Raw genomic sequence first — 72,089 nt, 5'->3', positions numbered from 1 at the left:
GATTTGAGAGCACTTGATCTTGCATATGAATACTCGTGGTGACAATGGGGTATCATATTAGTTCACTTGATATGTGCTTTGGCATTCAACTCACGGATTCCCGTGGTGATATTGGGGTAATCTATGCATAGGGGTTGATGCACGTTCTCGTGTTTTGTTTCTCCGGTAGAAATCTTGGGGCACTCTTTGAGGTTCTTTGTGTTGGATTGAGTATTACGAATCTAAAATAATTTGGTGTATTTTAGTATGAACTCTTGGATAGATCGATCGGAAAGAATAGCTTCGAGGTGGTTTCGTACCCTACAAATAATTTCTTCTTATGTTCTTCACTAGATAGAAACTTTGGAGTGATTCTTCATCGCACTTTGAGGGACGGTTATATGATCCAATTATATTAGCATTGTTAAGAGATTGCACTAGCGAAAGTACGGATCCTAGGCCTCATTTTCAAGCATTGCAATACCGTTTTGGTGCCCGTTTACTATTTGCTACCTTGCTGTTTTTATTTATCAGATTATAAAAATATATTTCTACCATCCATATTACACTTTTATCACCATCTCTTCGCCGAACTAGTGCACCTATACAATTTGCCATTGTGTTGGGTGTGTTGGGGACACAAGAGATTTCTTGTATTTGGTTGCAGGGTCGATTGAGAGAGACCATCTTCATCCTACGTAACTTTATTCTTGTAGACTCGTGTTGGGCCTCCAAGCGCAGATTTTTGTAGGACAGTAGCAATTTTCCCTCAAGTGGATGACCTAAGGTTTATAAATCCGTGGGAGGCGTAGGACGAAGATGTACGTAACTTTATTCTTGTAGACTCGTGTTGGGCCTCCAAGCGCAGATTTTTGTAGGACAGTAGCAATTTTCCCTCAAGTGGATGACCTAAGGTTTATAAATCCGTGGGAGGCGTAGGATGAAGATGGTCTCTCTCAATCGACCCTGCAACCAAATAATAAAAAGTCTATTGTGTCCCCAACACACCAAATACAATGGCAAATTGTATAGGTGCACTAGTTCGGCGAAGAGATGGTGATACAAGTGTAATAATGATAGTAGATATTGATTTTTGTAATAGGAACAATAAAAAACGGCAAGGTAGCAAGTAACAAAAGTGAGCACAAATGGTATTGCAATGCTTGAAAATGAGGCCCAGGGTCACTTTCGCTAGTGCAATCTCTCAACAATGCTAATCTAATTGGATCATATAACCATGCCTCAACGTGTGACGAAGAATCACTCCAAAGTTCTTATCTAGCGGAGAACATAAGAAGAAATTGTTTCTATCGTGCGAAACCACCTTAAAGTTATTCTTTTCGCTCGATCTATTCAAGAGTTCGTACTAAAATAACACAAAGCTATTCTTTCCGTTCGATCTATCCAAGAGTTCGTACTAAAATAACACCATATGATACGCATCAACCAACTCTAATGTCACCTAGATACTCCAATGTCACCACAAGTATCCATGAGTTAATTATACGATACGCATCAAACAATTTTAGATTCATAATACTCGATCCAACACAAAGAACCTCAAAGAGTGCCCCAAAATTTATACCGGAGAAACAAAGACGAGAAAGTGCATCAACCCCTATGCATAGATTACCCCAATGTCACCTCGGGAATCCGCGAGTTGAGTGCCAAAACACACATCAAGTGAATCAATATGATACCCCATTATCACCACGGGTATCCATAGCAAGACATACATCAAGTGTTCTCAAATCCATATAAGTACTCAATCCGATAAAACGAAATCTCAAAGGGAAAACTCAATTCATCACAACAAGATAGAGAGGGAGAACACCATATGATCCAACTATATTAACAAAGCCCGCGATACATCAAGATCATGACATCTCAAGAACACGAGAGAGAGAGAGATTAAACACATAGCTACTGGTACAAACCCTTAGCCCCAAGGGTGTACTACTCCCTCTTCATCATGGTGGCCACCGGGATGATGAAGATGGCCACCGGTGATGATTTCCCCCTCCGGCAGGGTGCCGGAAAGGGCTCCCGATTGGTTTTTGTAGCTACAAAGGCTTGCAGCGGCGGAACTGCTGACCTAGGGTTATCTTTGTGGTTTTTAAAATATTTGGGAATTTATAGGGTGAAGAGGCGGTGCGGGAGGCCACCGAGGTGGGCGTAACCCACCAGGGTGCGCCCAGGTGGGTTGTGCCCCCCTCGGGGCACCCCTCTGGTACTTCTTTGGCCCACTAGATGTCTTCTGGTCCATAAAAAATCTTCAAAAAGTTTCGCTGCGTTTGGACTCTGTTTGGTATTGATTTTCTGCGATGTAAAAAACAAGCAAAAAACAGCAACTGGCACTGGGCACTATGTCAATAGGTTAGTCCCAAAAAATGATATAAATTTGCTACAAAATGATTGTACAACATCCAAGAATGATAATATAACAGCATGAATACTTCATAAATTATAGATACGTTGGAGATGTATCAGCATCCCCAAGCTTAATTCCTACTCGTCCTCGAGTAGGTAAATGATAAAAGAAATAATTTATGAAGCGTGAATGCTAGCAAAGTGAATAAGTTTGATCAATGAAAATTTCAATCACTTTTCCTAGCATCATATCAGCAATGCTTACTTATAAAACTTCTCATGTTAAAGTAGCAACCAATTCACATGTTAAGGTTCAAACAATGAATTCTCTTGAAACTCAACAACCTATATTCTTAGTCACCAAACAATTCCAATTCAACTTATTCAACAGAGTCTAAGTAAGAGCTCCACATACTCAATCATCATATAGTCTTCCATGATTGCTAGTACTCAAAGCATATTCTTAGAATAAATGGCGTCCATCGAACACAAAGAAAGATAGGGGCTTAATATTTTGCCTCCCAACTCATTTATCATAGAGATAATTGTCAACAATAATAAATCATGATCAAATATATTTGACTGGTCATATGTGCCTAGATCTTTCCCCACCACATGATGCTTGCCAACTAGAGAATAATTGAGTTTGAAATGAGAATGCATACTATTGACTCTTTGCGTAAAAATAAATACTGAAAAGTAAAAGATAGGCCCTTCGCAGAGGGAAGCAGAGGTTGTCATGCGCTTTTTATTTGGATGCCCAAACTCTTAATGCAAAGGAACATCACGTTATATTGCCCCTTATGATAGCAACCTTTATTATGCAGTCTGTTGCTTTTATTACTTTGCCATCACAAGTTCGTACAACGCTCAATTTTCCCTTACATTAAAAGATCAAACATATTTAGGAGCAATTTTTATTGCTTTATGCACCGATGTCAACTTACTTGAAGGATCTTATTCAATCCATAGGTAGGTACGGTGGACACTCATGGCAAGAAACTGGGTTTAAGGGTTTTTGGATGCACAAGTAGTATCTCTACTTAGTACGAATTTTTGGCTAGCAAAAGATCCTAGGCAAACACCACATGTTGGAGGATGCATAACAATATAACTTCTATGCAAATATACCCAAACATAACTCATTACGTTGTCTTCCTTGTCCAACTTCAACTAATTTGCTCAAGTTTGAAAATAATTAATGGGTATTCATAATCATATAAGATGTCCAAGATAATATATTTGCATGTGAAAGTTCTCTTCCTTATACTAATCATTCATGAATTTCTTGTATGACCAATATTGTGATTGTCAAGCTTCAAAAGATTTCACTTTATGAACCCAATGTGAAGCTACCACTAGGCATGATATGAACATATAATTTCAACTTCATGATATTTAGTTCATTCAACAATTTACTCATAGGATATAAGTGAAGCACAAGAGTAAATGACAAGCTACTCCAAAAATATATAAGTGAAGATCAAGCGAGTAGTTAAGTAAATAGGTAGCTATGTGAGGACTCTTTCTTATTTACAAACTTTCGAATCTAAGTATTTTATTAAAACAACAAGCAAAACAAAATAAAATGACATTCAAATAATAGCACAACTCATGTGAAGAAGCAAAAACTTAGGCTCAATCCGATACTAACCGATAATTGTTGATGAAGAAAGGTGGGATGCCTACCGGGGCATCCCGAAGCTTAGATGCTTGAGACTTCTTGAAATATTATCTTGGGATGCCTTGGGCATCCCCAAGCTTGAGCTTTTGTGTCTCCTTAATTCCTTTTATATCACGGTTTCCCTAAATCTTAAAAACTTCATCCACACAAAACTCAACAAGAACTCGTGAGATAAGTTAGTATAAACCAACGCAAAAAACCTTATCATTCTCTACTGTAGAAAATCACTAAAATTATTATTCAACATTGCATACTAAATTCCTATGCATATTTAATAGTCCTATCCTCAAATATAAATATTAAACAAGCAAACATATGCAAACAATGCAACCATAATAACAATCTGCCAAAATAGTACAATCTGTAAAGAATGCGAGAAAATTCATACTTCTGTAACTCCAAAAATTCTGAAAAATTACCACACTGTAGACAATTTATCATAGCATATTGTGTAAAAATTTCAAGATTTTATCAGGTTCTGACTTTCCAGAAGAATTAAGACAATGACAGCAAACTTTTTGTTTTTAAACAACAACATGTAGACTTGCAAAATAAGCATGGTAAAGGCTATCCTTGACATTTTTATTGAAATAAAAGATGCAAAGCATTATTCAAATAACAGCAAGCAAATACAAATAAAATAAAATTACACTCCAAGCAAAACACATATCATGTGACAAATGGAAATATAGCTCCGAGTGAGGTTACCGATAATGTTGGAGATGAAAGAGGGGATGCCTTCCGGGGCATCCCCAAGCTTAGTTGCTTGGATCTTCCTTGAATATTACATTGGGAGTGCCTTGGGCATCCCCAAGCTTATGTAATTGTCACTCCTTATTCTCCTCATGTCGATATCTCACCCAAAACTTGAAAACTTCAATCACACAAAACTTAACGGAACTTCGTGAGATGTGTTAGTATGAAAAAGAGCAAACCATTCACTTTTGGTACTGTCAAAGACAGGATTCATAATTTTTCTCACACAATGCCTACTATAACATATCATTTCCACAATTTATATTGAGCAATATAAGCCATGGAAACTAGAAAACAAGTAAACTATGCATCGAAAATAGAATCTGTCAAAAACAGAACAGTCTGTAATGATCTGGACAACTACCATACTTCTACTACTTCAAAAATTCTCAAAAATTAGGACAACGTATACAATTTGCATATAAATCATCTATAAAAAATTCAGAATTTTATCATGTTCCAGTGAATTTAAATAATTCTATTTCTGCAAGCAAAACTTTCTGTTTTTGCACATAATCAAGTCAACTATCATCCACATCATCCCAAAGGCTTTACTTGGTACTATATTGAAACAAAAGCTATAAAACATGATTACTACAGTAGCCTAATCATGTTAACACACAAAAACAGCAGGGGTAAATGTCGGGTTGCCTCCCAACAAGCGCTTTTCTTTAATGCCTTTTAGCTAGGCATGATGGTTTCAATGATGCTCGCATAAAAGATAAGAATTGAAACACAAAGAGAGCATCATGAAGCATATGACTAGCATATTTAAGTCTAACCCACTTGCTATGCATAGGGATTTTGTGAGCAAACAACTTACGGGAACAAGAATCAACTAGCATAGGAAGGCAAAACAAGCATAACTTCAAAACTTTCAACACATAGAGAGGAAACTTGATATTATTGTAATTCCTACAAGCATAAGTTCCCCCCTCATAATAATCTGCAGTAGCATCATGAATGAATTCAACAACATAACTATCACATAAAGCATTCCTTTCATGATCCACAAGCATAGAAATTTAACTACTCTCCACATAAGCAAATTTAGTCTCATGAATAATTGTGGGAGCAAGCTCAACAAAAATAACTCTCAAGTGATTGGAAATTAAAATCATGATGACAAGTTTCATGGCTATCATTATTCAATATAGCATACATATCAACACCATAATCATCATATATAGGAACTCTGTTGTCATAATCAATTACAATCTCCTCCAAAATAATGGATTCATCATTAAATAAAGTCATGACCTCTCCAAATCCACTTTCATCAATATAATCATCATAAAAAGGAGGCATGCAATCATTATAACAAATTTGCACATCAAATCTTGGGGGACTAAAAATATCATCTTCATCAAACATAGCATCCCCAAGCTTATGGCTTTGCATATCGTTAGCATCATGGATATTCAAAGAGTTCATACTAACAATATTGCAATCATGCTCATCATTTATGCCAAACATTTTATTGAGTTATTCTTCTATCAATTGAGCACAATTTTCCTTTCCATCATTTTCACGAAAGACATCATAAAGATGAATAATATGAGACCACCTCAATTACATTTTTTGTATTTTTCTTTTCACAAACCGAACTAGTGATAAAACAAGAAACTAAAATATTCAATTGCAAGATCTAAAGATATACCTTCAAGCACTCACCTCCCCGCCAACGGCGCCAGAAAAGAGCTTGATGTCTGTCTACTACGCAACATTATTCTTGTAGACTCGTGTTGGGCCTCCAAGCGCAGATTTTTGTAGGACAGTAGCAATTTTCCCTCAAGTGGATGACCTAAGGTTTATAAATCCGTGGGAGGTGTAGGATGAAGATGGTCTCTCTCAAACAACCCTGCAACCAAATAATAAAAAGTCTCTTGTGTCCCCAACACACCAAATACAATTGCAAATTGTATAGGTGCACTAGTTCGGCGAAGAGATGGTGATACAAGTGTAATAATGATAGTAGATATTGATTTTTGTAATAGGAACAATAAAAAATAGCAAGGTAGCAAGTAACAAAAGTGAGCACAAATGGTATTGCAATGCTTGAAAATGAGGCCCACAGTCCATACTTTCGCTGGTGCAATCTCTCAACAATGCTAATCTAATTGGATCATATAACCATCCCGCAACGTGTGATGAAGAATCATTCCAAAGTTCTTATCTAGCGGAGAACATAAGAAGAAATTGTTTGTAGGGTACGAAACCAGCTTAAAGTTATTCTTTCCGTTCGATCTATTCAAGAGTTCATACTAAAATAACACAAAGCTATTCTTTCTGTTCGATCTATCCAAGAGTTTGTAGTAAAATAACACCATATGATACCCATCAACTAACTCTAATGTCACCTAGATACTCCAATGTCACCACAAGTATCCATGAGTTAATTATACGATACGCATCAAACAATTTCAGATTCATAATACTCGATCCAACACAAAGAACCTCAAAGAGTGCCCCAAGATTTATACAGGAGAAAAAAAGACGAGAACATGCATCAACCCTTATGCATAGATTACCCCAATGTCACCTCGGGAATCCGCGAGTCGAGTGCCAAAACGCACATCAAGTGAATCAATATGATACCCCATTGTCACCACGGGTATCCATAGCAAGACATACATCAAAAGTCCTCAAATCCATATAAGTATTCAATCCGATAAAACGAAATCACAAAGGGAAAACTCAATTCATCACAACAAGATAGAGAGGGAGAAACACCATATGATCCAACTATATTAACAAAGCCCGCGATACATCAAGATCGTGACATCTAAAGAACACGAGAGAGAGAGAGAGAGAGAGAGAGAGAGAGATTAAACACATAGCTACTGGTACAAACCCTCAGCCCCGAGGGTGGACTACTCCCTCCTCATCACGGTGGTCGCCGGAATGATGAAGATGGCCACTGGTGATGATTTTGAAGGAAATATGCCCTAGAGGCAATAATAAAGTTATTGTTTATTTCCTTATATCATGATAAATGTTTATTATTCATGCTAGAATTGTATTAACCGGAAACATGATACATGTGTGAATACATAGACAAACAGAGTGTCACTAGTATGCCTCTACTTGACTAGCTTGTTGATCAAAGATGGTTATGTTTCCTAGCCATAGACAAAGAGTTGTCATTTGATTAACGGGATCACATCATTAGGAGAATGATGTGATTGACTTGCCCATTCCGTTAGCTTAGCACTTGATCATTTAGTATGTTGCTATTGCTTTCTCCATGACTTATACATGTTCCTATGACTATGAGATTGTGCAACTCCCGTTTACCAGAGGAACACTTTGTGTGCTACCAAACGTCATAACGTAACTGGGTGATTATAAAGGTGCTCTACAGGTGTCTCCGAAGGTACTTGTTGGGTTGGCGTATTTCGAGATTAGGATTTGTCACTCCGATTGTCGGAGAGGTATCTTTGGGCCCACTCGGTAATGCTCACTTAAGCCTTGCAAGCATTGCAACTAATGAGTTAGTTGCAGGATGATGTATTACGGAATGAGTAAAGAGACTTGCCGGTAACGAGATTGAACTAGGTATTGAGATACCGACGATCGAATCTCGGGCAAGTAACATACCGATGACAAAGGGAACAACATATGTTGTTATGCGGTTTGACCGATAAAGATCTTCGTAGAATATGTAGGAGCCAATATGGGCATCCAGGTTCCGCTATTGGTTATTGACCGGAGACGTGTCTCCGTCATGTCTACATAGTTCTCGAACCCTTAGGGTCCGCACGCTTAAAGTTCGATGACGGTTATATTATGAGTTTATGTGTTTTGATGAACCGAAGGTAGTTCGGAGTCCCGGATGTGATCACGGACATGACGAGGAGCCTCGAAATGGTTGAGATGTAAAGATCGATATATTGGACGACTATATTTGGATGCCCGAATGGTTCCGGGTGAGATCGGGATAATACCGGAGCACCGAGAGGTTATCGGAACCCCCCGGGAGGTATATGGGCCTTAATGGGCTTTAGTGGAAAGGAGGGGAAAGGAGCAAGGGAGGGGGCGCCCCCCAAGCCCAATCCGAGTTGGGAAGGGGGCCGGTCCCCCCTTTCCTTCCTCCCTCCTTCCTCTTCCTTCCCTCTCCCTCTCCAAATAGGAAAAGGAGGAGTCCTACTCCCGGTGGGAGTAGGACTCCCCCCTTGGGCGCGCCTCCTCCCCTTGGCCGGCCCTCTCCTCCCCCTTCATATACGGAGGAGAGGGGCACCCCATAGACACAACAATTGATCTCTTGGATCTTTTAGCCATGTGCGGTGCCCCTCTCTTATACCATAGTCCACCTCGATAATACCGTAGCGGTGCTTAGGCGAAGCCTTGCGTCGGTAGAACATCATCATCGTCACCACGCCGTCGTGCTGACGGAACTCTCCCTCAAAGCTCGGCTGGATCGGAGTTCGAGGGACGTCATCGAGTTGAACGTGTGCAGAACTCGGAGGTGCCGTGTGTTCGGTAGTTGATCGGTCGGATCGTGAAGACGTACGACTACATCAATCGTGTTGTGCTAACGCTTCCGCATTCGGTCTACGAGGGTACGTGGACACACTCTCCCCTCTCGTTGCTATGCATCACCATGACCCTGTGTGTGCGTAGGATTTTTTTTTGAAATTACTACGTTCCCCAACAGTGGTATCAGAGCCAGGTTTTATGCGTAGATGTTATATGGACAAGTAGAACACAAGTGAGTTGTGGGCGATACAAGTCATACTGCTTACCAGCATGTCATACTTTGGTTCGGCGGTATTGTTGAATGAAGCGGCCCGGACCGACATTACGCGTACGCTTACGCGAAACTGGTTCTACCGACGTGCTTTGCACACAGGTGGCTGGCGGGTGCCAGTTTCTCCAACTTTAGTTGAACCGAGTGTGGCTACGCCCGGTCCTTGAGAAGGTTAAAACAACAATAACTTGACGAACTATCGTTGTGGTTTTGATGCGTAGGTAAGAACGGTTCTTGCTCAGCCCGTAACAGCCACGTAAAACTTGCAACAACAAAGTAGAGGACATCTAACTTGTTTTTGCAGGGCATGTTGTGATGTGATGTGGTCAAGGCATGATGCTAAATTTTATTGTATGAAATGATCATGTTTTGTAACCGAGTTATCAGCAACTGGCAGGAGCCATATGGTTGTCGCTTTATTGTATGCAATGCAATCGCCCTGTAATTGCTTTACTTTATCACTAAGCGGTAGCGATAGTCGTAGAAGCAGTAGTTGGCGAGACGACAACAATGCTACGATGGAGATCAAGATGTCGCGCCGGTGACGATGGTGATCATAACGGTGCTTCGGAGATGGAGATCACAAGCACAAGATGATGATGGCCATATCATATCACTTATATTGATTGCATGTGATGTTTATCTTTTATGCATCTTATCTTGCTTTAATTGACGGTAGCATTATAAGATGATCTCTCACTAAATTTCAAGGTATAAGTGTTCTCCCTGAGTATGCATCATTGTCAAAGTTCGTCGTGCCCAGACACCACGTGATGATCGGGTGTGATAAGCTCTACGTCCATCTACAACGGGTGCAAGCCAGTTTTGCACACGTAGAATACTCAGGTTAAACTTGACGAGCCTAGCATATGCAGATATGGCCTCGAAACACTAAGACCGAAAGGTCGAGCGTGAATCATATAGTAGATATGATCAACATAGTGATGTTCACCATTGAAAACTACTCCATTTCACGTGATGATCGGTTATGGTTTAGTTGATTTGGATCACGTGATCACTTAGATGATTAGAGGGATGTCTATCTGAGTGGGAGTTCTTAAGTAATATGATTAATTGAACTTAAATTTATCATGAACTTAGTACCTGATAGTATTTTGCATGTCTATGTTTGTTGTAGATAGATGACTCATGTTGTTGTTCCGTTGAATTTTAATGCGTTCCTTGAGAAAGCAAAGTTGAAAGATGATGGTAGCAATTACACGGACTGGGTCCGTAACTTGAGGATTATCCTCATTGTTGCACAGAAGAATTACGTCCTGGAAGCACCGCTAGGTGCCAAACCTGCTGCAGGAGCAACACCAGATGTTATGAACGTCTAGCAGAGCAAAGCTGATGACTACTCGATAGTTCAGTGTGCCATGCTTTACGGCTTAGAACGGGGACTTCAACGACGTTTTGAACGTCATGAAGCATATGAGATGTTCCAGGAGTTGAAGTTAATATTTCAAGCAAATGCCCGGATTGAGAGATATGAAGTCTCCAATAAGTTCTACAACTGCAAGCTGGAGGAGAATAGTTCCGTCAGTGAGCATATACTCAGAATGTCTAGGTATAACAATCACTTGATTCAACTGGGAGTTAATCTTCCGGATGATAGCGTCATTGAGAGAATTCTTCAATCACTGCCACCAAGCTACAAGAGCTTTGTGATGAACTATAACATGCAAGGGATGGATAAGACGATTCCCGAGCTCTTCGCAATGCTAAAGGCTACGGAGGTATAAATCAAGAAGGATCATCAAGTGTTGATGGTCAATAAGACCACCAGTTTCAAGAAAAAGGGCAAAGGGAAGAAGAAGGGGAACTTCAAGAAGAACATCAAACAAGTTGCTGCTCAAGAGAAGAAACCCAAGTTTGGACCTAAGCCTGAGACTGAGTGCTTCTACTGCAAGCAGACTGGTCATTGGAAGCGGAACTGCCCCAAGTATTTGGCGGATAAGAAGGATGGCAAGGTGAACAAAGGTATATGTGATATACATGTTATTGATGTGTACCTTACCAGAGCTCGCAGTAGCACCTGGGTATTTGATACCGGTTCTGTTGCTAATATTTGCAACTCAAAACAGGGACTACGGATTAAGCGAACACTGGCTAAGGACGAGGTGACGATGCGCGTGGGAAATGGTTCCAAAGTCGATGTGATCGCCGTCGGCACGCTACCTCTACATCTACCTTCGAGATTAGTTTTAGACCTAAATAATTGTTATTTGGTGCCAGCGTTGAGCATGAACATTATATCTGGATCTTGTTTGATGCGAGACGGTTATTCATTTAAATATGAGAATAATGGTTGTTCTATTTATAAGATTAATATCTTTTATGGTCATGCACCCTTGAAGAATGGTCTATTTTTGATGAATCTCGATAGTAGTGATACACATATTCATAATGTTGAAGCCAAAAGATGCAGAGTTGATAATGATAGTGCAACTTATTTGTGGCATTGCCGTTTGGGTCATATTGGTGTAAAGCGCATGAAGAAACTCCATACTGATGGACTTTTGGAATCACTTGATTACGAATCACTTGGTACTTGCGAACCATGCCTCATGGGCAAGATGACTAAAACGCCGTTCTCTGGAACTATGGAGCGAGCAACTGATTTGTTGGAGATCATACATACTGATGTATGCGGTCCAATGAATGTTGAGGCTCGCGGCGGGTATCGTTATTTTCTCACCTTCACAGATGATTTAAGCAGATATGGGTATATCTACTTAATGAAACATAAGTCTGAAACATTTGAAAAGTTCAAAGAATTTCAGAGTGAAGTTGAAAATCATCGTAACAAGAAAATAAAGTTTCTGCGATCTGATCGTGTAGGAGAATATTTGAGTTACGAGTTTGGTCTACATTTGAAACAATGCGGAATAGTTTCGCAACTCACGCCACCCGGAACACCACAGCGTAATGGTGTGTCCGAACGTCGTAATCGTACTTTACTAGATATGGTGCGATCTATGATGTCTCTTACTGATTTACCGCTATCGTTTTGGGGTTATGCTTTAGAGACGGCTGCATTCACGTTAAATAGGGCACCATCAAAATCCGTTGAGACGACGCCTTATGAACTGTGGTTTGGCAAGAAACCAAAGTTGTCGTTTCTTAAAGTTTGGGGCTGCGATGCTTATGTGAAAAAGCTTCAACCTGATAAGCTCGAACCCAAATCAGAGAAATGTGTCTTCATAGGATACCCAAAGGAAACTGTTGGGTACACCTTCTATCACAGATCCGAAGGCAAGACATTTGTTGCTAAGAATGGATCCTTTCTAGAGAAGGAGTTTCTCTCGAAAGAAGTGAGTGAGAGGAAAGTAGAACTTGATGAGGTAACAGTACCTGCTCCCTTATTGGAAAATAGTTCATCACAGAAACCGGTTCGTGTGACGTCTACACCAATTAGTGAGGAAGTTAATGATGATGATCATGAAACTTCAGATCAAGTTATTACTGAACCTCGTAGGTCAACCAGAGTAAGATCCGCACCAGAGTGGTACGGTAATCCTGTTCTGGAGGTTATGTTACTAGACCATGACGAACCTACGAACTATGAAGAAGCGATGGTGAGCCCAGATTTCGCAAAATGGCTTGAGGTCATGAAATCTGAGATGAGATCCATGTATGAGAACAAAGTATGGACTTTGGTTGACTTGCCCGATGATCGGCAAGCCATCAAAAATAAATGGATCTTGAAGAAGAAGACTGACGCTGATGGTAATGTTACTGTCTATAAAGCTCGACTTGTTGCAAAAGGTTATCGACAAGTTTAAGGGATTGACTACGATGAGACCTTCTCACCCGTAGCGATGCTTAAGTCTGTCCGAATCATGTTAGCAATTGCCGCATTTTATGATTATGAAATTTGGCAAATGGATGTCAAAACTGCAATCCTGAATGGATTTCTTGAAGAAGAGTTGTATATGATGCAATCGGAAAGTTTTGTCGATCCAAAGGGAGCTAAAAAAGTGTGCAAGCTCTAGCGGTCCATTTTATGGACTGGTGCAAGCCTCTCGGAGTTGGAATAAACGTTTTGATAGTGTGATCAAAGCATATGGTTTTATATAGACTTTTGGAGAAGCCTGTATTTACAAGAAAGTGAGTGGGAGCTCTGTAGCATTTCTGATATTATATGTGGATGACATATTTGTTGATTGGAAATGATATAGAATTTCTGGATAGCATAAAAGGATATTTGAATAAGAGTTTTTCAATAAAGGACCTCGGTGAAGCTGCTTATATGTTGGGCATCAAGATCTACAGAGATAGATCGAGACGCTTAATTGGGCTTTCACAAAGCACATACCTTGACAAAGTTTTGAAGAAGTTCAAAATGGATCAAGCAAAGAAAGGGTTCTTGCCTGTGTTACAAGGTGTGAAGTTGAGTAAGACTCAATGCCCGACCACTCCAGAAGATAAAGAGAAAATGAAAGATGTTCCCTATGCTTCAGCCATAGGCTCTATCATGTATGCAATGCTATGTACCATACCTGATGTGTGCCTTGCTATTAGTTTAGCAGGAAGGTACCAAAGTAATTCAGGAGTGGATCACTGGACAGCGGTCAAGAACATCCTGAAATACCTGAAAAGGACTAAGGATATGTTTCTCGTTTATGCAAGCTTTGACACTGATCCGGACGATTCTAAATCGCTAACCGGATATGTGTTTTTATTAAACGGTGGAGCTCTCAGTTGGTGCAGTTCTAAACAAAGCGTCGTATCAGGATCTACATGTGAAGCGGAGTACATAGCTGCTTCGGAAGCAGCAAATGAAGGAGTCTGGATGAAGGAGTTCATATCCGATCTAGGTGTCATACCTAGTGCATCGGGTTCAATGAAATTTTTTGTGACAATACTGGTGCAATTACTTTGGCAAAGGAATTCAGATTTCACAAAAGAACCAAACACATAAAGAGACGCTTCAACTCCATCCGGGATCAAGTCCAGGTGGGATACATATAGATTTACAAGATACATACGGATCTGAATATTGCAGACCCGTTGACTAAGCCTCTTCCACGAGCAAAACATGATCAGCACCAAGGCTCCATGGGTGTTAGAATCATTACTGTGTAATCTAGATTATTGACTCTAGTGCAAGTGGGAGACTGAAGGAAATATGCCCTAAAGGCGATAATAAAATTATTATTTATTTTCTTATATTATGATAAATGTTTATTATTCATGCTAGAATTTAAAACAAAACAGAGCCCAGCCAACTCGCTCCAGGGAGCTCCCTCGGTTTCCTGCTTCGTTGGCCGTTGGATGGTGGTCAAAATAGTCTTCTGCGTGATCTGGAACGTCGGATGATTGTGGTGCTCGTTTTCACCGCGTGGTAACCTCGCATTGGCCAATGACGTGTGGGCTCATGCGATGTGCTTGTTGGCTGGGTCAACCGTTTCGTGGTACATGCGCACCCTGTCCCTGCACGCCGCGTGCACGTCGCGCCGTTTGTGGGAGATCGTGCGAGAGCCACACCCATTGGTCACCGCCCCGCACAAACCCTACCCTTTCCAGCGCTCCCAAATCGATGCAGCCGCCTCCCCTCTCCCTCTCTTCCTCCCCCAACGCGCCGGCCGCCTCCACCTGCCATACCGCGTCCCCTCCCTCTCTTCCTCCCCCAACGCGCCGGCCGCCTCCACCTGCCATACCGCGTCCCCGCTGCCGCCATGGCCTCTTCAGGAGGCACGCCCCTCCATGGTGCGAAGCAGCAGGCCAGGATCTGGATGAGGAAGAGGAGATCCGGGCGCCCCAACGGTGGATGGATCGATGCGAGGTGACGACGAGCTCCTCCGGACGTGGGGGGCAGCGAGGCCGGAGATCCAGTCGGCGCATGCCCATCAGGGTCGAAGCTGCAGCGCTCCGGTCCCCAAGCTGCCTCCAGGCTCGCTTCCTCCTCCATCCTCGGGCACGGAGGCAAGGTTCTCCGGCGGCGGCGGGAACCTCCAGGCAGAGAGCGACCCCTCGTCAAGTAGGGGATCGATTTGTCCTGCAGCTTCTTTCCCCTCTATAAAGGAGATTTTTTTTCCTTTGCTTGATGTGTTTCCCTCCTTTCAATTGTATGATTTTTAGGATGGGCCTTCCTATCCATAAGTTTGCCTTTATACTGCATATTAGTTCACTCTTTTGGGTAGATAACTAAACTCCTGCAACCTTACTAAATCATTGAAGTTGTCCTTCCCAAACCGAGCTTTGCTTTACAACAACTTGACTGCCTGTGTATTTGTGTAGTTTTCTGCATATTCATACGGCTCTGAATGTTGTTCCGTTCCTTGATAAATACATCGCTCTACAGGGTTGATTAAAGAAGTTAACTCTTCTTCATAGCAATTTTTCAAATGCCCTGATGGGACGACCCTAAACATGGATAGTTAAACTTGGTATATCAGCTCAAACACCTGATTGGTAAAATGGAGTTCTATTGGTCCTAACCGCTGTTCTAAATCCTTCAAAAAGAAAAAAAGTGCTATACTAAATAAACTATCTGCTCTATTATTTTTATTTATTAGTCTTGATTCCATCCATGTATTTATAGTACCCTGGGTAGCTGCAGCAGTGGTGCTCTTTCTTTCTCTCTCTGTAGGGAACTTCCAGATGGGATTTAGACAAGGAAAAGGAGACCCATGCGAAATCGAGCGTCCTGGTGGTGCCTCGACCAATGCGGGTCGACGGATAGCACCGGTGAGCGCGGTGCTTGGTGCAGCGAGCTGGATAGGCGGCAGGAGAGGTGACCATGGGTGTGGCTTGGGGATTTCCGCATGCATCAAGCGACGACGAGTGCATCCAACGCCACCATGCTGCTGGTCCTGGGGAACAAGGTATTGGCATTTGTAGTTGTACAACACTAGCGAACCGGCAAGCTATGCAGTTGTTTGTTCCTTTCCCGTGTAAACTATGAACTGAATGGCTACTGTGTTGATGCATATATTTATATAATCGAAGTTTAGTTTTGGAAATTGCAGCATCCTCTCCTAACTGCTTCTACTGCACTTCATGGAAATAGCTTTTCTTTGCTGATGTGATTTGGATTTTTGCTCTACGCAACCATTTCCTGTGATTAACTTCAGAAGATGGCGAGAGCCGTTGGTCAAATTAGTTTGTTAATTTGATTCATATGCTTTGGAAAAAAAACTATGTTCATAGATCATGTTGTATGCGCTTAGGATCCTCCTGTCTTTATTCATTAGATTCAAGCAGTTTGTTTGTGCAGCAATCTTGCTGCTGACATCAGATTTTACAATTTGGGGTGTGGGTTTTGCTACTGGTGACACCCCATGAATAGTAGCTAGTGCGTACATTTTCATAGTTATTTATATCATACTGAGATAACACTCTTCCAAGCGGAATGTTTGTTTTTATATACTTCTAGATGCTAATTTACCGTTCTTGATTTTGGTGGGGATATTCCTTCATTTGCTTGGTTGGCTGTCAATGCTCACCAATTTTTTAATATCTCCCATGGCTAAATTTAGTCCAACATTTCCAGTATGTATCTTCTTCTGCTATCAATGTTAATTCTGCCATAAGCATATTACTCTCCTAGCATTTTTTTCTTTCGATGAAACACACAGACACTTGTTCAGTTTTTTACTACATAGAAAAAGATAAGTTCAATTTGGTTTCTAATGTTGATGTCGGCCTTTGCCTAAGCAAAAAAAGGTAACCAGTTTATATTGTAATCTGGTTTTTAGTTTCTCTTTGATTCAACCTTTTTTTGTGTGCTGTCTAACTGTTAGATTGTCTGGAACATCTCGGAACAACCTTTCGTGTCCCCGATATTATCTCGTTTCCTGAACAATATTATTTTATTTGCTTTATCTGCCACCATGAATTCCTAGAGTTCCTTTCTCTCCTTCCAAATGACATTCTTAGATGTGATTCTATTAGAAATTTTGTGCCATGACAGAAGTAATGGTTGATTGCTCTGGTTTAGCCTTTATGTCAGTTGTTGCTGAGGGTCCAGTTTCTCATTTTTCAGAATCTGTAGTAGCAGGGATGTGTATAATATGGATAACTGAACTGGTGTTTAGGGGTTTCAGTGCAGGACTGCTACTTGCTCGATTAGTTAGATCAACTGGTGTTTAGAGATTTCAGTGCGAGTGATGTTCCTCGATTGCAGGGCTTCGAGATGCACCATGAGGATTGAAACAAGTCTTATATAGGGCTGCTAAATTATTATGCTTTTGGTCTTTTCTGAATTTAGTTAGCATAAATACTTCCAGAATACCTCTTATAATATGGAAGTCTGTTGGTAACAACACTGATTTTGCAAGTTTGTGGAACATGCTTCATTTTTGCAGGTAAAAGAAGGAATAGAACATTGGAGAAAAAGGCAGCAGGACGGATTCTCTAAGCTTTCTCAAATGTTTGAACAATTAGAAGATAGTTACAATCATTTTTCTCTTGCCTTATTACATCTTGATGTTAATAGGCTTTGGAAGGTACTATGCGCCCCGTTCAAGGTTTACAGAATTTTCACCATCCTATTACAGTTTGTTCTGATGACATAATTGACCAGTTCTTCCTTGAGTAAATTAATATTGTGGCTGCTACTCCTTTGTGCATTGTTACATAGAGTTATATAATTGTGAAGGTGTGTACACATCAACATAAAATTCCCACGATCCTATTACAGTTTGTTCTGACGACAATATTGAGCAGCTCTTACTTGAGTAAATTGTGCAGCTCTTCCTTGAGTAAATTAGTATTGCAGTTACTAAGCCTTTGTGCATTCCGATACAGCTCTACTAAAATACTACTTTCTTATGCCCATTTTAAACCGAGACCCGACTTTACATCATTTCTATTCTCATCCATTCTCCTGAATTTTAGTCCGCTTCAGCAATGCTATGACCTGACACTTCATGTATATATATGAAAAAATGACCGCAATTTTGTTGTTGTGATTTGGTCAATCCTCGGCGTTTCGATTCTTACCAATCTCTCCTTTGTTTGGCAAGTGATGCCACCCGAAGGGCTGCAAGCCCAAGACAACATCGGTAATATCCTTCGCATATTTGGAAGGCGCGGAACAATATCGTTTCAACTTAGTCAGGTGCTGGCCCAAGGATGTTATTTCTCGCTGATGTTTTATTTAATTATTTTGAAACGAGGCAAAAGACTTCCATTTTCATTGGCTTAGAAGATAGTGAGAATTGCCTGGTTAATTGAGGAAAACCAGGCTAAAACCAATATAACTCAACCCACACAACATGGGTACCACCGGCCAACCTGGCCACATGCTAATAGATGGCTACACACGCGAACAATTGACAAATCCGACTTTGAAGACGAGCTTCGCAAGGGAAATATGCAGGACTTGCGCTGATCATGCCCTCAGCAAATGACCACCGAGTGTCTATCATCATCACCACCTGGACTCCCTCAGAAATCAACGCCCCCGAAACGACCGCCTCGGCGAACCACATCGTTCACATGAATTGTAGACAACTTTGTTGCTGATGTGAATATCTCTAGATGTGATGTCCGTCATTCACATCTTATAGAATATATAACTCTGTGCTACCAAATTAGAATTTGTATATACATATCATTATAGACAACAAAATATACCATGTTTTTCCTACTAAAGAGGATTAGATTTGTTACATACATTTTGTTTCAAACAGAACTCTATGTTACCAAATTTAATTGTGTATATACACCTGATTGTTGATAACAAGCCCTGTTTTTTTCATATAAGAAAGATTAAATTTGTTGTCATATGTGCGTACCCGTAACTATATCAACTAAACCATGGATTTCTTTTCATCGCTAACATGGAATCAGCAGGTCTCTGCGCCATTTGGCGCAACGAGTGGTTTAGTTGAAGGTTCTTGGAGCATGAAACTATTTTCATCGACAACATGTCTTCAGCGAGTCTCTGCGCCATTTGGCGCAACGGGTCAACTATTGTATTAACCGGAAACATGATACATGTGTGAATACATAGACAAACAGAGTGTCACTAGTATGCCTCTACTTGACTAGCTTGTTGATCAAAGATGGTTATGTTTCTTAGCCATAGACAAAGAGTTGTCATTTGATTAACGGGATCACATCATTAGGAGAATGATGTGATTGACTTGACCTATTCCGTTAGCTTAGCACTTGATCGTTTAGTATGTTGCTATTGCTTTCTTCATGACTTATACATGTTCCTATGACTATGAGATTATGCAACTCCCGTTTACCAGAGGAACACTTTGTTTGCTACCAAACGTCACAACGTAATTGGATGATTATAAAGGTGCTCTACAGGTGTCTCCGAAGGTACTTGTTGGGTTGGCGTATTTTGAGATTAGGATTTGTCACTCCGATTGTCGGAGAGGTATCTCTGGGCCCACTCGGTAATGCACATCACTTAAGCCTTGCAAGCATTGCAACTAATGAGTTAGTTGCGGGATGATGTATTACGGAACGAATAAAGAGACTTGCCGGTAACGAGATTGAACTAGGTATTGAGATACCGACGATCGAATCTCGGGCAAGTAACATACCGATAACAAAGGGAACAACGTATGTTGTTATGCGATTTGACCGATAAAGATCTTCGTAGAATATGTAGGAGCCAATATGAGCATCCAGGTTCCGCTATTGGTTATTGACCGGAGACGTGTCTCCGTCATGTCTACATAGTTCTCGAACCCGTAGGGTCCGCACGCTTAAAGTTCGATGACGGTTATATTATGAGTTTATGTGTTTTGATGAACCGAAGGTAGTTCGGAGTCCCGGATGTGATCACGGACATGACGAGGAGCCTCGAAATGGTCGAGACGTAAAGATCGATATATTGGACGACTATATTTGGATACCGGAATGGTTCCGGGTGAGATCGGGATAATACCGGAGCACCGGGAGGTTATCGGAACCCCCCGGGAGGTATATGGGCCTTAATGGGCTTTAGTGGAAAGGAGGGGAAAGGAGCAAGGGAGGGGGCGCGCCCCCCAAGCCCAATCCGAATTGGGAAGGGGGCCGGCCCCCCTTTCCTTCCTCCCTCCTTCCTCTTCCTTCCCTCTCCCTCTCCAAATAGGAAAAGGAGGAGTCCTACTCTCGGTGGGAGTAGGACTCCCCCCTTGGGCGCGCCTCCTCCCCTTGGCCGGCCCTCTCCTCCCCCTTCATATACGGAGGAGAGGGGCACCCCATAGACACAACAATTGATCTCTTGGATCTTTTAGCCATGTGCGGTGCCCCTCTCTTATACCATAGTCCACCTCGATAATACCGTAGCGGTGCTTAGGCGAAGCCTTGCGTCGGTAGAACATCATCATCGTCACCACGCCGTCGTGCTGACGGAACTCTCCCTCAAAGCTCGGCTGGATCGGAGTTCGAGGGACGTCATCGAGTTGAACGTGTGCAGAACTCGGAGGTGCCGTGTGTTCGGTAGTTGATCGGTCGGATCGTGAAGACGTACGACTACATCAATCGTGTTGTGCTAACGCTTCCGCATTCGGTCTACGAGGGTACGTGGACACACTCTCCCCTCTCGTTGCTATGCATCACCATGATCTTGTGTGTGCGTAGGATTTTTTTTGAAATTACTACGTTCCCCAACAGATTTCCCCTTCCGGCAGGGTGCCGGAATGGGATCCCGATTGGTTTTTCATGGCTACAGAGGCTTGCGGCGGCGGAACTTCCGATCTAGGGTTATCTTCGGGGGTTTTGGAATATTTGGGAATTTATAGGGCGAAGAGGCGGTGCGGGAGGCCACCGAGGTGGGCACAACCCACCAGGGCGCGCCTGGGCCCCCAGGCATGCCCAGGTGGATTGTGCTCCCCTAGGGGCACCCCTCTGGTACTTCTTTGGCCCACTGGATGTCTTTTGGTCCATAAAAAATCTCCAAAAAGTTTCGCTGCGTTTGGACTCCGTTTGGTATTGATTTTCTGCGATGTAAAAAACAAGCAAAAAACAGCAACTGGCACTGGGCTCTATGTCAATAGGTTAGTCCCAAAAAATGATATAAAGTTGCTATAAAATTATTGTAAAACATCCAAGAATGATAATATAACAACATGAATACTTCATAAATTATAGATACGTTGGAGACGTATCAGTAAATCGGTAAGAGACATCATAGATCGCACCATATCTAATAAAGTACGATTACGACATTCGAACACACCATTACGCTGTGGTGTTCCAGGTGGCGTGAGTTGTGAAACTATTCCACATTGTTTCAAACGAGGGCCAAACTCGTAACTCAAATATTCTCCTCCGCGATCAGATCGTAGAAACTTTATTTTCTTGTTACGATGATTCTCCACTGCACTATGAAATTCTTTGAACTTTTCAAATGTTTCAGACTTGTGTTTCATTAAGTAGATATACCCATATCTGCTCAAATCATCTGTGAAGGTTAGAAAATAACGATATCAGCTGCGTGCCTCAACACTCATTAGACCGCATACATCGGTGTATTATTTCCAATAAGTTACTGGCTCGTTCCATTGTTCCGGAGAACAGAGTTTTAGTCATCTTGCCCATGGGGCATGGTTTGCAAGTATCAAATGACTCATAATCAAGTGATTCCAAAAACCCATATGCATGGAGTTTCTTCACGCGCTTTACACCAATATGACCTAAACGGCAGTGCCACAAATATGTTGCACTATCATTATCAACGTTGCATCTTGTGGCATCAATATTATGAATAGGGAAGATATTACTCATATAAATAGAACAACCATTATTCTCTGATTTAAATAAATAACCGTCTCGCACTAAATAAGATCGAGTTATAATGTTCATGCTCAACGCTGACACCAAATAACAATTATTCAGGTCCAAAATTAATCCCGAAGGTAGATGTAGAGGTAGCGTGCCGACGGCGATCACATCGACCTTGGAACCATTTCCGACGCGCATCATCATCTCGTCCTTAGCCAATCTTTGTTTAATCCTTAGCTCCTGTTTCGAGTTACAAATATGAGCAACTGAACCAGTATCAAATACCCAGACGCTACTACGAGCATTAGTAAGGTACACATCAATAACATGTGTATCAAATATATCTTTGTTCACTTTGCCATCCTTCTTATCTGCCGAACACTTGGGGCAGTTCCGCTTCCAGTGACCAGTCCCTTTGAAGTAGAAGCACTCAGTTTTAGGCTTGGGTCCAACTTTGGGCTTCTTTCCGGGAGTGGAAACTAGCTTGCCATTCTTCTTGAAGTTCCCTTTCTTTCCCTTGCCTTTCTTCTTGAAACTAGTGGTCTTGTTAACCATCAACACTTGATGCTCCTTTTTGGCTTCTACCTCCACGACCTTAAGCATTGCGAAGAGCTCGGGAATTGTCTTATCCATCGCTTGCATATTATAGTTCATCATGAAGCCTTTGTAGCTTGGTGGGAGTGATTGAAGAACTCTGTCAATGACACAATCAACTGGAAGATCAACTCCCAGCTGAGTCAAGTGATTATAATACCCAAACATTTTGAGTATGTGTTCACTGGCAGAACTGTTCTCCTCCATCTTGCAGCTATAGAACTTGTTGGAGACTTCATATCTCTCAACCCGGGCATTTACTTGAAATATTAACTTCAACTCCTGGAACATCTCATATGCTCCATGACGTTCAAAACATCTTTGAAGTCACGGTTCTAAGTCGTAAAGCATGACACACTGAACTATCGAGTAGTAATCAGATCGCGTTTGCCAGACGTTCACAACATCTAGATTAGCGGGAGGGGCTTGTCACCTAGCAGTGCATCAAGGACATAATTCTTCTGTGCAACAATGAGGAGAATCCTCAAGTTACGGGCCCAATCCGTGTAGTTGCTATCATCATCTTTCAACTTAGCTTTCTCTAGGAACGCATTAAAATTCAGGGGAACGATAGCACGGGCCATTGATCTACAACATAGATATGCAAACACTATCAGTACCAAGTTCATGATAAATTAAGTTCAATTAATCAAATTACTTAAGAACTCCCACTTAAACCTCAAGTCATCTAAGTGATACGTGATCCAAATCAACTAACCCATGTCCGATCATCACGTGAGATGGGGTAGTCATCAATGGTGAACATCTTTATGTTGATCATATCTACTATATGATTCACGTTCAACCTTTTGGTCTTGAGTGTTCCGAGGCCATGTCTGTACATGCTATACTCGTCAAGTTTAACCCAAGTATTCCGCATGTGCAAAACTGTCTTGCACCCGTTGTATGTGAACGTAGAGTCTATCACACCCGATCATCACGTGGTGTCTCAACAAGACGAACTGTAGCAACGGTGCATACTCAGGGAGAACACTTTTACCTTGAAATTTAGTGAAGGTATCATCTTATAATGCTACCGCCGTACTGAGCAAAATAAGTTGCATAGAAGAGAAACATCTCATGCAATCAAAATATGTGACATGATATGGCCATCATCATCTCATGCTTTTGATCTCCATCTCCAAAGCATCGTCATGATCTCCATCGTCACCGGCTCGACACCTTGATCTCCATCGTAGCGTCATGGTCGTCTCACCAACTATTGCTTCTACAACTATCGCTAACCCATAGTGATAAAGTAAAGCAATTACATGACGTTTGCATTTCATAGAATAAAGAGACAACCATAAGGCTCCTGCCGGTTGTCAGATATCTTACAGAACATGATCATCTCAAACAATAACTTATATCACATCATGTCTTGACCATATCACATCACAACATGCCCTGCAAAAACAAGTTAGACGTCCTCTACTTTGTTGTTGCAAGTTTTACGTGGCTGCTACGGGCTTCTAGCAAGAACCGTTCTTACCTACGCATAAAACCACAATGGTGTTTCATCAAGTTTGTTTTTTTAACCCTCTTAAAGGACCGGCCATAGTCAAATTCGATTCAACAAAAGTAGGATAAACAGACACCCGCCAGCCACCTTTATGCAAAACTAGTTGCATGTCAGTCGGTGGAACCGGTCTCATGTGCGTGGACACGTAATGTTGGTCTAGGCCGCTTCATCCCACAATACCGCCGAATCAAAACAAGACGTTGGTGGTAAGCAGTATGACAATCACCGCCCACAGCTCTTTTGTGTTATACTCCTGCATATCATCTACACATAGACCTGGCTCATGATGCCACTGTTGGGAATCGTTGCATGGAAAACAATTTTTTTTCTAAGCACATGCAATGATCTATCCATGGAGATGCATAGCAACGAGGGGGAGAGTGTGTCTACGTACCCTCATAGACCATAAGCGGAAGCGTTTAACAACGCGATTGATGTAGTCGAACTTCTTCTATCTCCGACCTATCGAGTACAGAACGTACGACACCTCTGAGTTCTGCACACGTTCAGCTCGGTGACGTCCCTCGCCTTCTTGATCCAGCAAGACGTCGAGGTAGTAGATGAGTTTCGTCAGCACGACAGTGTGGTGACGGTGATAGTGAAGTGATCTCCACAGGGCTTCGCCTAAGCAGTACGAAAATATGACCAGGGATGTAAACAGTGGAGGGGGGCGCCGCACACGGCTAGGCAATTGTCTGGTGTGTGCTAGGGGCGCCCCCACATATATATAGGTGGGAGGGGGAGGGGAGAGGCCAGGAGGTGCCCCAAGTAGGACAGAATCCTACTTGGGTTCCCCCTTGGCCGCGCTCCCCCTTTCCATATTAGCCGGAGGGGGAAGGAAAGAGGAGGGACGAGAAAGGGAAGGGGGAGGCCGAATCCCCCCATTTTCGTTCTCTCCCCCTCTTTCCTTCTCCCCCTGGTTCGGCCCATATCGGGGGCGCACCAGCCCCTGGTGGCTAGTGTGTTTCTCATCTTGACCCACAAGGCCCATATCTTTTGCCGGGGGGGGGGGGGGGGGGTGCCCGGACCCCCTTGCGGTGACCCAATATGTACCCGGTACCCTCCGGAACACTTCCGGTGTCCGAATACTATCGTCCTATATGTCAATCTTTACCTCTCGACCATTTTGAGACTCCTCGTCATGTCCGTGATCTCATCCGGGACTCCGAACAACATTCGGTCAACAAATCACATAACTCATATAATACTATATCGTCATCGAACTTTAAGCGTGCGGACCCTACGGGTTCGAGAACTATGTAGACATGACCGAGACACCTCTCTGGTCAATAACCAATAGCGGAACCTGGATTCTCATATTGGCTCCCACATATTCTATGAATATCTTTATTGGCCGAATCGTTATGACAACATACGTCCATCGGTATGTTACTTGCCCGAGATTCGATCGTCGTGTCTTCATACCTAGTTCAATCTCGTTACCGGCAAGTCTCTTTACTCGTTCCATAATACATCACCTAGTGACTAACTCCTTAGTCGTTTGCTTGCAAGCTTATGATGTGAATTACCGAGAGGCCCAGAGATACCTCTCCGATACTCAGAGTGACAAATCCTAATCTCGATCTATGCCAACTCAACAAACACCTTCGGAGATACCTGTAGAGCATCTTTATGATCACCCAGTTACGTTGTGATGTTTGGTAGCACACAAGGCATCCGGTATTCGGGAGTTGCATAATCTCATAGTCGAAGGAATATGTATTTGACATGAAGAAAGCAATAGCAATAAAACTTAACAACCACTATGCTAAGCTAATGGATGGGTCTTGTCCATCACATTATTCTCCTAATGATGTGATCTCGTTATCAAATGACAACTCATGTCCATGGTTAGGAAACCTTAACCATCTTTGATCAACGATCTAGTCTAGTAGAGGCCCACTAGGGACACGTTGTTTGTTTATGTATTCACACATGTATTAAGGTTTCCGATCAATACAATTCTAGCATGAATAATAAACCTTTATCACGAATAAGGAAAATATAAAATAACAACTTTATTATTGCCTCTAGGGCATAGTTCCTTCACAACGACGATGGCACCATCATCCTTTTGGATGATGAAGACAAGTAGCCGTCCATCTATTGTCACTGTCGTCGCCAGCCGGCCATCTTATGTCGCCCCCGTTAAAATATCGTATTAGTGTAATGTCACTATGTCAGTTCTCTTTGTTAAGCGTTGAACAAATCTAAGAACGTGGTTGTTAAGCTTATCCGAATATCTGAATCTGAATCTGTTGTGTTTCGCACAGCGGCGTTATATCTTTCCAGTGTCAGTGATTCATGGGCCCTTATGTAACATAGAAAATAGGGATGAAGTATATTATGTGCCTAGCTGGGTCATACTCGGCAGGTTTACCCCTAGTTTTGCAAAATACTTGTTCCCTCCCAAACCACTTTGATCGTCTTATGCTTTTGCCCTTTGACTGTCATTTTGAAAAATTCATAGCATAACTCAGAAAAATGCGAGTAAGATATCAAAATGTTAAGAAAAACATCACCTATATGTGCATGTGATTTGCATTCATGAAAAAAGTGTTGGAAAGTCGCCATCTCAGTTTGAGGTCATATGATCTCAACACGAACAGTAAAATCTGAATTAAAAAAACTCAAAAAACTATTAAAATATTTGGTGGCAAACATTGGCCAATGTTTTGAGTACTTGCCAAGTTTCATCAAGGAATGACATTCGTGGAAGTCGCGGCAAAAACCCAAAACCGATGCTCCAATGGCCACGACTTCCACGAATGTCATTCCCTTATGAAACTTGGCAAGATCTAAAAACATTGGTCAATGTTTGCCACCATTTTTTTTAGAATTTTTAGATTGTTTTTGAAATTTGTTGGATTTTACTATTCATATAGAGATCACATGAGCTGAAACTAAGGTGGGGACCTTCTAACACCTCTATCATGAATGCAAATGACATGCACATATAGTTGATGTTTTTATAAACATTTTGATATCTTATTCATATTTTTCTGAGTTAGTATGAATTTTTTTATGATTATTCAAAGTGACGGTCAAACGGTCAAAGGGCAAAATCATAAGACGAGCAAAGTGGTTTGGGCAGGAACGAGTGTTTTCGGAAATTAGGGGTAAACCTGCCGAGAGGAACACAACTAAGGGCACATAATTAATTATCCCTAGAAAATATCAGGTCAAATAGCTCCTGCTCTGCCCATAAGCAAACAGACGCACACAATTGAAATTGCTCGCACGATGCATAATCAAGCGTTGGTCCCGAGTTCGACCCCCACGAGCGGCATTATGTTCCATCCTTCGTTTTGCAAATAAATTAGACACTGACATGTGGGTCCCGCAGTGTCCCAAGTGTCAGTATATTCCACTATTTTTTTCTAATATACTATACACTGAAAGGTGGGTCCTGGGTGTCCCATATGTTAGTATATGCGCCAGGTAACGGTCAACTACATTGACCCGACGAAAACGTGCCATTTTGGGCATATTTGTTTATGGGCTAGGTGGTGAAGGGGAAAAGTGAGGGACGTTAGTTGGGTGGGACAAAACCGAGGAGTACTAAGCAATCGAGTACACAAAAATACAAATCCCACTAATATGCGCTTCTTCAAGAAAATACACACTTAATACGTGATCGCACATTTCCTACATCAGAAACTCTGCTCTTACTAAGGAATGCTTAACATTGCCTCCAATATTCAATTATTTAAATTTGAGAAAAGTATGTTTTTCGTCCCTCAAGTTCACGAAAAGTATAGACTTGGTCCCTCAAGTAAATTTGGTAGACTTTTAGTCCCTCAAGTCTCAAAACCGGTCAGATTTCGTCCAAACCCTGGTTTCGGTGGAAAATCAGCCACGTGTAGCGGTTTTCTCTCTCCCTCACCACATTGGACGGGCCCTAGGTTAAAACAGCCGCCGTTATCTCTCTGTTCCTCAATCTCTCTGTCTCTCTCTCCCGTGACCAGTTCTTTCTCACCTCTGCTCTTTCTGTCCCGGTCTCCTCGTCGCCGTCTTGGTCGCCGGAGTCGTCTCTGTTCACCGTCGCCGGCATGCGAACTCGTGAGGAGATCCTCGTGTGGATGAGTGAGGATGGAAGCAGTTGTGCTGCAACAGAGGTAAGTGAGGATGAGTGAGGACGAATCAAATCCAACAGATCCATTGTTGCTCCCCTAAAAGAAGAAGAATAGCAAAATCTGAGCTTGGGCTCCTACCTGAATGGACTGCATCTGTCTACCAAGGCCACGAAATCAAGGGGGAAACCTACCTCAAGGTCGGCCGCTTGTCCCGAGCGTCATCGAAGCTCAATGGATCGAGGAAGCCGACGCAGCAACAACACCGTGGCCCGCCTCTGCCGCGCAGATCTGGGCACTCCTGCTACAGTACCTACTGTCGTCAGCGCGACTCCGGTGACGGCTGCCCGCCTCCAGTCGCCGCCGCCGCCGCAACAGGACCTAGGGTTAGGATAGAGAGGGGCAGAAAGGTCACGGGATAGAGAGAGTGTGAGGATGGCGTCTGTTTTGACCTAGGGCCCGTCCAACGTGGCAAGTGGGGGGAGAGAGAAAACCACTACACGTGGCTGGTTTTACACCGAAACCAGGGTTTGGATGAAATCTGACCGGTTTTGAGACTTGAGGGACCAAAAGTCTACCAAATTTACTTGAGGGACCAAGTCTATACTTTTCGTGAACTTGAGGGACGAAAAACATACTTTTCTCTTTAAATTTCTGTATGCCATATCCTCACATCCATGTTTTTTGCATAAGCGGAAGAACAATCGCACATGTGTTTTACTAATGGACATAATAAAAAAAATACTACATGTTTGCCAAATTGAAGTTTTATCATCTTTGAATATTCCAATTTATCTAGAATGGTTACTAAAGAAAAAAAATATCATTTTTTATAGCGATGCTATTTGCTCTCCTCAATCTAGTAGAAACAAGTCCATCTACACATCTCATCTAATAGCTGACATACCCCCTAAGGTGCCCGAAACTCTAGTTAATTCACCCCTAGTTTGAAGTAATACAATTGCAATAGGTATGATGACATACAGTTGAAAGTACTTCCTCGCGGCACACACGATAACAAGTCATACCTTCGTGAAGAAAATTCGTTTAAGCTCCCCCTCACTTACTGTCACCGCAATTACTTCACAAATAGGAACCTACCAAGTCTATTGCACACTACTCTCTCTATTGACCTTTAATCTAAACTAGCAATAATTAGACTGATGAACTGGAGAACAATACACATATTAAACAATCCAAATAACATAGACAATATCTGAAGTAATTATTCATCACACGACAAAAAGACAATCATGTCCGGCAACTCATGCGATCTTTGTATTGACCACCCATGGAGAGAGGAGATGCTACTACTATGAATGCTCCCTCCCGGCGGAGTATCGGAGAGGAACAAGGCCACCCTTTTCCCAGCATAGGGTGCACAATTAATCTTTTGTGCACTAAATTTTACAAATGCATAAATAACTCATGCATTTATATGCTTATCATAATCAGATTTTGTTAACATTTGATATTTTTTTCTTGTTTTATTAAATAAATAGACATAAAAAATTTAAATTTCCCACCTAAAATCTATGTCGACGATCATTAATGACTTGTTCGGAGACCAGGAGCATGGCACCTCCCAAGAGAGATGAGCTACTTTTCCCATGATTTTTAAACATTTACAATTAAACCTTCTCGTAGAAGTACTTTAATCATTCCTTTCATTATTGTTGTACAATTTGTCTAACTCACATCTAGATGTTTTTTAAGGATGTCACATCTAAGCTCCATAAATATATAATGCAGCAACAAGAAACAAAAAAAATAGGACAAAAAAAGAAACCACAAACAGAATGGACATCAGCTTAGATGTGACATAAATATGTCACATCTAAATGTGTCCTAGACAAACCCATTGTTGTAACTCTTCATTTTATCATTAGACCATTATTTGATACAGTCCACTTATTGACCGACATTCTGATACCATAGTCTCCTAATTTCCCGAAGGAGTCTTGACCTCGTTGAAAAACAAGTTGTCTGGGAGCTTTATCAGCACCAACTACAAAAACAGCTAAATCCGAAAAGTTACCTGAAAAAGGAATTCAATCCAGGAAGCAAGCCGGGCTGTGAACTGACTACTGTACTGACCTCTGGCCACATCGATTGACTTTACCTAATTTGGTTGTTCGGTCCAGTCAGCCCCCTTCTCCCATGGAAACTCCGCCTCACAACCCCATCTCGCCCCCCTCCCCGCCCCCGGTTGCCGATGGCTCCCCGGCGGCCGACGCTGGGGCGGACGGGGAGGAGCCGGCGGGGGAATTCAGCGCGGGGCTCGAACCCCTGTGGTCGCTCCTCTTCGGCACCCCGGAGGAGCTGGAGCCCATGTGGTCGCCGCCCAGGGGATTCGACGTCGGCGCCGAGTTCGCCGCCGCGGCAGCGGGCCCGGATCCCCTGGTGGACGACGGAGGAGGGCCCTGGGACGGTGCCGAGTGGAGGTCAACGGGGCTCGTCGCCGGCGAGGGCGTGTCGGCGGCGACCCGGGCGCCATCCCCGCCCACCGCGGCGCCGGGCTTCGCGGAGTTCGAGCCCCCAGCGTCAGATTCATCGGAAGGCGCTCCAGGGGTGAGCCCGCTTGAACACCTTGATGATTATTCACGTATGCCGGAATCTCCGTCTACTCCTGTTGCTGTAGACATGCGGGAAAAGCTCGTGTTCGTCTTTGACTCCACTCCGGTGCCCGAGTCTCCTCCATCACCATGGGGGTCTTGCTTGGAAGCCAATCTAAAGGAGAATGCACCGACGTGCACGCTGAACACTATGTCGTCGCCTCCACAACTTCCGCCGGATGATGACGATTTGATGGAGGCAGAGGATGCCAAGTATTTCTCTCCTTCAGAGAATATTGCCTCAGCAAGCATGGCTGCTGTTGATTTGAACGCGGAATATGACCCCAAGGGGAATGCCGATGGTTGCGGTACCTCAGGTGCTACCAGTACAAATGACACATCCCTTTGGGGATCACGGAGGACTGTGAAGACCATGGCGGCAGCAAATGCCACACCTTCAGAACCGAAAGCACGCTCATCTAGATCCTCCAAGCGGCGCCCTGTGGACTCAGATCTGGGAAGAAGCAGCGTAAGGCACAACCTTTCTGTATCCACAACTAAGCCGATCAAAGAGACCACCACTACTGCACCAGACATAGTTGACAAGCTGATCAAAGAGATTACCAGTACTGCACCAAACACAGTTGACAAGCCGATCAAAGAGGCCACCACTACTGCACCAGCCACAGTTGATAAGCCGATCGAAGGGACTACCACTACTTCAGCAGACACAGTTGATAAGCTGATGAAAGAGACCACCACTACTTCACCAGACACATTTGACTTGCGCAACAGGGTGGAACAACATAGGTCAGCAGAAAATGTTAAGATGCAAAGCACCTCCAGTGGCCATGAGAACAAAGGAGGTGGCCTCAGTAATCAGATTGTAGTGGCTTTGCCAGCGGTGAATTATAGGTTCGCCAAGCGCGGCGGAGTCTCTGTTCGTGCCCCAAGGAAGACTAAGACAGCTGTAAAGGCATCATCGGTGGATTCAGACAGTGTACCACCTATCTCGCCAGTGGTAAACAGTGAACCTTCAATGCATAAAGCAGAGTCTAATCCTCATGTACGACCTAGCAAGTATGATCTTGACCCTGAGAACTGCTGGCCATCAGACAAAGTGGACAGTAGTGGTATTGTACCGTGCAATGCGGGGTTGATGAGTGCGGAGTCGCACGTGGTCAGTGAGATGCCCCAACAACATGATGGAAAATCTTCTAAGCCTCCAAGGGCAAAGAGGGCGAGGGTATCGACAGGTAAATGCTCGTCAAATTTGAAGAGGACAAAGAAAAATGGTGGCTCAATTTGCGAATCGCCAACTGTCACAACAATGCCAGATCCGAACAACAGTCCCAAAGTCATCATGGATAAGAAATTGGTTGATTCGGAAATGATGGATAGTGTTAATGGATCCTGTTGTTTTGTGGGGGAGGCAGTGCCGGAGGAGGAGGCTAGACAGAGGTGGCCTCACCGCTACGAGAAGAATCATCACTTTGTGGAGAAGGTAGGCATTTGGCTCCACTGTCTGCTCTTTGCATGGCTGCATCATATACTTGATATAAGAACGGGATATTTGTTGGTGCAGATTGATTCAGAATAAAAAAAATAGTTCTGTGGATTTTAAGGCTTGTCAAGAGTAGAATCTTTTACTAGAACTATATTCTCATGCTCATCACAGCAGTGCACAACCACAAATATAGCAAGGAGTGCTGATTAGTACACATGCAATTTAGTACCTTCCTAGCAACAATATCCAAGCATATAGGAAAACGTCAAAAAACATACATATCAAATGGGGTACATGTTAGAATTCACAATAGATAGTAGCAAGTAGCACCATAGAAGGGACTGTAGATAGCCGTTACTATTAGAGATGTATATAGTTTCCATTTTGGCTGTATAATATCCTGTTGTATAAGTGGTTTTCCTGCACATTGACCACACATGTACGTGCATATATACTGAAACGGAAATTATTTTTTAGTTCAAACCAGAAAATGAAGCTTTGATCATTGTTTTTTGCAAGTCTTCGAGCCTAATTGGTTTGGTGCCAATATTTGGTAAAATCAAAAGTAGCCAAGCAATTGCTAGTCAACATTTTGGACTTGCCAACAATTGGCATCAAATCAATTAGGCTCTTGATCTTTTATGCAGCCAGGGACACAGGAGTTACAGATAACTTTGGACAGTGGTTCAAACAAATGGACATTGAATGCCATATGATAAGAGAAGTGAACAAATGTCTTAAATCACATTGCTAGTGAGGTTGACTAGGTGAAAACCCAAAGAATGTTTGACTTGTGTAACACGAAGCATATAATTGCAGGAGAAATTGTATGAATAAACAGGAAAGGACCAACAATTTCTCTTGTGTGCGCAATAGCACAATCTTCTAAAGTTGTAATAATTAATAGTGTAATACCCACATGCATGTTGGCTTCATAATTTATAGAATCTTATATGGAATTTGTTATTCGTATACTAGTACATACTAGAAATATATACTCTGCCTTATGTTGGACTAGTAACAATTGAATTTTACGTAAGTAACGTTTTCTGCTTGTGGTTTCTCTGTTTGAAGGATAAGGGGAGCGATATCCAACCGTTTGCCAAGTAAGCAAAAATGCATTGTCTCTTATACTTTATGCATGATTAGGTTGCTCCTGTTACCAGGCTAACAGCTATACGTCTACCTTGCATTACAGTGCTGGCAATGCTGTCTTGGATGTCAAATGTCACTATTTGCAAGCCAGCATATCTGGATCTACTTTATGCATTGGAGATTGTGCATTTGTGAAAGTGAGTTCATATTTCTATGCTAATATTTCTTTTATAGTTTTATATGTATCTTTATGGCTTATGCCTTCTTCATTTTTATGTCTTCTGAACTCATTAAATGTTTCAAAAAGTTTCCAAAAATCATAACTTATTGATCAATCTCATGCATTCTTTTTCCATTTTGTAGAGTTTTGCATCTTAGTGATCACGTTCATGTTTTTTTGCAGAATCTTTATCTATATTTATCTAGACCTGATGCTTGATTACAAACATGTTTTTGTTATTGTGTTATATAAAATTAATATTTATGATGATGTCAAACACTTTGTTGTTGCACAACTCTAACAGGGTTAATCTTTTGCAGGGTCCAGAGGGAAAGCCAAATTACATAGGCAAGATACTGGAGTTCTTTGAAACAGTTGCCGGTGAATATTACTGCAGAGTGCAGTGGTTTTTCAGAGCTGAAGACACGGTGAGTTCTGTTGTCCTGGCTGTTTGACTGAGTTTCAGCTTATATGAAAGTTGATAATGGATTTTTTTTTGGTTTGAAGTTGATAATGCAATTTATTTTAGGATCTCTAACCATGTTTTCAACCTCTTATTTGTTCTCAGATCATGGAAGACCAAGCACAGTCTCATGACCCAAGGAGGCTCTTTTACTCAGATCTGAAGGACGACAATGCTCTAGACTGTATTGTCTCCAAAGTGTCAATTGTGCAAGTTTCTCCTTGTGTATGGCTTCATCTTGTATCTTAGATATTTTCTTGTCATGGCTGCTTTCCTAATATTTGTTCCAAGCGAGAAGTAATGTTATTTATTTATGTTACAGGTTGATAACCAGTCAAAGTCAATTCCTTCATCCCAATATTACTATGACATGAAGTACTCTCAGGACTACAGCACATTCTCTACCTTTGAAATGGGTTTGTTTTCTCAAACAACAGTGATACACATGTGGCTATGCATGAATTTAAGACCGAAAATACTTTATAGTGTCAATCAATTATGACCTGGATTTGAGAGCGGCTCTCCAAAATTTTGCTTTTGTTTCAAGTAGCTTTCAGATTTTGTTTTATTATTGTTAAGCTGGTCATAGTTTCTGAAATATTGTGTTTTATAATTTGCATTTTGTGTAGTTTCTGTTGTATCATCTGTTTCGTTGTTGTTATGAGCTTACCTCATTAGTCTGACTTTGTTTCACAAAATGCAGAAGATACACATGCTAAATTGCAATCAAGTCAAGTAAGTAGTATCAGTATGAAAAAGGAAGACTTCAATAAGACGCAAAAGTCTCATGTGCCAAATAAGAAGGAGCTCTCTTTGTTAGATCTGTACTGTGGTTGTGGTGGAATGTCAACTGGACTTTGTCTTGGGGCTCGTGGTGGCGGTGTGAATCTTGTGACGGTACTTCCACACGAACATCGTATATGTGTTATAACTTAGTAGATGCATGCTTTTTGAATGTTTTGCTCATTGTTTACAGAGATGGGCTGTTGATGATGATGAAGTTGCATGTGAAAGCTTCAGAATGAATCATCCAGAAACTCGGGTACTATGGCTTTCATAATTTCATGGCCCATGTAATATATTTTGCAGTATAGTTTTAATGCAATTTCTGACCCATTTTATACACACTGTCATGCTGCTTCAATAGGTCCGCAACGAAACTACCGATGATTTCCTTGAATTGCTGAAAGAATGGCAAAAGTTATGCAAACAATATGTGAAGGAAAGTGAAGTACAGGACAATGCTGACGCTATAACAGAATTTGGTAATGGGACTCCAGATGATTCTGCAGTCCCTCCTGAAGAGCTTGAAGTATGGAAGTTAGTTGATATTTGTTTTGGTGATCCCAATAATGTCAGAAAGCGCTGCTTATATTTTAAGGTTTGCGATGTTTATTGATTAGTTCCCTCTTCTTTTAAAATTATTATAACAGAGGCAGCTTAATTACTTGTCAGATCTACCAGTGGAAGCAGACAGTTCAAATCCCTAATTCCATTTGAATCAAACTAACACGCGATTGCTCCTGGGCCATATTTTTTATTTGCAATGGAATATACAGGTCTCATTAGGCTTAGTCCAAACCAAGGTAGAAGATAATATTATGAGCCACTTTAGTCACTATAAATATCCCTCCATTATACTCCCTCTGTTCGGAAATAACTGACGCGAGGAGACAAGATTTGGAACTGTCGGTTCAAAATCTCGTGTCATCGCATCAGTTATTTCTAATGGAGGGAGTAGCTATTATCTATTATAAAGGGGACCCTGACTGGTCCTTCAATTTGTCAAACAGCCACCAAGTATTTCTGTTTAGATTTTTTACCAACAACGGAACATATAAATGATTTCCTATCAAATAAGTAAGTTCACCCTCTTGCCTTAACCCTGTAGCAAAGCTCTTCCATATGTCAATAGATCACATGCTTTTCTTCCTTTTTGTTCATATATGCTTTTATGCTGAACTAAATTTGCTATTTTATTATGCAATATGTATGCAGGTCCGTTGGAAGGGTTATGGCCCTAATGATGACACGTGGGAGCCAATTGAAGGATTAGGGTATGCAATTTTTTATCTTACCAAGACTCATTTTACGTAATATGAACAGTTCCACTTTTAAAATGCAGGAACTGCAATGACGCAATTAAGGATTTTGTTATTGAAGGTCATAAGCGAAAGATACTACCACTTCCTGTGAGTGTTATTCTTCAAAGTCTGCTTTGGTGAAATTAAGTATACTGAGTATATGACTGTCAACTAGCAGATGAGATCTCCCCGAAAAAGGAAACTAAACATAGATAAAAAAAAACCAAGTACGACTTAATATTTGACCGTCAAATAGAGATCCAAGAACACATTGCGAAGACCTCTATGCAATTTTGACATGATGCAGATTTTTTTTTTGAAGAATATGATGCAGAATTCTTGTGGCTATACCTTCCCTTTGTGCTCCCATGTTATAAATAGTAAGCGAGATCATGTGGGTTCTATTATGTGGGGACAGCAGTATAGGATATATGTTCTCGTCTGCTTTATGCAATAGTCAGGGGTCTCCAGCACAGCCTTGTGCGGCCCACACAGCTAGGGGCGCACCCCTTGCATTGTCCTCCAAGAACATATATCCTTTTGTTATCCCAAAAAAGAATTGTATTTCCTTATTTTGCGGCTGTCTCCATCTATATGTAAGGAGACCCCTGACTATTGCATAAAGCAGACGAGAAGTTGCCCTAATCTCTCCAGGCCTGCAGCCTGCAGCAACAATGCCAGCCCAGCCGAACCTCTCTCTCATTACAGCTCAGAATGATTTTGATATCAAAGCCGGCGATCTCTGTTGCACATGCTACCATGGGTGAACCTATGAACTTCAACGACTGCGTCTCTGTTGCCACCCTCAAGGAGTTCACCGAGCACCCGCCATTGCGCACCTGAAAAAAAACCCAGGCCTGGAGGTTTCTCTGCACGCATATGCGACGGCGACCGCTGTTGTCGACACTGCCAACATCCAGCGAGACCCCCCCCGTAGCTGCATCCACTGCGGTCCTTGCGGCCATGCTGGGTGCACAGGAGAAGCTTCTGTCGCCCTGATCGATGTTACCGGAGGGGTGGCGTGGCCGCATCATCGACGATCACGGCGATAGTCACCCTCAGCGGCTTGCAAGTTGGTGTTCCCAACCAATGGTGCCGAGGGTGACACGCTCTACTTGGCTTCATCAATGTGAGCAATGCTTTGTAGGTCGGCGCACACTGGCAAGCGCGAAGGCGTGGTTAGCGTCCTACCACCTGATGGGTTTGGCAAAACTGTTATACTGCCACAAGGAGCGCAAGCATGGCCAACCCTCCTGAGAGGACTTCACCGCGCATATCAGCCGACGCTCTGGTCCACCATTGGGCAGCAACCCGTTTGGCGAGATTATTTTGCTTACCACTTTGGTATGCCAACTACCAGAAACAATTTCTAGCCCTCAATCTTGTGTTCCAAGGTCTTCCCCGGAGACGAGGAATGCGGCATCTTTATAAACGGCCTTGACGTGCCCCTCAAGGTCCAATTTCTCATCCTCAAGCCAACAACGCTTGAGGATGCCATGGAGTCGCATGCTCGTCTGAGCAACTGGTGCCGTGCATGACTGCCGCCCAGCCAAGTCTGTCAGGTCGCTCATCCCATCCAGCCGCTCGCTTGCGGGCCCCAACCGAGGAATTCCTCGGTGTGCTACGTTGCGTCCTGGCCGTTCAAGAGCTATCTTCGAGAGATAATACGTTATCACTTTCCCAAGCAAAAAAGAGCATCTATGACCCCTTTAAAAGTTCAAATTTTTAGCTTGAAGATTTGTTATAACTATTGACTTTATTTCTTTATTTCCCCTTCTATTTTTGAGGGGTTACTATTTTCTCGCGCACACACACACAGCCACTGCTGATGAAGCCGCCTCCTCATCTACTCCCACTGGTTCATAGCCTTGTCCCAATCTTCCCTCACGACCTCACCTCATGATCATATACAGTGGATCGGGAGTCAGAATGAACCACACATCTAACTCATATATCTATCACAGTGGCAACCTACGTGGTACTTGTTTCGTAGGTCAGCCTTTTTTCTGCTTGTTTGAAGACACAGAAACTTTGTGGCTTGATCATCCACTGCGTGCACACGGACACTAGCACTACCACGACAAATCAAAATTCACATAACATCTTCACATAAGTAGAGCTATTACAGCAGCAAGCTATGTGCTGCTTGTTTGATAGGTCATATATCGAAGAAACCCGTGCCATATCGCTGCCACCGCCACCTCCACACCAAGTGTTTGTCATCTGCCCTTTCAAGGTGGATTTGTCGGGCACACCACGTCCCTCTCTGCCTAGGTGGATTTGCCACTGCCCATTGGACCACCTTAACCTCTCCATGGTGTAAAGGTCAATACTTGTCATGACTGCTGTCACTCTGCAGTATTGTTGATAGAGTGTACTTTGGTGCTTGTGAGTTCAGACTGAAACAAGGACATGGGGAAAGACAGATGTTTTAGTAGGATTTGGCATGGTGATTAGCAGTAATGGATGCAGTGGGAGAGAGATGATCAGAGGAATACGAGGGAGAGAGACTTGAGAGAAGACGGGGAGAAAGACTGACATGCCGCCCTGTTATTTTATTGGCTGCTTTATTAGAAGATGTCTTGAATGGGCAAACATGTTGCATCCATGTCTCGTAGGAACTAGGGTTCTACCGGTCTAGGCGGAGCTTGTAGGGGAAAGAGGGAGGCGGGCGAGTGTCCTGACCGCGGCGGCCGGCGTGCTGGCGCCGTCTCGCGCAGTGGAAGAGGCGGGTGGTGATGGAGGAGGCGGCGGCGCGGGTTAGGGTTCCGGCCTCCTCTGGGAACGGGCAATAGAATTGTCTTATTGCTTAATTTTCCAAGAGGGTCGTTACAGCTGTTTATATAATATCGGTGCTAAATAAAATAAGATAACTTGGGCTAAGCCCCTAACTAAACGCCGCCCATGGGCCTCCTCCAGCTATAAGTTAACCAACCGGTCATAACAATGTCAGTCAAACCGCTCTGGGAATGAGTCAAGGTGAATAAGTGAACGGTTTGATTTTCAAGGTTGCCAATCGTAGATAGGTTTGTTCAACCCCTCCCCCCTCAAAAAAACCCGTTTTGGGTTCTCGTGCCGTAATTTAGGGAAGAAAAAGGACCTTTTAAATCGAAGTTGATATGTTATTTCTGTTATGATCTCACTTATATCACATTATAATTCTTGTAGTATTTGGGCCCATGTAAATTCTTTCTTTCATGCTTGCTATGGCTTAATTGGTTAATATTTCTTTTTTCATATCTTGTTTGTCTATGTTTTCAGGGTGCTGTTGATGTTGTATGTGGTGGTCCACCATGCCAAGGCATTAGTGGCTACAACCGCAATAGAGAATTTGATGAACCATTTAAGTGTGAAAAAAACAAGCAGATTATTGTCTTTATGGATATCATTCAATTTTTGAGGCCCAAATACGTCTGCATGGAAAATGTCCTTGATATATTGAAGTTTGCTGATGCAACACTTGCAAGATATGCTCTAAGTCGCCTAATTGGTATGCATTACCAATCCAAACTAGGGATCATGGCTGCTGGATGTTATGGCCTTCCACAATTTAGGATGCGTGTATTTTTATTGGGCTGTCATCCTGAAGAGGCAAGTATGATTTTCTTGTATTTTATTAACTGGGACACTGGGAGCCAGCCCTATTGAAAAATCATGTTCTGATATTGGAAAATTACTTTATTGTTGCCTAATTACCATTTTTACTCTGTAGAAATTGCCCCCATTTCCTCTGCCTACACATGGAGCGATTGTGAAGAATAGTTGTCCATTGGCTTTTGAGGTAACCATGAATTGATGAAATTTGGTCTGTGATAAAAAGATAGCGTGTATTTGTATGGAACAATTTCAGTTCACTCTTTGTATCTCACAATATTACCTGTCAAAAATGAGGACGTGCTTTCTCTGGCATGCTTACTGCATTTTATGTTTATAGTTTACACTCGTTCTATGTTTTGTACTCTGCTTGTTTTGCTTGTCCATCTGGGAATTTCCACATGTTGATGCCTGTTATGATGTCTTTGTTTTTTCAGCTAGGAAGAGTATTCAGACCTCCAGTGTAAGCCTGACACATTTTTTTAATCTTGTAGCGTAATTTGGTTGGGTGGTCTGACAGCACGGCAGTACAACTAGAGACGCCAATTGTCCTTGAAGACATTCTTTCAGATCTTCCAAAAGTAATTGACAATCTTATAGAGTTCTTAAATCTCTAATTTTAATACCTTTTGGTTCATAAGCTGTTGTAAACTGTTAGGTGGGAAATGCGGAAGATCGTGATGAAATGCCATATGTAAAGGCCCCTCAAACGGAATTCCAAAGATATATTCGGACATTTAGTTCTGGTGGGCCCCTACACTTTAATCTTCTTCTATGCTTTATCGTATTGTCTGACCTACACCAAGTGGGACCATCATTCACTATGTCTGCAGGGTTAGCCTAGAAAACTGAGGAATGCAGCATACGAGGCTTCTCGTCTTTTCCTTTCTGTATCAAGTCGGTTATTTATCTTCTGAAGATACTAATTGTTGAGATAGGAAATAGTTTAGGGTTGTTAGGCAAATCTGATACGACGTGAAGATCAAGTTTGAGTCACCATACAATGGACCTGTCAACCGCGCGACGGTGCGCAGCCATCCTGCACCACTACACTCTCAGGAGCGTAGGTTGTGAGTTGTGACCCTTTGGTGGAAGGAGGGAGAGGGGAAGGTTTTTTTGCATTGTATAAAACCAATTTTGTTCAGTACTAATGGTAGGGAAACTCAGGAAAAATAACATAATTCGATTGAAAACTATTGATAACATCAGCTGGTGGTGCAAAGTGTCTTGTTTTGTTTTTCCAGTAGTTTAGGGTTTGGGAGTCCCTTAGGGTGTGTTTGGTTGATGCCCAGACTAGCCCTACCAAATGTTGGCAAGAGTTGACTTGCCAATTTGGCCAAGGAATCCCTCACCCTCATTTGGCCATTTATTTGGCAAGAACCTGTGTGAGGAAGGGGTGGACATCCATCGGCAACCAAAAATTTGGCAATAAAGCAAACAGTGACCAAGATTTGATAGGCAGCCAATTTTTTTGGCAGGGCTAGTGTGGGCAGCAAACCAAACAGACCCTTTCCTTGTACTGTATATTTGCCCTTTGGGTTGTTGGATATAAGCAGTCTTCATTTGAGCCTTTCTCCAGTATTGGCATGTTGGATGTCATAAACTAAATTTAGAAGGGTATCACATAATTTGCTTGTTTTGTTTTTTCCTGTAGTTTCCGTAGTTTTTATTTAGTACCAAACCTTTTGTTAACCAAGTCCGTTGATGGTCCTTTATCGTAATTCTGTCTGAAACTCGCATAAATTTCTTCCACTGCAGAAGTGCAGGGTCCCAAATCTCATGCTGCAAAATCTAAGTCAAAAAAATCTAAGCCAAAATTGTATGACCATCGGCCATTGGCACTGGGTAATGATAACTACTTAAGGGTTTTGCAAATTCCCAAGAAAAAGGTTTGTCGAGAAACTTATATGTTAGCATTTCATCTTTGATAAATCATTCCCTTCGATCTCACCAATCCTATTCCAGGGAGCTAATTTTAGAGACCTTCCGGGAGTCATAGTTGGTTCTGACAATGTAGCTAAACTGGATCCAACAAAGGAAAGAGTGCTTTTACCATCCGGTCGTCCTCTGGTAAGATGCTCAAGATACACCATACTTCTCTGTATGTGCAATTTAAAACTTGCCAGGTTGTGATTTCGTATTTTCATTTCAGGTGCTTGATTGTGTACTAACATACGAGGATGGTAGATGCTTAAGGTTCGTTTCAGTTGGTTTTAGAAGTACACTGCTATTTCATGGATATGGTTTCTTGTTTCTGATTTAACTGTTTCTTGTATGATGTATTGTAGACCTTTTGGCCGCTTATGGTGGGATGAGGTAGTCGGAACTGTACTGACATGTCCAAATATTCGTATGCAGGTTACTATGATTCTATCTTCTTTATTCACTTGGCTCATAATTTTAAAATATCTCATAAGAAACTAAGAGAGTGTGTTTCAGGCCTTGATACATCCTGCGCAGGACAGACTGCTCACTGTTCGTGAAAGTGCTCGATTGCAAGGTTTTCCTGATAGCTACAGGTTTCGTGGAACAGTCAAAGACAGGTACTTGCTTATGTTGTTTCTGTAAGTTATCACGTCTAAATGGTTGAGTACTTCAATTTCTTGTAATACTCTATTCCTAAATAGTTGCAACCCACTACTTTTTTTCCCTATCCATGCAGCCCTGCCACATCAGCAAGTCATGCATCCCCACTAAACTTATTTTCCTGCCATCTTCTTAAGCCACGCCATCAGGTCCACTAATTGCAATTAGGAGGCTGCTTGGTTTGGTCCAAAAAATTGGCTTGCCAATCTTTAGGCAAGCCAAAAAATTGGCTACCAATTGGTTGGTCACCAACGTACTTAGCCAACCAATCAAAACTTACCAAACATTGGCAAGATTTGGAATTGCCAAATGTATGACAAACTTTGACTCCTATGCTTAATGCAGAGCCTTTCCCCTTCCCTTTGCTGCATGCCTTGTCTTCTCCATCCCCAATGGTTGCACATATACTCCCCTCATCCCCGGCCTCGCTGCCCATAATCTCCTTGCCTCCGTGCAACAACACCGCCACCACTCCTTTTGTTATGGCGCTGCTAGAAGGAGGGCGCGAGAGGGCCGGCCGGGGGCCTTTTTGCCCACGGCCGGGCAAGAGGGAAGGGATTTCCTTCTTAATTCTTGCTTGATTAGATCGATACATCTCATCTCTTTATATAGAGAGGTTTACTTGACTCCCAAGCAAGGCTTACTTGACCCCTAAGCAAGCGACCCTTATCTCTAATTAACCCTAAGACCAACGGGCTATACCGCCAGCCCAGGCCATTAGGCCCATTACGTACTCTAACACCTTTCATAAAGGTCATTTGTTGAGGCCGTCATATAGAATTCTCAGCATAGTCCGTATGCCATACTCAATATGAATTCAAACTGTTTCTAATGATTTCCCGCAGCAAGGTGTGGGGTATATTTAGTGTACATAAGATTATATTATGATATTTAGGTACTGGCCTGTAGCATAAATGTTAACATGTGATAGAGCCTGGCTGCAGGTATCGCCAGATTGGAAATGCTGTGGCCGTACCCGTTGGCCGTGCACTTGGGTTTGCCTTGGCCATGGCCAATCTGAACAAAACTGGAAATGATCCCCTCATGGTGCTACCACCCAAGTTTGCATTCTCTCATAATATAGAAGGTACTCCTTAGTCAGACTGGCAAAACCTAACGGTTGACTTGCCACTTGTCCACCCGGGTTTAAGTCCCGTCTTCTCCGTTCATTCTCTGCTAGAAAAGCTGGGTCATCGTTGCACCTCATGGTCGTGAATATCATTAGGACTCGTGAATATCGTTAGGGCATGCCCATTTTAACATAAGTCTTGATTCATTTTATTGCCATGTTGTACCTTGTAACATCTTAGTTTCTTAGAAGTTTCCGTAGGCAGGTGTAAGTTGCTCAGTAAGGTTTCTCCTGTGAGAACCTTGTGTTGTACTGTAAAAGAATGTATGTATCATAACTTTGTCACATACATTTGTTAGAAGCTCACATGGCAGGTGTAGGTGGCTGCAGTGGAGTTCCTCTGCCTTTGTTGTACTATAAACGACAGTATGTATGTATGTATGTATGTATGTATAGACAAGTTGAGTGGTCAGGGGAATAAAATGTACACCTTCTGACGTGTTGGTGGTGTTCTATACTTCTATGTATTTTCCTGTGAGTGAACGTAAGAAACGCCTAAGAGCATCTTCAACAAATGATGTAAAACTGGTTTCCTAAATTTTTTTTTTGAAAGATCCAGCTCGGCTGGAAAGAATACAGGGTTTGATCAAAGCGATCAAAAGGATAAAACGGAAAAGAAGATGAAGAAAAACGACATGAGGGGGTGGTTTTACCCCCCCCCTCCCCCCAACCCCCGTTCTTTGGCTTCAGGTTTTATCTCGCGCCAAAATCCCCGAACGGGGGCTCCAGTGCCTTGGCTCCGGCGAGCCGCCATTGCTCTAAGTTTTCCCTGATCGCCCCCCGAACGGGGGCTCCAGTGCCTTGGCTCCGGCGAGCCGCCATTGCTCTAAGCTTTCCCTGATCGCCCTGGTGATGTTCGATGCCTCTGCTTCTTTCGTCCTGAAAACGCTGTTGTTCCTTGCGTTCCATAGCTCCCAGGTTGTGGCCATGATCATGGTTCGAACCCCTTTCTTATCCTCTTTTCTTGTGCGGGCCATGATTTGCTTGGTCGCCGCGGGTGTGGATGTTTGCTCCCTTTGCTGGGGGGCAAGGGAGGCGCAATCTTTTCAAGATGCAACTGCATCCCACACTTCTCTGGAGATAGAGCAATTCCAGAAAAGATGAACTGACGTTTCCAGATTTCTTCTGCAGAAATGGCAGAAGTAGGAGTTTGGCCATCCGCGGCGCTGTAGCCTATCGTTGCACCATAACCGATCCAAGTGGAACAGCCACGAGAAAATTTTGATCTTGGCAGGGGCCCATGCCTTCCAGATTGTGTTCTTCATGTGTGTGGGAGGGGTGCCAGTGAATTGTGTTTTATAAGCCGCACTGGTGGAGTAGATGCCATTGCCGCTCGCTGTCCATCTGATCTTGTCTTGCAGGTGCTCTGCTAGAGCTTGCCCTTGGTCTCTGATCAGTCTTGCAAGAGAGACTACGTCGGTCACTATATTTTCCCAGCTTTCATGCCGAACATCTCTGATCCACTGGTCATTTCTAAGTGCCTCCGCTACCGTCCTTGTCTTCTTTCTTGAGATTCTGTACAGGGCAGGGAAACAGTTGCAAAGAGGAGCGCCGCCCAGCCAATTGCATGTCCAGAACTTTGCGGTTTGCCCGTCCCCAATGACGACCCTGGTAGTCCTGGCAAAAAGGTTTTTGTCTTCCTGATCGCAGGGTGTGGGGAACTCCCTCCATGGTCTGTCCGGTTGCGCCCAGGACAGCCACAGCCATCTCAGACGAAGAGCTCTGCCGAAGTGATGTAGGTCTTGAATCCCTAATCCTCCATTCTCGATCGGCGAACAAATTGTGTTCCAGTTTACTTTGCACTTCCCTCCCGACAGCTCCTCTTCCTGCGCCTAGAGAAACTTGCGCCTCATCTTGTCTATTTCCTTGAGGAGTTTTTTTGGCATACGAAGAACAGTCATGGCGAAAGTTGGCATTGCAGATAGAACACTGCGTACCAGCACTCTTCTTCCGGCCATGTTCATTGACTTTCCCTTCCAGCCTGCTAGCCGTGATCTAATCCTATCTAAGATGAATTGGAGATGCACTATCCTAATTCTACCCGTGCAGATTGGTAGCCCTAGATACGTCATTGGGAAGCCTACCACCACTCCACCAAAATCTTGGAGAATATCGTCTAGGTTTAGGTTGTCACACCTAATTGGAGCAACCGTAGATTTCTCCTGGTTTAATCGCAGGCCAGTTGCTTCTCCGAAGAGGTGTAGGATGTTCAGAAGCTTTGATACTTCTTCTTTCACAGGGTTTGCGAAGATGACTGCGTCGTCGGCGTATAGACTAATTCTCATACTAGTTCCTCTACCTGGGAGGGGCGCCAGGGTGCCCTGGGCTGCAGCTGCCGCCAGCAGATGATGGAGAGGGTCGATCGCCAAGATAATCAACAAGGGGGATAGAGGGTCACCCTGCCGTAGCCCCTGGCGGTGGGAGATGGACGGCCCGTTGTCACCATTTAGTAAGCAAGAGGACGATGCCGTGGACAGCAGGAGTGATACCCAATCTCTCCATCTAGCACTGAAACCCAGGTGCTGAAGAAGCTCTAGGATGTATTCCCAGGAGACTGAATCGAAGGCTTTTGCGATATCTAATTTGAACAGCAGAGCAGGTTTTCTGTTCCTATGAAGAGCCTTTACGCATCCTTGGACGTAGAGGAAACTATCATGGATGCATTTTCCTTTCTGGAAAGCTGATTGCGCCAGAGAGAGTATCGTTGGAATTATCGCTGCTAGTCTCATCGACAGAACTTTTGTGATGAGTTTTACAACTGAGTTGATCAAACTGATCGGTCTGAAGTGCTTCACTTCAATTGCAGCCTCCTTTTTAGGCAGGAGAGATATGAACGCCTTGTTGATCTCATGAAAGTTTTCTCCCGCAAGGTGATAGAATTTCCTGAACACTTCCATAATATCTTCTTTGATGATGTTCCAGCTTGCTCTGAAGAATTGGCCGGTGAAACCGTCTGGCCCAGGAGCTTTTTCAGTCGGAGACGCCACGATCGCAGCCCAAACCTCGCCTTCCGTAAAGGGGTTGTCCAAACCTTGAGCTGGTATCCTTGGGAGCTGCAGTTCATTCCAATTCAAGGTGAAATGCCGTTGTCTTGATGTGCCTAGGGCCTCTGCGAAGTGCTCATGTATTTCTTCAGTTTTTGCTGCATGTTCAGTTACTATTGTTCCTTCTCTAGTTCTAAGCATGTGAATGTGGTTCTTCCTTCTTCTTGCATTGCATTTAGCATGAAAATTTTTTGTGCTAGCGTCCCTGCCCGAAGCCATGTCACCCTGGAAGCTTGCCTTTTTCTGGCCCTCTCAATCGCGGCAAGCCCCAGCACTTTGGTCTTCAGAAGCTTTCTGAGATTGAACTCTTCCGCCGTTAGAGCTCTTTTTTCCTGAGCAATGTCAAGCTGCAAAATGACCTCGTTTGCTATGTGGAACTGCAATTTTGTTTTGCTGAAAAGTGATCTGCTCCAGATTTTAAGATCCATTGCTACTCTCTGCATCTTAATCTTGATCCTGACAAAAGGGCAATCATGGTTGACAGGCCTCTCCCAGGCGTGCTGGACAGTTTCAGAGTAGTGTGGGTGTTGAGGCCAGAAATTTTCAAATCTGAATCTGGCCTTTCGTGGCTGACAATCTGCACGGGACATGATTAGGGGGCAATGATCAGAGAAGGAAGTTGATTCAGCGTGCAGCATGTAGCCATCATGCAGAATTTCCCAGTCTGGGTTGCAGAAGAATTTATCTATGCTGCACAGAGTTGGATTTTCTCTTTCGTTACTCCAGGTGAAACGCCGGTTTTTGCACTTGATCTCTCTCAGCCCTGCAAAATCAAGTGCTCTTCTGAATCTGCCCATCAATCTTCTATTCAGATGCTGATTGTTCTTGTCTCTTGCTTCATATATCATGTTGAAATCTCCGGTTATCAGCCAGGCTTGCCCTAATGGAGGCGCACAACTTGACATTTCCTGCAGAAAATCTTCTCTGATCCCGTCGTCATTTGGACCATAGACTGTGGTTAACCAGAACTGAATGTTCGTTCCCAGTTCCTTCACTTTGGCTGTGATTGTAAACCGTCCAATGGAGTGTGATTCGACCTCAACAATCTCTTTGTTCCAAAAAATGGCAGCTCCCCCTCTTGTGCCCATAGCAGGTAGCACTGCACAGCCTTGTAGCATTGGGCCGCCGATTTCCTTTGCTATACCTGTCGTCCACACTTCCACCTTCGTCTCTTGCAGCGTCAGGATTGCTGTCTTGAGCGTTGTGGCCACCTCACAGATCGCTGAGCGCTTAGTTGGAGCGTTGATGCCCCTAACGTTCCACGACATGATGCTGCAATTGTTACTAATCATGGGGACACAAAGATTTGCTCCGACGACTAACATTACTATTGCAGGAAACAAATTGTGAACAGTACACCACCACACTTGCCGGGGGGCGACGACGGCCACCAACAGGCCCAAAACCCCGTCGTCGTCTAACTAAGCATCCTACCTTGGAACTAAACATGGAATAAAAACCTAACTCTGAACTGGCGTGAAACCAGCCGTCGACGGAGACTACATGGAAACTAAACATGGAGGAAACTACTCAGCCGCCTTGGCTGCACCATCAGGGCCATGAGCTGCCGCTGCGATCTTCAGAGCGTTGACGTCGAGGTTTGTCAGCTTTGCAATGGTCTGAATGTCTGCATCCGTCAGCGGCTCGTTGAAGCGCTTGATCAGCCTTGCCGCGATCTCCGGGGTCATCTTGTCGCCTGGACCAAGCTCGCCGAGCTCCTTGACAAGACGAAGCGCCGCTCTCTGAGACACCGGGACAGTGGAGCTGGCCGCTGCTTGTCTTGCACTGCGCCTGGATGGAACAGAAACGGCCCTGGATTTGGGAGGAGCCGACGTGCGCTTCTGCTTCGGGGTGGTGAGCACTGGGGGCTGAATGTTGCTGAAGAGCTGCAGCGCCTCAGAATCCGCCTGAATCTTCATGTGGTTTACTCTCTCCGTGACCGCCTCCATGGCCTGGAGCTCGATCGTAGCAGTCGTGGGCTGTGTGACGCAGGGCATGACGTTGGGGAGCAGAGCAGTGGGCAGCATCGTCGGAGGAGACATCTGAGGAGATGTAGCGTCGTCGGAGTTGAAGTCGAGCGGGCTGGACAGAGCCTCCAGCATGGCGTTCTCGAACTCGAGCTGCATGCAGTCGGTGCGCGGGGGAGGCTCGAGCGTGCGTCCCGAGTCCGAGAAGGAGAAGAACTGCGCCACTGGGTCCTCTTCGGGTGGTGGTGGCAGAGCGCGCGGCTGGAGCGAAAGCGGAGGGGTCGCGCGGAGCAGAGACGCATCAGGGGCCGGTGGAGATGCACGCTCAACCGAGCGGCCCCGGCTGGAGCGTCGCTGACGTGATGCAGGGGTCCTGCTCCTGTGCCGTGGCGCCTCTGAGACCGGCATCTTGCTCTTGCCGGTCCTGCCACGGCCCAGGAGCGTGTCGCGCCAGGAGCGGCCTCCATGACTTCCATGGCCTTCATCGTCGTGGTCACGCCGGTCTCCCAAGATCGGGAAGCTGCTGCAGCCCCCGGAGGAAACGCGGGTGACACCGCGCCTGTTCTTGGACTGGCCATCTTCGACTCCCTCCACCCAGGTGCCCGAAACGGTCCGTGGCAACGGGCGGTCGTCTTCCTCTCCTGATGACGGAAGCCCGCTCTGGCCGGAGTGCGAAGATCGCGGCGAGAGCGGGGTCCAGTCCTCTACCCTATCTACGTGGATGAGGAGGTCGTAGCGGTGGACGTTCGGCGGCGGGGGCACGTTGAATTCCGGCGGGGAGAAGCCTAGGATCTGGTCGACGCGGCCTGCGCCGCGCTTGAGCACCCAGAGCCCCCTCTTCGTCGGGATGTGCGCGGCGTCCCACGCCCACAGCCAGCACGCGAACGTCTTGGTGTGGCCGCGCTCGTTGGTGCGGCTGTCGAGGCGGTCGATGCAGCCGAAGTCGCCGAAGGCCTTTTCCGCCCCCTCCAGGCTCCAAAGCTGCATGGGCAGGTCCTCGACGACGATGCGGACGTGGAGCGTGAGCTTGAGGATGGCCGCGTGATCGTCAGGGTTCCACGCGCGGATGAAGTACTTGCAGCCTTCAACCTTGAGGACGCCGCGACGGACGGCGTTGTCCCGGTGCGCCGGCAGGTCGAAGTGCACCAGGAAGGCCTCCGGGTGGTGCGCCGTCACCCGCAGCTGATGGGGCGGAGTGCGGAGCTGCTCGTCGAAGGCTTTCCCCACTGCCATGGGGGACATGGAGTGCGCGCAATCTGCCGCCGTGAGAGTCACCGCGTGCTGGCGCAGGATGTACTCCGCGTGCTCGATGGCCGGAGAGGAGACCACCATCTTGTTGCTCGAGCGTGGCCTTCTGGACGGGTCGGTGTGGTAGGAGCGCTCCATGGCCGCGGCGGGAGCAGGGATGGCCACGGCAGGGGAGGGGAGTGGCGGGTCGAAGCAGAGGCGCTCCCGCACCGGGATCCGGGGTTGAGGCGGACGGATTCTGGCGTGGACGGCCCCTCCTGGGCCGCCGTTGCGAGGGTTCCGCGGGCACTCTCGGCCGAAGTGACCTTGCAGCTCACAGATGATGCATCGGAGAGGATCACGACAATCTTTGCCGCGGTGGAGCTTGCTCAGGCAACGGAAACACTTGCCCTTGAAGCGGCTTAAAAAGGCCTCCCGCCCCTTGGAGGAGGTGCGCCCGCGAGACTGGTCCAAGCGGAGAGCCTGGCGGCGCGCGCCATTGCCCGACGTGCCCTCCCCAGTCCGCCGGTTTTTCCGCGATCTGACCGCCGTCCATCCCTCTTCTTCCTCGGAGTGGGAAATGCAGAGCTGACTTACCGGGGCGACTACTATGGATTTAAGGCGTTGCAGACCGTCGGGGAGGAGAGGCGCAGGCGTGCCCCGCGGTCCGAAGGGTGGAGCTGGGTTGGATGCCTCTCCCCGGAGCAGGATTCGCGGCAGAGCCGCCGGATCTGGAGACCGCGTGCTCGGGGAGGGGGCCAGCGGGCCGAGGCAGGGGACGGACCGCTGCGGTGAGGCCGCCCCGCGCCAGGCCGAGGACTGCCGCTCCTGCAACCGCTGGATCCGCGGCTGCGAGCCATCAAGGCGAGCGGGCTGGGTGGGTGGCCGCCGCGGCCGGAGCGGCCAGCGGCGCGGGGGGGGGGGGGGGGAGCGGGGAGCGTGAGTACTGCCAAGATTTTGGAATATGGACAGCTGCAGGCTTCCTAATTTTTTTTGCCTTTCTCTTTGGCCGGTGCTAGGCGTCATCCGGCTGATTTCTTCAGGAAATCTGTCGGGTAGGTGGCCGTCCGATCTATCCAGCCCAAGCCGTTCGATGGGTCAACGCTTCGTCGCTTCCTTCCTCCCCCGAGTTCGTCGGTCCATCGCTTTCTTCCTCCCGAGCACACGCAGCAGTTCGCTGCTACGTCGCCGACGGCAGCAAACGCCGGTGAGGGCTGCATCGCAGCACAAGGCAGCCCACGACGGATGTTACATCGCAGCACAGGTGGCCGGCGACGGATGTTGAATCGCAGCGCGCGGCGGCCATGGCGGATGTTAAGACGCACACGGTGATGACGGCGGAAGCTGCGAGCGGAGCGGGGGTTGTGCTTTGCAGCGCCGGAGACGATGGCGGATTTTGCGATGCAGTGCCGGCGGCGACAGGTGTGGCGACGCAGCACGCGGTGCCCATGGCGGAGGCGCCGGGACACCGCCGGCGAGCTCTCCATTGCAGCTCCGGCGAGATGCATCGCAGCTCTGAGACCTCCGTTGAGTGCTCCATTGCAGCGCCAGGAGCGGTGGCGAGCTCTCCATTGCAGCGGTGGGAGGGAGCGCCGACGAGCGCTCCATTGCAGCTCCGGCGAGATGCATCTCAGCCCCGAGACATCTTCAAAGCAACATTGCCGGAGTTGCAATGTCCCTGTCGGCCCACTCCCCGTGGTCACCGTCGCAGCGCTACTCCCACCATTGCAGCTCAGGCAGCCACGCCGTGCTCAAATCGCAGCTCGACGGCCATGCGCAGATGCTCCCCATCGCAGCAGCATCATCTACGACGGCCATGGCGGGCGGTGGTCGCGTGTCGAAGCTTTCCTCGACTCATGACACTGCGGTCGCTGCAGCGCAGCGGTGCCCCACGCAGCTGCAGCAGTCCGTCGCCTGGCGGGTGGAGGCGGGGGGGGGGGGAGTGTAAAGAGGAAGGAGCTCTCGCAGTAGGCATAGGAGAGAGAGAGGGATCTGTAGGAGGGATGCGTGAGTGCGAGGAAGACGACGCACCGACGCAGCGATAGGAAAGAAAAAATGAGCGGCCGTGGCTTCTCTGCGTGGATAAGACGGAGATGGGTGAGCGGCGCGTGGGGCCACCAGGGACGCGTGTCGATCGCTGGAGGAGGCTTGCGTCTCGCTGTTTTCAGCCGGTCTAAAGCAAGCGTTTTCCTTTCTCTTTTACGTCTCAATTGCATACGCATTAAACAAAACTTGATAAGATAATTAAAACTCATGTAAAGAATCGAGATCTTTCTTTCTTTCTTCCTTTTTGGGCGCGATCTGATCAAGCCAATTGAATATTCCAGGAACGAGAACCGATCGGTACGCCAACTAATCAGTCTCCAGTAATTATCATGTTTCCCGGATGGCCTGATGATACGATCCGATCCCATGCATTGGGTCTCTGGGCATCGTCAGCACAGCAGCCGGGCTATAAGCTTTCTAGTTTCGTTATAACCTGAGCTGACATCCCGCCCAAGCACGCCGCGTACAGTTGACCTGCTCCTCCGCTGATCCGCTCTGCATCAAGAATCCAAGATCCAAGCTAGCTAGGCCGCCGCGGAAGCCATGGATGATCCGCAGCAAGCAGAGACAGCTCCGCCGGAAGACGCGCCCGCGCGCCCCCTGCCGCACTCGGTGCGCGGCGTCTTCCTCAACTACATCGGGCACTGGCGGCCACGGTTCTTCGCCCGTCCGTCGGCGCGCCCCGCGGGCGCGCCCGACTACGGTGACCTCGACTTCCTCCCCGACTATAGCCGGGGTTACAACTCCATCCTGGATCACTGCAACGGCCTCCTGCTCTACGGCAACGCATGGCTGTACTGCGTGGTGAACACCGCCACGAGGCGGTGGGAGCGTCTCCCGCGCATGGACGCCAACAACTACGTCCCGTATCTGGTCTTCGACCCCGCCCTGTCGCATGGCTACGAGGTGCTCCTGTTCCGCCGCGAGCCCGACAAGCCCAAGAAGTTCGACCTCGTTGAGTTTCTGTCTTTGCTGGATGACATGTCGGGTGTCGAGGAGGACGCAGAGAATGAGGACCAAGATGAGCCGGCTGTAGAACCTTTGCCAAGACAGTCCATCGATGACTTGCATCGTTTGACGGAATGGCCACCGTCACAATGGACGCTGCCTGTGTTCTCATCGGCTACTGGAGAGTGGCGGGAGAGGTCATTTGTCCGGGAAGGAGAGGCTGTCAAGACGATGGCCAGTATGCAACAACCGATGGAATGGGGCCCAAGATGGCGTTACAGTGTGTATTGGCGAGGCGCGCTTTACGTCCATTGTCGTGGTGCATTTGTTGCAAGGTATGTATTCTAGATCGAAGTGCATAACTACAAAACTCCTTCCATTATAGCGTTGATATGTTTTTTTTACTAATTTATATAATCTTTTTTACTTTAGACTATCAACATTTTAGTTATGGTGCATTCCTGGATTTTTTATATCACCTACAACATTTTAGACTATTAACATTTTTAGCGAATAAATTTGTGTTTTGTAGGTTATCTTTATTAGATGGTAAATACCGGGTATTTAATACACCAATAGATTTTGAGGAAAGCAAACATGCATGTCCTTATCTTGGGAAGTCGGAAAAAGGGGTGTACTTTGCGACAATTCACAAGTACAACAACCTTCTTCGCGTTTGGAACCTCGGTGAATCAAGCGGTCCAATAGATTGGGTACTAAAGCATACCATCGAGCTTGATGAATCTACTTTGTGGGCCGCGGCGCGTTTCTACCAACACGAGATTAATGGACCTTGGATCTTAGAGGACAATAACAATGATGATGTGGAAGAAAAGATGGTGCCGCTAAAAGAAAATATTGAATGCAACTCCGATGATGATAATGTAATGAGTAACCAAGGTGGTTGTGAAGAACAGTATAGTCACATTTATTTCTTGGGTTTTCACCCGTACAAAGAGGTAATTTTCTTAGGGTTGTCATTTACAGGAGTGGCTTATCATTTGAATAGCTCAAAAGTCCAATACCTCGGAAAACTACACCCAAAAGATTACTGCACAGCGTATTCAAATGGCATATATGAATCATTTATGTACACTCCCTGCATGGTTGGGGAGCTTTCAGAGACTCCTCCATAATATGTACGCAAAGGTTACCATATGTGAACTGCAAATGGTTCAACAGTGCAAGAAAAAGTGTATCCTAAAGTTCGAGTCTTATTTTCAGCCATGAATACCATATTATTTTATACATTTCGCAATCTTCTAAGGTAGTTTGTCATCTGGTTATGTAATTTGTACTTTTTATGCATTCGAACCAATCAGTTGTCTTCTTGCATAGTTCTACCTTCTTTTGAGGGAGCATAATTCTACATGTAAGTACCGCAAAGTGTAGAAACGTATGTACTGGTTACATATGTCTTACTTCCCCACGCTCTTCGATCACTTCTGGGCATGCAAAAGTAGTCATGTGCTTTTAAATCGTGTCAAATTTTGCACCATGTTAATCATCATAATATAGGTCTATATCAATTGCATGTGAAAAGGCATTCATCAATGGTAATATCGAGGAAGAACTATGTGTCAAACAAGCATCCTGACAGAGTGTATAGGCTCCACAAAGTCCTTTATGGGCTCAAGTAAGCTCCTTGAGCTTGGTATGATACACTCAAGAAGTTTTTTTGAAAAGAAGGGCTTCAAACTAGGAGCCACTGATTCCACTCTCTTCACCAAATCTTATAATGGTGATCTATTCACGTGTTAAATATATGTGGATGATATTATCCTTCACAGTACCAACTCTCGTTACAACGAATAATTTGCAAATTAATAGCTGAAAATATCAAATGTCCATGACGGGGGAACTAAGAATATTTTGATTCCAAGTTCGTTAAGAACGGAATGACATCTTTATCTCTCAGGAAAAATACCTCAAAGCCGCGTGAAGAAATGTTTCATGGAAAATTGGGAAGACATCAAGACTCCAATGCCAGCACATGGACACCTCGACTCCCAAGATAATGGTAAACCATTCGAACAAAAGGTATATTGCTCCATCGGCTTTCCGTTCTATCTGTGTGCATCTAGGCCCAACATTATGCTTTGTGTTTGGATGTGCACATGGAGGGTGAAGAAAACCAGAGATCCAAATGTTCACCCTCCTATGATCACTTATCCTTGCACTAGTACGTGTCGGTGCTATACAAACGGTTTTTAACACCTTTCCACGACGGCATTTGGAACCGTCGCCTAGTGAGTGACGGTGTTAGGGGGGTCTTTCCCACACGACCCAGAAACCGTCGGGAATAGGGAGCCTTGATGCATACAGTTGTCCCTATATAACCGTTTTCGATATCTCGAATATCCCAAACGCTTCATCCTTGCTACTCGTTTGTGCTCGCATTGCCATCGCAGTCGGAGTTTTGTGGTTTTACCTAAAACCAGGCAGATTCCAGGCACGGGAGCTTTCCAGGCAGATTCCAGGCACGGGAGTTTTACGATGCCTCGCACATCACAAACAGTTCATGATTATAAACCGTGTATGATAGGTAGACAATCACACACATTTAGTTTTCCCGCACTGTATGTGATAGTGTCTGACATCACACACGCTTTGCAAACGGCAACTGTGTGCATGCTTGCACACGTTTGCTCTCCATGAACCATCTCGGATTATGGTGTATATCGCAAATGTTTGTGTTTTACCAACCGTGTGTGCCGTAATGAACTGCACACCGTAATTTCGCCCTAATTTAATTGCTGCTATTTAAAATTGTACCTAATTTAAACATGAAAGTAGGCTATAGCTTTATTCATATTCATCAGGTTCAAACAACCAATGCATTATTCGATTCACAGGTACATATGTTTAAGAACTACATAAGCACCAAATAAAGAATGATGAACCAGGGTTCTATACTTGTACTATTACAGATGGTAAAGAAAGAGCCGACAGACATTCTGGTTGCTGAACAAGGTGAAGCCACTGTTGGGGAACGTAGTAATAATTCAAAATTTTCCTACGTGTCACCAAGGTCAATCTAGGAGATGCTAGCAACGAGAAAGAGAGAGGGAGTGCATCTTCATACCCTTGAAGATCGCTAAGCGGAAGCGTTACAAGAACGCGGTTGATGGAGTCGTCCTCGCGGCGATTCAAATCGCGGAAGATCCGATCTAGCGCCGAACGGACGACGCCTCCGCGTTCAACACACGTACAGCCCAGGGACGTCTCCTCCTTCTTGATCCAGCAAGGGGAGAGGAGAAGTTGAGGGAGAACTCCAGTAGCACGACGGCGTGGTGGCGATGGAGCTCGTGGTTCTCCGGCAGAGCTTCGCTAAGCACTACGGAGGAGGAGGAGGTGTAGGAGGAGGGAGGGCTGCGCCAGGGGAAGGGTTTTGGGTGCGGCTGCCCTCTCTCTCCCTCGCTATATATAGGGGGAAGGGGAGAGGGGGCCGGCCCCTTTAGATCCCATCTAAAGGGGGCGGCGGCCAAGGGGAAACCCTAGATGGGTTTTGAGCGCCCCACCCCTAGGAGACTTGCCCCCCAAGCCAGGAGGGGCGACTGCCCTAGGGGAGGTTCCCCCACCTCTCCTGGTTACGTGAGAGGGGGTGGGAGGGGCACACAACCCCTTAGTGGGCTGGTTTTCCCCTCCCCTTGGCCCATAAGGCCCCCCAACGCTTGCTGGGGCCTCCGAAACCCCTTTCGAACATGCTGGTCGTCACACGGTACCCCCGGAACAATTCCAGACTCCAATACCCTTCGTCCAATATACCGATCTTCACCTCCGGACAATTCCGAAACTCCTCGTTACGTCCGTGATCTCATCCGGGACTCCGAGCTACCTTCGGTAACCACATACTATTTCCCATAACAACTCTAGCGTCACCGAACCTTAAGTGTGTAGACCCTACGGGTTCGGGAACCATGCAGACATGACCGAGACACCTCTCTGGCCAATAACCAATAGCAGATCTGGATACCCATATTGGCTCCCACATGTTCCACGATGATCTCATCGGATGAACCACGATGTCGGGGATTCAATCAATCCCATATACAATTCCCTTTGTCTATCGGTATGTTACTTGCCCGAGATTCGATCGTCGGTATCCCCATACTTCGTTCAATCTCGTTACCGGCAAGTCTCTTTACTCGTTCCGTAACGCATGATCCCGTGGCTAACTCTTTAGTCACATTGAGCTCATTATGATGATGCATTACCGACTGGGCCCAGAGATACCTCTCCGAAATACGGAGTGACAAATCCCAGTCTTGATTCGTGCCAACCCAACAGACACTTTTGGAGATACCTGTAGTGCACCTTTATAGCCACCCAGTTACGTTGTGACGTTTGGTACACCCATAGCATTCCTACGGTGTCCGGGAGTTGCACAATATCATGGTCTAAGGAAACGATACTTGACATTAGAAAAGCTCTAGCAAAACGAAATACACGATCTTGTGCTATGCTTAGGATTGGGTCTTGTCCATCACATCATTCTCCTAATGATGTGATCCCGTTATCAACGACATCCAATGTCCATGGTCAGGAAACCACAACCATCTATTGATCAACGAGCTAGTCAACTAGAGGCTCACTAGGGACATGTTGTGGTCTATGTATTCACACATGTATTACGGTTTTCGGTTAATACAATTATAGCATGAACAATAGACAATTATCATGAACAAGGAAATATAATAATAACCATTTTATTATTGCCTCTAGGGCATATTTCCAACAGCGGAATGGCCCTACTGTGCTCTCCTGGATGCAGAAGGCATGCAGGACTCTAGTCCAAACCCTTGTGATGGCCGGCCGCCAATCATGTAGTTTGAGAGGTAATCATGGAGCGGCAAATTTTTTGCCCCATTTGGGGCAGGTTTGGGTATAAGCTTCTCACAAACCAGAGCTTCTAACTGGTTTCGGTAGGGAACGTGCCACCTTTGGTGACGAAACGATATCCGTTGCCTTTTATTGCTTTCAACAAAAAATTAGTGTCAACATAGAACAACATGAGTGTTGTGTTTAATTTTGGATTTTTTGGGGTTCGTTTGGCCTTTTTTATACATTAATTGGGTTTCTGGGCATTTAATGTGCATAATTCAAATTTGAACTACAAGCACATGCCCCCGTGCACCAAAGTTGGTTGAAAAATCACATGTGTGTCCTTGGGCGAATTTCTAGGTCCCATGCAAGAAATGGGAATGAAATTCAAACACCAGGGCACTGTTAACTGCCGGCAAGAACGTTGAGATGCCTGGATTTTAAATTCTAGTAAATCAAAAACTCGTCTGAAATTCATGAAACCTGGCATGCTATCATGGAGCGGCATCAACATGCCGTGGTGAAAATTTTGTCCCATTTGGGGCAGGTTTGGGTATAAGCTTCTCACAAACCAGAGCTTCTCACAAAAAGCATGATGATTTCGATAGGGAACGTACCACATCTGGGGACGGAACGGTATCCGTTGCCTCTTATTGCTTTCAAAAATTTTCTAGTGTCAACATAGAACAACAGGAGTGTTGTGTTTACTCTTGGAATTTTTCGGGGTTCGTTTGGCGTTTTTATACATTAATTGGGTTTTCTAGGCATTTAATGTGCAAAATTCAAATTTGAACTACAAGCACATGCTCAAGTGCACCAAAGTTGGTTGAAAAATCACATATGTGTCCTTGGGTGAATTTCTAGGTCCCATGCAAGAAATGGGAATGAAATTAAAACACCAGGGCACTGTTGATTGTCGGCAAAACGTTGAGATGCCTGGTTTTCAAATTCTAGTAAATCCAAAACTCGTGTGAAATTCATGAAACTTGGCATGCTATCATGGAGCGGCATCAACATGCGGTGGTAAAAAATTTGTCCCATTTGGGGCAGGTTTGGGTATAAGCTTCTCACAAACCCGAGCTTCTCACAACAAGCGTGATGGTTTCGGTAGGGAACGTGCCACCTTTGGGGACGGAACGATATCCATTGCCTCTTATTGCTTTCAAATTTTTTCTAGTGTCAACATAGAACAACAGGAGTGTTGTGTTTAATTTTGGAATTTTTGGGGTTCGTTTGGCCTTTTTATACATTAATTGGGTTTCTGGGCATTTAATATGCATAATTCAAATTTGAACTACAAGCACATGCTCCAGTGCACCAAAGTTGGTTGAAAAATCACATGTGTGTCCTTGGGTGAATTTCTAGGTCCCATGCAAGTGACGGGAATGAAATTCAAACACCAGGGCACTGTTGATTGCCGGCAAAACGTTGAGATGCCTGATTTTTAAATTCTAGTAAATCCAAAACTCGTCTGAAATTCATGAAACTTGGCATGCTATCGTGGAGCGGCATCAACATGCCGTGGTAAAAAAATTGTCCCATTTGGGGCAGGTTTGGGTATAAGCTTATCACAAACCAGAGCTTCTCACAACAAGCCTGATGGTTTCGGTACGGAACGTGCCACCTTTCGGGACGAAGCGATATCCGTTGCCTCTTATTGCTTTCAAAAAATTCTAGTGCCAACATAGAACAACATGAGTGTTGTGTTAAGTTTTGGAATTTTTCGGGGTTTGTTTGGACATTTTTATACATTAACTGGGTTTTCTAGGCATTTTATGTGCATAATTCAAATTTTAAATACATGCACATGCTCCAGTGCATATAAATTGGTTGAAAAATCAATTATGTGTCCTTGGGTGCATGCTTAGGTCCCATGCAAGAAATGGGAATGAATTTCAAACACCAGGGGACTGTTGATTGCCGGCAAAACGTTGAGATACCTATCTTTTAAATTCTATTAAATCCAAAACTCGTCTGAAATTCATGAAGCTTGGCATGCTATCATGGAATGGCACCCGACATGCCGTGGTAAAAAAATTGTCCCATTTGGGGCAGGTTTGGGTATAAGCTTCCCACAAACCAGAGCTTCACACAACAAGCCTGATGGTTTCGATATGGAACGTGCCACCTTTGGGGACGAAACGATATCCATTGCCTCTTATTGGTTTCAAAAAATTTCTAGTGCCAACATAGAACAACAGGAGTGTTGTGTTAAGTTTTGGAATTTTTTGGGGTTCATTTGGACATTTTTGTACATTAACTGGGTTTTCTAGGCATTTTATGTGCATAATTCAAATTTGAAATACATGCTCATGCTCAAGTGCATATAAATTGGTTGAAAAATCACTCTGTCCTTGGGTGCATGCTTAGGTCCCATGCAAGAAATGGGAAAGAATTTCAAACACCTGGGCACTGTTGATTGCCGGCAAAACATTGAGATACCTGGTTTTTTAATTCTAGTAAATCCACAACTCGTCTGAAATTCATGAAACTTGGCATGCTATCATGGAATGGCACCCGACATGTTGTGGTATTTTTCGTGCCCATTTTGAGAGAAGGCGCACTCGATTAATAACCAACAAAGGCATTTTGAAAAAAATAGCTACCACTTTAATATCTCAAACGTTTGTATAATTCAAACCGTGTTTGTTCTGTTAACCATTCACGTGACCCCACGTGTCTTGGTTTTAATGGCTATAGGAGGTGCCGTGTGGACAGCTGCTTGACTGAACGGGAGGCGTGCCAGCGCAGTCCGGTGCGCAGGCTCACCGGGAAGCATGCAAGCTGTTCAACGCAGGATCTATGCATCTCTTCAACGCAAACGGTTCAGATTACGGTATGCAAATTAATGCCAGACTTCGGCGCTAAGCCAAGAGACACTACGATTTGTCAAAATATGCAGCTAAAAATCAATAGCACTATCTATTTTTTGCAACTAAAATTCAGTAATTAAGCATAGATTTCATTCATAGAGATTAAGCAGTCGTTCTCACCGGGAAGCGAGACAGCCTTGGACCGCCGCCCGCCTCGCTCCCACTGGTCTATATTAATGGCGCCGCCGAGCGGCCGCACCCCCCATCCTCTCCACACACACAATCCTCTCTCTCCGCCTGCATCCTCGATGCCGCTCTAAGTCCTCAAAGCCGTCAGTGTATGAGGATGCCGCCGAAGTGCCCCATCGGAGGGAGTGGCGACGCCGGGGTTGCTGAAGCACCGGAGCACGGCGTGATTATAGAGACATAGGTTTCCGTCGCCGCCGATGAGGTGCAGAACGAGGCTGCCAACAAGCGGAGGCGGGTCGAGAAAGAACCACAAGCGACTCCAGCAGGCCTAGACTTCATCCACAACCTCCCCGATGATATGTTGATAGTCATCATATCCCTCCTCCCAATCAAATACCGGGCGAGGACAGCCGCCCTTTCCCGGCGGTGGAGCCCCCTATGGCTCCTCGCCCCTGTCGACCTCCTCGACGCCCATGAGCTCTGCCATGGCTATCGCCAAAGCTTGGATGCGTTCTCCCAGATCCTCGACAGTCACCATGGCCCAATCAAAGGCCTTATCACGGGCAAGTTTCGTTCCAATGGCAAGGACCAAGCCAAGCTTGATGAGTGGTTCCGATCCCCCGCCATAGATCAGGTCTAGAAGCTCAGTTTTAATGATGGGCATATGCGCTTGCTGCCAACGTCCGCGCTCCGCTTCGCGCCCACGCCGCGCCTCGCCAAGTTCATGAACTGCCACCCCCCTTAATGAGACACCCGCTCTTTTTCTACCACGACTGAAGCACCTCGAGCTCATCGCCGTCTGCATCCCAAAGGATGACATGGAACGCCTGCTCCGCGGCTATACCGCACTCGAGTTCCTTCATCTTCAGGCGATGAATTGGTCGAGTACCTTGCACATCACCTCCAGGACTCTCCAAACTTATGTGCGTTGCTGGTGCTGTAACGAGAGATAACAAAAGGTGGACCACAATATGATCATTGAGGACACACCTTCACTTGAGAGATTACTAGTAGTTGATCAACAAGGTCCAACAAGAATCAATGTCATTTCTGCGCCGAAATTGACAGTGGTGGGCTACTCGTCTGTCAAATACTACAACTTTCAGGTACAACAGTCGCCTTATACCTCTCCTTCTTGGTATCAATGTTATTTCTAGTTTTGAAGATGTATGTTCGTCTGTCATCCAGCAAAGCTTCACCCAGATTCTGGGCACAGTGAAGGTCTTGGCACTAGAATCTGTCGGCCCCAACCTGGACCAAGTTGTCAGTTGCCTGAGATGCTTTTCGTGCCTGAAGAAGCTGCATATCGAGGTGATGTTCCTTTCCTGTTAAATGTTAACCATAAGGAAGTTCAATTTTTTGCACCTTTTCCCAAGTTTACAATGACAATGTACTACGATTTCTGAAGGAATTTTGGAGGATTTTAGGACATACACCCCCACGCCATATTGGTTGCTTGATTCATATGGTTACAATTGTCCATAAGCATTTCTCCTTTGGATTCATCTGTACTAGTTTTCTTAGGGAATTTTTCATCCAATCCAACCTCTTGTGAAGAAGGCTACATGTTTCTAGATTGTAATCAAATGCCCATGTTAATCATGTCAGATCGAAGATGGCTCGTTGGTGCATTTTACAAATCCTGCAAACCAAATGGGCGTGTAGCAGTGTTCAAAACTGCATGTAGGCACTAACACGTTCTCTTCTTTTGAAGATAATAATAGGCCCGGAGGTGGATAATGTTTATAATGACAATCACATCGAATGCCTGGATCTGCATCTCTCAAATATTACTTTGAACTCCTACCGAGGGACCTTACCGGAGATTACACTCGCCAGGTTCTTTCTTGCCAAGCAAAGGTGCTGAGGGTACTGAGGTTGAACACGCATTTAATTAGGAATGACGAATGGTATGTTGATCAGAGCCGGCAGGTACTGCAGAATGGAAGAGGCTCCAAAAAAAGCTAAACTTCGTATTGGAAGAGCATATGGCAAAGCAATTGGAAGTCATTGTGTCAAACCCATACATGACTTGACAGCGGCTGATCCCTTTTCAGAAATGACGATGTTTGCAATGTTTGAATTTGGGCATTATAATCTTTGAATTTGAACCTTGCAATATTTACGGTATTTGTTATATTGAACCATTTCTGTTCTCTTGTCTCAATGCAAGCAGTTCATCTGAGTGAACCGCATGTCGTATATCGCACACACCTTGATCTAGCTGACCGTTTCTTTTGTGTTGCCTAATCACAAAAAGTTCATCCGAGTGAACTGTATGATGTACATCGCACACACCTTGATCTGGCTGACCGTTTCTTTTGTGTTGCCTAATCACAAACAGTTCATCCTAGTGAACTGTATGTTGTACATCGCACACACCTTCATCTAGCTGCCCGTTTCTTTTGTCCCTCCTCATCGCAAACGGTTAATTGAACTGAACCATATGCCCTGCATAGCACACGCAAATAAAATCTGAACTGTTTTTTATGCATCCTCCATCGCAAACGTTTTGCACCTTTTTTGACGATTTTTTACACCACCGTTTGTTATTATTGCATCGCACATAGTTTCGTCGAAGGGTCTCTGATCGTAGTGTCGCATTAGCAGCATCCTGCAGTAGTGTTGTTCTGATGAGCTCACCCTACTAACATGCTTCATGGGTGTGATCCTCAATTCTGCGCAACAAATGCTAACTTTACTACCAAGTCAGCAAAGAAATGCGCTGGCAGCCGTAACAGTGGCAAAGACAACCCATCTTGGAGCTCCTCCTTCTCCCGATCCCAAAGAGCCCGAGACCATCCCATTTGCGCCGTTCTGACAAACTACTATTAAACCATGCATGTGGGATTTTGGACAATTTAATACACGACAAAGGAGCGGATTCGTATAACTGTTTGAAAAATAGGTCATAATACAATTCACGTTTTTAATACGAAAAAAATGTTTTTCAAAACCACTCTTAAACAGTGAGAATTCTGTGAAAATGTTCAACATGAGAAGTGATCATCTTGTCCATAGTTTTTTAGCGGTATATTACGCGCCTCGTTCAGAAAAAATTCCGGCAAAACCACGAAAATTTGAATGTTTTGTCAGATGCAGTTCGGGTTACAAAAGAAGGGGCAGTTCAATGATGTTAAAAGAATATTATTCTGCGAGTACTAATGGAAGAACTCGTGCGTGTGTGTGTGTGTGTGTGTGTGTGTGTGTGTGAGAGAGAGAGAGACGACCTTGAACCATTTTGAGGAATTCCCCCAAAACGACACGGAGCCTCCAACCCGTCGCTCCTTCGCGTTATCAGACGATTGCCTCATTATTCTAGTGACCTACGTCGCCAAAATCCCCTCCGTCATCAATAATCAACCCCATCGTCACTGCAATAGCTGTGCGACAGCAAATAAGGGTTCGCACAAACCCCGTAGCATATCTCTATCTGATTTTGCGGTAAGGTATACTCACATTTTTGCATCATACCCCACTTCTCCAATATAATGTTCATAGAGTTCTAGCGTTTTGAACAAAAAAATTTAGGGTTAGGTTTTTTGTGAACGTTTCGAGGTCCCTGATAGGTAACCGTCCGGAGCGGAGCTTCCAAACAAGCTTGGAAAACTCTCCAGAGTTACCGCAAAATTTATCACCAAAAAGATGCTCCTAGCAAGGACAATTTATCGCAAGGAAATGGTCTGAGTAGAAATGAATCTGCATGAATGACAATGACCCCCCATGATTTTCATGGATGCTCGGCCTTAGGAAATCTCCAATGCCGACCCTCAAACGGTCCACAAATGTCCGGACCGCATGACCCGAACATGTTCTGCCATCCAACATGGTCCTGTATCGGTCTGCAGGTCGGTTCGGATGCAGTTTTTCCCGTAAACGAGAGACAAAGTGGGGGGCTTTGTGGGTGTCTGGGCCGGCATTGGAGCGGCGCACCGGTCGACAGAGCAGCCCGTGCCGCGTCCCCGGTGTCCATGTCTGTTCAATGCTGGAGCGGCGTTTGTTGTACTGGATGGGATGGATATCTACCACGCCCGTTCAATGCCCGTCTATCCGTATGCTGCCATTAAGCAGGCTCGCGGGCCAAGGAACTAACTCCACCACCGTGCATTGATGCACCCGGACGCTTGGTCTCACTAGAATCCGCTATTTGAAGGCAACCACACCCTGCTTAACTCCACATCACAACACTTCCGCTCCACATCCTCCTCCTTTGCACCGCATCCATCATGACCGCAAGCTCCAAGGCGATGTGGGAGAGCCTGTCATCGGAGCAGAAGCACGAGGTGGTCGCTGATACGTCCATTTTGCATCATGTTTTCCTACTGTTATTTATAATTTTTTAGAGCTATATTTCACTTTATGACGCAATTCTAATGTCTCTTCTCTCTTAACATGCAAGGTACACTGATACGTCCATTTTGCATCATGTTTTCCTACTATTATTTGTAATGTTTTTATCATTATAACACTTTGTTATGCAATTCTAATGCCTTTTCTCTCTTAATTTGCAAATTTTACATGAAGAGGGAGATTGCCGGTAGCTGGAATTCTAGACCTGAAAAATCTATATCAAAGATACTTATTCTGCAAAACTCCAAATGAGCTAAAATTTCACGGAGAATTTTTATGGAATATATGAAAATTAGTGGGGCAAAGAAGTACCAGAGGGGACCCACCAGCTGCCCACAAGGCAGTAGGGCACGACCACCCCCTTGGGCACACCCTGGTGCCTTGTGGGGCCCCTAGCAGGCCTCCGACCCCATCTTCTTTCATATGAATGGTTTTGACCTAGAAAAAAAATCAAGAGAGGAATTTTGGGACAAAGCGCCGCCGTCTCGAGGCGGAACCTGGACAGGAGCACTTTGCTCTCCGGTGGAGCGATTCCGCTGGGGACACTTCCCTCCGGGAGGGGGAAATCGAAGCCATCGACATCACCAACAACCCTCTCATCTTGGGAGGACCTATCTTCAACAACATCTTCACCAGAACCATCTCATCTCAAACCCTTGTTCATCTCTTGTATCCAATCTTTGTCTCAGAACCTCGGATTGGTACATGTGGGTTGCTAGTAGTGTTGATTACATCTTGTAGTTGATGCTAGTTTGTTTATTTGGTGGAAGATTATATTTCAGATCCTTGATGATATTCAATACCCCTCTGATCTTGAACATGAATATGATTTGTGAGTAGTTACTTTTGTTCTCGAGGACATGGGAGAAGTCTTGTCATAAGTAATCATGTGAATTTGGTATTCGTTCAATATTTTGATGATATGTATGTTGTTGCTTCCTTTAGTGGTGTCATGTGAACGTCGACTACATGATAGTTCACCATACTTGGGCCCAAGGGAAGGCATTGTGGAGTAATAAGTAGATGATGGGTTGCTACAGTGACAGAAGATTAACCCTAGTTTATGCATTATTCCGTAAGGGGCTGATTTGGATCCATATGTTTCATATTATGGTTAGAGTTATCTTAATTCTTCTTTCGTAGTTGCAGATGCTTACGAGAGGGGGTAATCATAAGTGGGAGGCTTGTTCAAGTAAGAACAACACCCAAGCACTGGTCCACCCACATATCAAATTATCAAAGTAGCGAACGCGAGTCAAATTAACATGATGAAAGTGACTAGATGAAATACCCATGTGTCCTCGAGAATGCTTTGCTTACTATAAGAGACCGTTCCGGCCTGTCCTTTGCTAAAAAAAAGGATTGGGCTAACTTACTACACCTTTGTTACAATTGGCACTTGTTGCTCGTTACAAATGACCTTTCTATCAAACTATCTATTGCCGATAATTTCAGTGCTTGCAGAGAATATCTTGCTGAAAACCGCTTGTCATTTCCTTCTGCTCCTCGTTGGGTTTGGCACTCTTACTTATCAAAAGGACTATGATTGGGGACCCACAAGTATAGGGGACCAATCGCAGTCCTTTTGATAAGTAAGAGTGTTGAAACCAACGAGGGTTTTCAATCTTTGTTCAAACCTCAGATTGGTACCCGGGGGTGCTAGTAGTGTTGATTACATCTTGTAGTTGATGCTTAGTTGGTTTATTTGGTGGAATATCATATGCCCAGATTGTTATTTACATATTTATCTCCTCTGACCATGAACATAAACATGCTATGTGAGTAGTTCTGTTCGTTCTTGAGGGCATGGGAGAAGTCTTGTTATAAGTAATCATGTGAAGTTGGTATTTGTTCAATGTTTTGATGATGTGTTATGCTGTTCTTCCTCTAGTGGTGTCATGTGAACGCCGACTACATGACACTTCACAATGTTTGGTCCGAGGGGAAGGCATTTCAGGATTAGTGAGTAGATGATGGGTTGCGGGAGTGACAGAAGTCTAAATCCCAGTTTATTAGCTATTCTATAAGGGGATGATTTGGATCCTTTTGTTTAATGTTATGGATAGATTTATCTAAAATTCTCTTGTATTTGTGGATGCTTAAGAGAGTGGGTAATCATAACTAGGTTGGTTTTTCAAGTAAGAACAACACCATAGTATCGGTCCACCCACATAAACATTTATGAAAATAATGAACGTGTGTCAATGTAACATGATGCATGCAACTAGATGAAGTCACATGTGTCCACGGGAACGCTTGATCACTATAAGAAGTACTTCCGGCTTGTCCTTAGAAATATTAAGGATTGGGCCACCTTTCTGCACCGTGTTACTTTTGCTACTCGTTACCAATTATCTTGCTATCAAATTATCTATTACTACTATCTTACAACACTTGCAGAGAATATCTTGCTGGAAACTACTTATCAATTCCTTCCGCTCCTCGTTGGGTTCGACACTCTTACATATTGAAATGAATATGATTGATCCCCTATACTTACGGGTCATCAAGACTCTTTTCTGGTGTATTTTCCATGGAGTGAAGCGCTCTTGGTAAGTGGATTTTGAAGGAAACATTTATAATACATGTTGAATTTTATCTTCACTTGTTACTATGGAAGATAATACTTTGAGGGGCTTGTTCATGGTATCTTCACCTCGAGCAGATGTGGTAATATCCGTGCCTCAACCTACTAAAAATATATCGGTAATACCCAATATTACCCGATATTCACCGAAACCCTTCTGGTGACCCCGAAACGCTTCCCGATCCTCTCAGAACTATTCCGAATGTTAATGGAACAATTTCACAAATATATACTCATCACTCCGTTCTACTAACACTCAACGGATCATGATTGCCTTAAGATTGTGACCCCGTAGGTTTGGTAACTCATAGACATGAATGAAACCGTTTGTACAATGACCGATAGCGTGATCGTCGATGTCCATATTGATCCCCATGAGTACATGAATGATATTCGGGTGAACGTTTGTTATCATGTGATGTTCCCTTTGCTTCGCGACACTTCACAAAACCCGGGATGCATCGGTATCCTACTGAGTCATCACTATGCTCATTATAGCAAAATCCTCGTTATCGGTTTTGTTCGTCTTTCTCGTTACTGTGTTCCGTCATCCCCGTGACGAAGTCACTTGTGTCTGGCCAGACTAGGATTGATGTTGTCACATCGAGGGGGCCCTAAGAATATCTCTCCATCTTCGGAGGAGCAAATCCCACTCTTGAGCTATTCGGTCACTTGTCAAACTTTCCGATGAACCTATAAGTTGTCATTATGATCACCGTGTTACAGGTGACGTTTGAGCAACCCCAAAACCCATTGTACGGTAATAAGTGACCATGATACTCTCATAGTCTAAGGAGCAAGATCACATGTTAATACTCCGTGCTATTACAATTGAATACATACGATATTAATTCAATTCACAACAAACATGTTTGGGTCGATTCAATATGATCATTCTTCCAACGACATAATCTCAATGTTGTTTTAGGGCTATCATTAAACTCGATATCCTAAGATTCGAAAAACATGATCACCAAAAACACTTGAGCTAGTCCTAGAGGCAAGATTAGGAACCTTTTATTTAACCGTTTATCATTCCACACGTGCATATGAGTTTTTCACTCAATCGCATATTCCAGGATCATAGCAGTTATAGCATAAAATATAAACTCTTTAACTATGAATATGGAAATATAATAATACAAATATTATTGCCCCTAGGGCATATTTTCAATAGTCTGCCACTTGCACTAGAGTCAATAATCTAGTTTACATAGTCCCTTTAATACCTATGGTTGTCCAGTATTGCTCATGCTTTGCTCGTGGTAGAGCCTTCGTCATCGGGTCTGACACATTCAACTCCGTGTGAATCTCGAGAATCTTCACATAGCCCTTCTCAACATATTGTCGGACAATGTGATACTTGCATTCAATGTGTCAGGTCTTTGATGTCTGCTAGACTACGTCAGTATTTCCCCAAAGAGGAAGGGATGATGCAACACAACGACGGTAGGTATTTCCCTCAGTGATGAGACCAAGGTTACCAAACTAGTAGGAGAACCAAGCAACACTACGTAAACATCACCTGCACACAGATAACAAATACTCGCAACTCGATGTGTTAAAGGGGTTGTCAATCCCTTTCGGGTAACGGCACCAGAAATTGGCAAACCGACGTGAGAAAGTTGTAATAATTTGATAGATCGAACGCCAAATAAAATAAAGTGCAGCAAGGTATTTTTGTATTTTTGGTTTAATAGATCTGAATATAAAAGCAAAAAAATAGATTGCAAAGGCAAATATATTAAAGAAGAGACCCGGGGGCCGTAGATTTCACTAGTGGCTTCTCTCGAGGAAAATAGCAAACGATGGGTAAACAAATTACTGTTGGGTAATTGATAGAACTTCAAATAATCATGACGATATCCAGGCAATGATCATTATATAGGCATCACATCCAAGATTAGTAGACCGACTCCTGCCTGCATCTACTACTATTACTCCACACATCAACCGCTATCCAGCATGCATCTAGTGTATTAAGTTCACGGAGAACGAAGTAATGCAATAAGAACGATGACATGACGTAGACAAGATCTATTTAGGTAGAAATAGACCCCATCTTGTTATCCTTAATGGCAATGATACATATGTGTCGGTTCCCCTTCTGTCACTGGGATCAAGCACCATAAGATCGAACCCATCACAAAGCACCTCTTCCCATTGCAAGATAAATATATCGAGTTGGCCAAAAAACCCAAATATCAGAGAAGAAATACGAGGCTATAAGAAATCATGCATATAAGAGATCAAAGAAGACTCAAATAACTTTCATGGATAAAAAAATAGATCTGATCATAAGCTCAAAGTTCATCCGATCCCAGCAAACACACCGCAAAAAGAGTTACATCATATGGATCTCCAAGAGACCATTGTTTGAGAATCAAACGAGAGAGAGAAGGAAGCCATCTAGGTACTAACTACGGACCCGAAGGTCTACAAAAGACTACTCACGCATCATCAGAGAGGCACCAATGGGCATGATGAACCCCTTTGTGATGGTGTCTAGATTTGATCTGGTGGTTCTGGACTCTGCGGTGGCTGGAATTGATTTTCGTCGACTCCCGTAGGGTTTCTGGAATATTGGGGTATTTATAGAGCAAAGAGTCGGTTCGGGAGGCACCCGAGGTGGGCACAACCCACAAGGGCGCGCCTGGGCCTTCAGGCGTGCCCTGGTGGGTTGTGCTCCCCTCGGAGCACCCCCAGGCGCTTCTCTGGTCCACTGGATGTCTTCTGGTCCAAAAAAATCCACAAAAAGTTTCGCTGCATGTGGACTCCATTTGGTATTGATTTCCTGCGATGTAAAAAAATGCAGAAAACAACAACTGGCACTTGGCACTATGTCAATAGGTTAGTACCAAAAATGATATAAAATGACTATAAAATGATTATAAAACATCCAAGAATGATAATAAAATAGCATGGAACAATAAAAAATTATAGATACGTTGGAGACGTATCAGCATCCCCAAGCTTAATTCCTGCTCGTCCTCAAGTAGGTAAATGATAAAAACAGAATTTTTGATGTGGATGCTGCCTAACATGTCAACAAATATTCTTTTCTTTATAGCATGGACATTTAGACTTTTATATGATTCAAAGCAATAGTCTAGTTTTGACATGAGACTTAAATACTCAAGCATATCAACAAGCAAGCATGTCTTTCAAAATATCAACGCTAAAGTAAGTTATCCCTAGCCCATCATGCTCAATCATTGATCCATTCATGAAACACACTCGCATATTAGCTACACCCAATGCTCAAGTACGATCATAGTGCCCCCTAGTTGGTGCTTTATAAGAGAAGATGGAGACTCAAATTAAAAATAAAAATTTCATAAATTAAAAGAAAGGCCCTTCGCAGAGGGAAGAGTGAAGTAGGGATTTGTAGAGGTGCCAGAGCTCAAAGCGAAAATTGAGAGATAAAAATATTTTGAGAGGCATACTTTTCCCACCAACGAAAATGACTTAGAGCTCCCAACACTTTCCATGCTAGATAGATCATAGGCGATTCCCAAATAGGAAATAAAGTTTATTCCTTTTTCAACCATACTTTCACTTTCCAAGGCTAACCGTATCCACGGGTGCCCTCCATACCAACACTTTCCAAGGAATTTATTATTTGACAACATAAAGTAAATTCATTTTTCATTCCGGGACTGGGCATCCCTAATACCTTTGCCTTACTCTCGTGCAATGACAATTGAATAAACACTCATCGTGAGAATAACACATCTAGCATGGAAAATATTGGCCACCCCTCACCGCCTTGCAAGCGGTACAAGCACACAAAAGAGAAATTTATTTTGAAAATTAGAGATGGCACATACAAATTTGCTTAGAACGGCAAAAGAATACCACATATAGGTAGGTATAGTGGACTCATGTGGCAAAACTGGTTTAAAGGATTTTGGATGCACAAGTAGTGATCATACTTAGTGCAAAATGAAGGCTAGCAAAAGATTGAGAAGCGGCCAACCAAGAAACGAATATTCTCATAAGCAAGCATTGAGCATAATTAACAACGAATAATGCACCACAAGTAGGATGTAATTTCATTGCATGCATAGGGAATCACAACCCTTAACACCAACATTCTTGCTAAAGCATAATTACTCATCAACATGACTCACATATCTTATCATCATATCTCAAAACTATTACAAAGAATCAAGTTTATTTTGTCCAATGATATTCATGAAAGTTTTTATTATATCCTTCTTGGATATATATCACTTTGGAACTAATTTTCATGTGTTGCTTTTGATAAGCTCAAACAAATATAAGTGAAGATCATGAGCATAATATTTCTTTCTCTCAAATTAATATAAGTGAAGCAAGAGAGAATTTCTTGGAAATTTTACTAACTCTCAAATAAATCTAAGTGAAGCGAAGGAGCATTTCTTAAAAAATACTAAAGCACACCATGCTCAAAAATATATAAGTGAAGCA

General features: G+C 44.2%; 3 protein-coding genes across 4 annotated transcripts; all 3 read left to right on the top strand.

The window, feature by feature from the left end:
- The first annotated feature begins 15,023 nt into the window (after positions 1 to 15,023).
- On the top strand, positions 15,024 to 18,169 carry LOC123097852 (uncharacterized). Its single transcript, XM_044519697.1, has 3 exons — positions 15,024 to 15,525; positions 16,138 to 16,372; positions 17,855 to 18,169. Exons 1-3 carry the CDS (start codon positions 15,324 to 15,326, stop codon positions 17,856 to 17,858), a joined length of 441 nt encoding a protein of 146 aa, XP_044375632.1. The 5' UTR covers positions 15,024 to 15,323; the 3' UTR covers positions 17,859 to 18,169.
- Positions 18,170 to 30,535: 12,366 nt separating this feature from the next.
- Positions 30,536 to 44,081, top strand: LOC123097851 (DNA (cytosine-5)-methyltransferase CMT2). Of its 2 annotated transcripts, XM_044519696.1 has the most exons (21): positions 30,536 to 32,468; positions 33,546 to 33,577; positions 33,670 to 33,763; positions 34,107 to 34,214; positions 34,355 to 34,474; positions 34,572 to 34,665; positions 34,953 to 35,146; positions 35,226 to 35,291; positions 35,397 to 35,630; positions 36,248 to 36,306; positions 36,375 to 36,441; positions 39,595 to 39,924; positions 40,046 to 40,114; positions 40,422 to 40,508; positions 40,586 to 40,673; positions 41,686 to 41,816; positions 41,893 to 41,997; positions 42,080 to 42,123; positions 42,216 to 42,285; positions 42,367 to 42,470; positions 43,458 to 44,081. In XM_044519696.1, exons 1-21 carry the CDS (start codon positions 30,570 to 30,572, stop codon positions 43,609 to 43,611), a joined length of 4,149 nt encoding a protein of 1,382 aa, XP_044375631.1. In that variant the 5' UTR covers positions 30,536 to 30,569; the 3' UTR covers positions 43,612 to 44,081. The 2 variants fall into 2 exon arrangements, 1 of the variants encoding a protein (XP_044375631.1); XR_006447501.1 differs by lacking the exon at positions 42,216 to 42,285 and having other exon boundaries at positions 42,080 to 42,110.
- An 8,061-nt stretch (positions 44,082 to 52,142) lies between these two features.
- On the top strand, positions 52,143 to 54,226 carry LOC123100013 (uncharacterized). The gene is made up of 2 exons (XM_044522015.1): positions 52,143 to 53,209; positions 53,407 to 54,226. Exons 1-2 carry the CDS (start codon positions 52,470 to 52,472, stop codon positions 54,008 to 54,010), a joined length of 1,344 nt encoding a protein of 447 aa, XP_044377950.1. The 5' UTR covers positions 52,143 to 52,469; the 3' UTR covers positions 54,011 to 54,226.
- Positions 54,227 to 72,089: the final 17,863 nt, after the last annotated feature.

Source organism: Triticum aestivum, chromosome 4D, assembly GCF_018294505.1.
Source record: "Triticum aestivum cultivar Chinese Spring chromosome 4D, IWGSC CS RefSeq v2.1, whole genome shotgun sequence".
NCBI lineage: Eukaryota > Viridiplantae > Streptophyta > Magnoliopsida > Poales > Poaceae > Triticum > Triticum aestivum.
The sequence above is the reverse complement of the archived record's forward strand: the minus strand, read 5'-3'. Positions and strand labels throughout refer to the sequence as shown.

Coding starts and splice junctions, on each gene's coding strand:
- LOC123097852 (XM_044519697.1), top strand. CDS start 15,324: ATGCGAGGTGACGACGAGCTCCTCCGGACGTGGGGGGCAGCGAGGCCG. Junction 15,526..16,137: donor AGAGAGCGACCCCTCGTCAA/GTAGGGGATCGA, acceptor CTCTCTCTGTAG/GGAACTTCCAGATGGGATTT.
- LOC123097851 (XM_044519696.1), top strand. CDS start 30,570: ATGGAAACTCCGCCTCACAACCCCATCTCGCCCCCCTCCCCGCCCCCG. Junction 35,292..35,396: donor TGAATCATCCAGAAACTCGG/GTACTATGGCTT, acceptor CTGCTTCAATAG/GTCCGCAACGAAACTACCGA. Junction 40,674..41,685: donor TATTCGGACATTTAGTTCTG/GTGGGCCCCTAC, acceptor CTTCCACTGCAG/AAGTGCAGGGTCCCAAATCT.
- LOC123100013 (XM_044522015.1), top strand. CDS start 52,470: ATGGATGATCCGCAGCAAGCAGAGACAGCTCCGCCGGAAGACGCGCCC. Junction 53,210..53,406: donor CGTGGTGCATTTGTTGCAAG/GTATGTATTCTA, acceptor TGTGTTTTGTAG/GTTATCTTTATTAGATGGTA.